At 36.4% G+C, this 72,089-nt stretch overlaps 2 protein-coding genes and 2 non-coding genes across 4 annotated transcripts; 2 read left to right on the top strand and 2 right to left on the bottom strand.

The window, feature by feature from the left end:
- Positions 1–3,239: 3,239 nt before the first annotated feature.
- LOC140021326 (uncharacterized) lies at positions 3,240–8,582 on the bottom strand. The gene is made up of 5 exons (XM_072072090.1): positions 8,343–8,582; positions 7,035–7,589; positions 5,106–6,920; positions 4,284–4,318; positions 3,240–3,885 (listed from the first exon to the last, which is right to left on the bottom strand). Exons 1-5 carry the CDS (start codon positions 8,580–8,582, stop codon positions 3,240–3,242), a joined length of 3,291 nt encoding a protein of 1,096 aa, XP_071928191.1.
- On the top strand, positions 7,939–8,045 carry LOC140026285 (small nucleolar RNA R71). Its single transcript, XR_011830231.1, has one exon. It is a non-coding gene; the product is annotated as a small nucleolar RNA R71 (small nucleolar RNA).
- A 34,811-nt stretch (positions 8,583–43,393) lies between the features above and the next one.
- LOC113696853 (uncharacterized) lies at positions 43,394–48,736 on the bottom strand. Its single transcript, XM_072072089.1, has 5 exons — positions 48,497–48,736; positions 47,189–47,743; positions 45,260–47,074; positions 44,438–44,472; positions 43,394–44,039 (listed from the first exon to the last, which is right to left on the bottom strand). Exons 1-5 carry the CDS (start codon positions 48,734–48,736, stop codon positions 43,394–43,396), a joined length of 3,291 nt encoding a protein of 1,096 aa, XP_071928190.1.
- Positions 48,093–48,199, top strand: LOC140026284 (small nucleolar RNA R71). The gene has a single exon (XR_011830230.1). It is a non-coding gene; the product is annotated as a small nucleolar RNA R71 (small nucleolar RNA).
- Positions 48,737–72,089: the final 23,353 nt, after the last annotated feature.

Genomic DNA, 72,089 nt, shown 5'->3' with positions numbered 1-72,089 from the left:
TTCCTTTGGAAGCCAATTGCATCAGCACTCTCTCTCTCTTCACCTCACTTGGCCGAACAACAAGAAGGAGAAGAGCTCTCCATTGTTTTCATTTTTCATCTTCAATCCATGCACTAAAATCCACCCAAATCACACCAAACTTGGAGATCTCTTAGCAAACCACTTGGAGACTACATCTAGCTAAGGAGGAAGGGAACTCTCACGGTTTCTTGGAGCTTCAAGAGGGCCGAAAATTCTGACCTTGCAAACCAAAGGAGTAGGTAATGATCAACCCTTGGATTCTTATCTTTTGGAGATTATATGACAAGATTAAGCTCATACATGCACTTAGTTACTTGTTTATGGTGTAAAAATGTGATTGTGGGCTCTTGGAATTCCCACACTTGGGTTGTTGTTGCTGATGTGATGATTAATGGTGATTATATTGTTGGTTTAGTGATTTTAATGATGCATTAGTGATGGGTAATTAGTGGAAACTTCATTGGGTGTAAGAAGCTAAACTTTCCGATTTTGCCCCTGCCATGTTCGGCCATTTCCAGGCCAATTTTTAATGGTTTAATTGCTTGAATTGGATGTTTATAGGATGTATTAGATGTGTGAAAAATTTCATTGGAAAATATTGAGGGTTGATGGAGCAAATGAATTTTTTTTCGAAACCAGCAAATCTGGAAACTGATTCGCGTATGTCTCTGACCAGCAGTAGTATTTTGGCTATAACTCTGTCCTCGGATGTCGAAATCATGTGCCGTCGGTGGCGTTTGAAACTAGACATTCCTAGCTTTAATTTGGTATAAAATGCACGTTCTGATTCTTTGTGACCAAGTCGAACCAAATGTTTTAAGTTCGCTGTCCTGCCACTCTGTTCATCTGGAATGAAGTGTTCAGGCTGCAACTTGATGCCCGAATTTGAACCAGATGGGTGCCGAATTTGGAAACGATTTCTTCTATGATATTTTAACTCTATGAATGTATTTTCCAACGGCGTAAGCCATGCTCGATTTCGAGCTATATTGACTGATTTGTGACTGAAACAAGTGGACTGCTCTGCTTTGGAAAACCATGATGTTTGGACTGGTTTGGAACCAAATCTTGGAGTGAACTTGTTAGTTGATGTTTTTGATATTAAACACTTACCAAAGATATTATGGGTGTATCTTAGACCCTTATTTCACAAATGAACCATGGTTGGATAACTTTCTTGGTTGGACGATTGGAAATTTGGGAAATGAAAGTCAAAGGCAGAATGCCTTAGGAATTTTCTTGAACTGCGGTGGGCTCATTAACTACCTTGCCGAAGGTATTTTTCCCCGAAATTCGATAGAGAGATACTTTCCATATAGTATTGAAATACTGCCAATTTTGGTGCCGATTCAAGTTCGTTTCGATACCCAATTGAATTACTAAAGTTAGAGGTTCAAATCTGGAAAATTCTCATCCAGTCTTGAATTTCCCCAACTTCGGGCTACCGTATCTCGGTACTCGAAACTCCGATTCTTGATCCGCTTGCTTTGTCATACACTTCACTTGCAACACTAATTGAGCTGAAAATTTCAGAGGCCGGTTTGCAACGTGCGAATCGTGCCGAATTTTCAAAGTTGGCCAAAAACCAACTTCATTCTGCCTTGTGAACCAACCCTGCATCTTCAAGCTCATTTTTGACCACTTTCCACTTCGATTCATGGAAAAGTGTCTTCTAGAAACTTATAGCACTCTCTAAGAGGTTTCCAACGGTATAAAGTTTTCCAATTCTCGACTTATATCGAGCGAGTTACGATTTTTCAAAGGTTCATGATAAAACTGAAAATTTTCCAATTTCAAAGAAATAGAGTTTTTCGAGAACTCTTTATTCTTTCGATATTCTTAAAACGTTTTGCTTACGATTTTCATGATAAAAAAACTCAAATAATATTGTACATAATAAAAGGCAAGTTGAACCTCGATTTACGTGTAATTGAGGTTCCTTTTTGCAAAATAATTCTTAGATTGTACTAGTGTACAATCTTTCTTGATAAGTGGGTTAATTGTGTGATTATCCACTATTAAATTGCCAGGCGCGCAAGGAGACCTTCAAGAGGATCTCACCGCGGACACTTGAACTCCCAGAAAATAATTCTTATTGAATTGCTCGGTGAGTGTCAAGTGTATGAATTTGATACTTGCTTATTGTGATACTTGTTGGGAGTTTTAAAAATAAGGGCGGGTGCGTACTTTATCGCACTCGTTCTAATTTCAAATGAATGAATGAATGAATGAATGAAATGTATTGAATGAATGAATGAAATGCAATGTCATGTCATGAATGCTTGTGTCGTTGGAGTGAATCTCCTCGACTACCAAATGAATGGGGGACGCCCAAACTCATAGGCCGTCCTTAGACTCGAGCCAGCAATGGGCTTGGTCGGGGATTTGGACGAGCCATGAGATACACATAAGCTCGACCTAATAAGAGGTCTTGCTTGGCATACTCGTTGAGTATCGCCCAATTATGGTCATTGTGGGCCCTTGGGGTGTACGGTGGACGGAGGGAAGAAAGTGGTGATCTACGGAAATGGAAATACCGACCCGGTTGACAGGAGGGTCAATGCGGGAAAGTATACGAATGACATCGACAGATCGAGTGGAATTTAGCTCCTGAGAGCTACTATATCCTTGAATTGTTTCTGATTACTTTTCCTGTTTGAATAATTGATTATTGAAAAGACATGGTTTTATTTATTAAATTGGGATTGTTATTTGACTAAGTGATTGCATGTGTGTTCTTGGCCTCACGAGCGTTAGCTCACCCTATAGTTTTGTTTTCCTTAACAGGACCGACTCTTGGAGAAATATGGAGAAACCATCCGTTGTAATTTTGTTAAGACTCCTGTTATATATTTTGACTAGGCCCTGGTTTGGGTTGTGCTTTTGGAAATTGAAAACTTGAAAGGTTTGGGCCCTGATGTGTACTTTGAATTTAAGTCGTTTTATGATTACCGATGTACTGGTTATACATTAAGTGACTTATTAAGCTTGAACGCTTCCGCATTTTTGTATTCATGTTGCTCTCATCGAAGTGCTTAATTCGGTTTTAAATTGAATGGAATTGCTTGAGTCCTGGCGAGAGCTGGGCAGGCGTCCGCGGATACCCTTTGGTCCGCCTTAGGGAGATGTGGGGCGTCACAAATACATTATTATTATTAGGTTGCCTCCCAACAAGCGCTTTTGTTTATAGTCGTTGGCTCGACTTTCCTATAACTTCTTTAATTCTCCATTGCATTTCCTAAGGAGTAATTTACTCCTTTAGGAACCTTTTCTCCGGCCAAATAGGGCTTCAATCTTTGCCCATTTACTTTAAATGGAGAACCATTTTCTCCTTTTATTTCCACTGCTCCATAAGGAAATACTTGAGTTACTTCAAATGGTCCCGACCACCTTGACTTCAATTTTCCTGGAAATAACCTCAGGCGTGAATTGAACAAGAGTACCTTTTGCCCTACCAGAAATTTTTTAGGAATAATATGCTTGTCATGCCAATATTTGATCTTTTCTTTATAAATTTTGGCATTTTCATATGCATGTAGTCGGTGTTCCTCCAATTCACTTAGCTCAAGTAATCGCTTTTCTCCTGCAAAATTACAATCCATGTTAATAGATTTAATTGCCCAATAAGCTTTGTGCTCAATCTCCACAGGTAGGTGACAAGCTTTCCCATAGACTAAACGATACGGTGACATCCCTAGGGGTGTCTTAAATGCCGTTCGGTAAGCCCATAGTGTATCATCTAGCTTTGTAGCCCAATTCTTGCGTGATTTATTCACAGTTTTCTCCAAAATGAGCTTTATCTCTCTATTAGCTAGCTCTGCTTGTCCATTGGCTTGAGGATGATATGGAAGTGATGTCTTGTGCCTACAACCATATTTAAACAATAAGGAATCCAATTGTCTGTTACAAAAATGTTTCCCTTCATCACTTACTATGGCCTTGGGTATACCAAATCTACTGAAAATATTCTTTTTAAGGAATCTAAGTACAATTTTAGAGTCATTAGTAGGTGAAGCGATTGCTTCAACCCATTTAGAAACATAATCCACTGCTACTAAGATGTACTTATTATTAAAAGAACTAGGAAATGGTCCCATAAAATCAATACCCCATACATCAAATAACTCAACTTCCAAGAACGTAGTCAGGGGCATTTCATTCTTTCGAGATATATTTCCAGTTCTTTGGCATGCATCACAATTTTTAACATATTCCCTAGCATCTTGGTACATAGTTGGCCAATAAAATCCTGATTGCCATACCTTTGCCACAGTCTTTGAAGTACTGAAATGACCACCTGTTTCAAGGTTATGACAATGATATAAAACATTATGTACCTCATCTTCAGGAATACATCTACGTATCATACCATCGGCACAATGTCTGTATAGCAATGGTTCCTCCCAAAAGTAACTTTTTACGTCATGTAAGAATTTCTTCTTTTGATGATAATTAAATCCCTTTTGAATCTCTCCACTGACCAAGTAGTTAGCAAAATCTGCATACCATGGAGAATTTCTAAGTGCTAGGACAAACTCATCCGGAAAATTCTCTTGAATTGGAACCTGATCTTTGATTGGGATATATTCCAAACGTGATAAATGATCTGCAACTAGATTCTCCGATCCCTTTTTGTCTTTTATCTCCACATCAAATTCCTGCAATAAAAGAATCCACCGAATTAGTCTAGGTTTTGCATCCTTCTTATGCAGCAAATATTTAAGAGCTGAATGGTCCGTATATATAATGACTTTAGATCCTACTAAATAGGATCTAAATTTGTCCAAAGCAAATATCACTGCCAATAGCTCTTTTTCTGTCGTTGCATAATTGAGTTGAGCCTCATTTAGCAACTTGCTAGCATAGTAAATGACGTGCAATCGTCCTTCTTTCTTTTGTCCCAAAACTGCTCCAACTGCATAATCACTTGCATCACACATCAATTCAAATGGTATTGACCAATCTGGTGAAGTTATAATTGGGGCAGAAATCAATTCCTTCTTCAACCTTTCAAATGCAACCAAACAATTGTCATCAAATTGAAAAGGAGAATCTTTACATAATAAATCACATAATGGCTTTACTATTTTAGAAAAATCTTTAATAAAACGTCTATAAAAGCCAGCATGTCCTAAAAAACTCCTTATCCCCTTGACATTGCTTGGGGGTGGCAATTTTTCGATGACTTCTATTTTGGCTTGATCCACCTCAATTCCCTTGGAGGAAATCTTGTGTCCTAAGACAATTCCTTCTTTTACCATAAAATGACATTTCTCCCAATTCAGTACAAGATTTGTTTCCTCGCATCTCTGCAAAATTAATTCCAAATTATGAAGACACTGATCAAAAGATGAACCATACACAGAAAAATCATCCATAAATATCTCCATAATTTTCTCAATATAATCAGAAAAAATAGCCATCATGCATCGTTGAAAAGTTGCAGGAGCATTGCATAAACCAAATGGCATTCTTCTAAAGGCAAAAGTGCCATAAGGACATGTAAATGTGGTCTTTTCTTGATCCTCTGGAGCTATAGCTATTTGATTATATCCTGAAAAACCATCAAGAAAACAGTAAAATTCATATCCAGCTATTCGCTCCAATAATTGATCAAGAAATGGTAGGGGAAAATGATCTTTTCTTGTTACCGTATTTAACTTACGATAATCAATACACACTCTCCACCCTACCACAAGTCTAGATGGAATTAATTCATCATTTTTACCCACGATTGTAGTCATTCCACCCTTCTTTGGTACCACATGAATTGGACTAATCCAAACACTATCGGAGATAGGAAAAACTATACCTGCGTCAAGCCATTTAAGAATTTCATTTCTTACCACCTCTTTCATGTTTGGATTGAGTTTTCTTTGTGTTTCCACCACTGGTTTGCAATTGTCCTCCAATAAAATTCGATGCATGCATATAGAAGGACTTATACCTTTAATGTCTGAAATTGTCCATCCAATTGCCTTCTTACACCTTCTTAGAACTCTTAGCAACTTTGCACACTGTTCATCATCAAGGTCAGCACTAACAATTACAGGTAAAGTTTTATTTTCTCCAAGAAATTCATACCTTAGATGAGTCGGAAGTGGCTTGAGCTCTAACCTTGGAGGTTCAATTTCTGAAGGTTGTGAAAACCCTTTTCCTTGGCCAAGACTTTCATACAAATTACCCCTTTTATAAGGTGCTTGAAAATCCAAGTACTTGGCCAATTCTTCAATTTCTTCACAAACATCTTCTTGCTTACCTAAACTCATTAAACAATGCTCAAGAGGATCTAAGTCAAGGTTGACTTGACTCATCTCTTGGGTTAGTTTATCAATTGTGCCAATAGAATAAGCATGATCGGTAAAAGAAGGGTATTTTTCCATTTCATTCAAATTAAATTCTACTTCTTCTTCACCTACTTGAAACTTAAGCTTGCCATTTTTTACATCAATAATAGTACCTGCAGTAGCTAGAAATGGTCTACCTAGAATAATTGGCATAGATATATCTTCTTCCATATCTAATACCACAAAATCCACTGGAATGATAAATTTTTGAACTTTTATCAATACATTCTCCAACACTCCCACTGGATATCTAATAGACCGATCCGCTAGTTGCAAAGTAATATTTGTGCGTTTAAGCTCATGCAAACCCAATTGTCTAGCCACCGTTAAAGGTATTAATGATACACTAGCACCAAGATCACACAATGCTTTAGAAAAATCAACGTTACCTATGGTGCAAGGTATAGAAAAACTCCCTGGATCCTTCAACTTCGGTGGTAGCTTATTTTGAATAATTGCACTACATTCCTCCGTTAATGCTATTGTTTCGCAGTCTTCCAACTTTCTTTTTCTAGTCATGATTTCCTTGAGAAATTTCGCATAAGACGGAATCTGCAAAATAGCATCGGCAAAAGGAATGTTAATGTGCAATTGTTTGAAAAGTTTAACAAATTTTTCAAAATCTTTATCAAACTTATTTTGCTTTAATCTTTGTGGGAATGGAACCGCAGGGGGTATTGGAATGGTAGTGGAAGATGATGGTTGCTTTTCTCTTGGATTCTCCCGACTATTTTCCTCCACAATCGCCTCTTGGTTCCACTGCTTTTCTTCTTGTTTTTCATTCTCATCCTTCTCAACTTCCTTCACTGGAGGATCTTCTAATTGTCTACCACTACGAAGAGTAATGGCTTTCACATGCTCCTTAGGATTGACCTCTGTTTTGCTAGGTAATTCTCCTTGATTTCGATTATTCAAAGAACTAGCAATTTGACCAATTTGGACCTCTACATTCCTGTACATTGTAGTGAGTTGGTCCAACCTTCCTTCTACTCGCTCAAATCTGTCCGAGGTAACTTTTGCAAGCTTTTCCACTGCCATCTCCCAACCAGATTTAGTTTCAGCTTGTTGTTGCCTTGATTGAAATCCCGGTGGATTGGTTGGCCTTGGTTGATTTCCTTGATCCTTCCATCCAAAGTTTGGATGATTTCTCCACCCCGGATTGTAAGTATTCGAGTAGGGGTTATTTTGAGCATTACGATTGTAATTATTGACGAATTGTACCTGTTCAGAATCAACACACTCATTAGTATCATGTTCACCTCCACATACAGAACAGCATGCTACATGTGCATTAGATGAGCTTGGACCTTGTCTACTTAGCAATTTCATCACATTATTCATTTGAGCACTCAGCATATTAAGAGTGTCCATTTCTATCATACCTGCGTGACGTCTTGCATTACCTCTCTCATTGGCCCATTGGTAGTTATTTGCTGCCATTTCTTCTATCAAATTATGAGCTTCTTGGGGTGTTTTACCCATTAAAGCTCCACCTGCAGCTGCATCGATCATAGTTTTAGTAGAAAAAACTAAACCATTATAGAAGGTTTGTATGATTAACCACTCCGGCAGTCCATGATGTGGACATTTCCGAAGCAGATCTCTAAACCTTTCCCATGCCTCATATAATGATTCACCTTCTAATTGGCTAAAACTAGTGATATCCATTCTAAGCTTAGCAGTCTTACCTGGTGGAAAGTACTTATTTAAGAATGCTCTTGATAATTCATCCCATCCAGTGAAAGTATTGGGAGCATGAGAGTGTAGCCAAAGTTTGGCCTTATCTCTCAATGAAAATGGGAACAATCTTAGCCTTATAGCATCATCACTAACTCCATTCATTTTAATTGTATCACAAATTTCCAAGAATGTAGCTAAGTGTGTATTAGGATCTTCTACTGCATTACCTCCAAATTGAGATTGTTGAACCATTTGGATAAGTGAAGGTTTAATCTCAAAGTTGTTAGCATTTACCGCAGGCCTTGCTATGCTCGTTTGTGAACCTTGTGTTCCCGGTATAGTAAAATCTCGCAGAACTCGCCTATTTAGGTCATTTTCCGCCATTTCTTCTTCAAATGGTAATTCTATCAAGATATCTTCTATTGGCTGCCAAACCTCTTGTTCCTCTTGATGCAGTGTATTCCTCCTTTGTCTCCGCAATGTTCTTTCAATTTCAGGATCAAAATGTGCAACTTCTCTATTTGATCGGTGCATGCACTACAAATAAAAATAAGAGAAATTTTTGTAGTTTTAATTCAACAACTTGGATAAAAACAAATGAAAATGTCTAAATTAATAGAGATGACTAGGCCCTAATATTGCCGCTCCCCGGCAACGGCGCCAAAAACTTGACGGGTTCTTATTGTATCAATGCAAGTTTAATTCCGATTTTACACCCGTTGGACTGCAAGTATACAGGTCGAAATTTTAGTACAAGATGTGTATCGGGTCGATCCCACGAGGAGCAATTTAAACAATTACTAAGCCCCTGTTCTCTCTATTATTTAGACTTACCATTAATTTTGAGCAGAGAAAATCTAATGCTGTAATCTACAAATCTGATGTACAAATCTAGTTTAACAAATGCTGAATGCAAATAGAGAAATTTCACTTAATGAAGATTCTAGGGATGTAGATTCCACTTATGGCATAAACTACACAAATAAATGGATTTACTTATTGCTATTATTCTTGCTTAACCAGAGATTTATTTCCAAGATTACCAAGTCTCATTTCCATGATGAAATGGCTTAGAGCAATATAGATTTCCCTATTTCCATGGTGAAATACTACTACAACTCTGTTTTAGTTCATGAAATACTAAGTAATCCACTTAAGTGTATTTCTATTTTCATGAACATACAACTCAAGCTCTACTCATGTGTTTCCATTGTTATTACCAATTCTCATTGAACAATAACAACTGTAAACAAGTTATTGGTGATCAAACAATAACAAGAAATCACAGCTACACAAGTAGACAAGTTAACTCAAGATATAACAAGTGTAAATCACATTCAATTAGTATTATTTAGCCATAAGTTTCATCTACTCCCTAGATGAAGGAGTTTAGCTACTCATGAATGATTTAACAATCAAATTCACAAGTTTATTAATACAAAACATCATAAAGTACAAGTATAAGAAAGATAAAAGAAAGCTTAGCCAATTGAAGGTGAAGCTCTCCAATTCCTGCTATGTTCTTGCACAATATGATTACAAGTGAAAACTCTCCAAAAAATGCTTCTCCAAGTACTCCTAACTAGAGAGAAAACTTGTTGCAAGAAGGAAAACTAGCTACGTATGGTTCCTTGCTTCTCCCTTGTGTTTCTGCATAAAAGGTGGTAGAAATTCCATTCCTCTCACTTCATAATTTCCTCCACTTAGATTTTGTAAAAAGAAGTCAAAGATATGATGTTCCTTTTGTCCACACTCATTTGGTCTTCTCTTTTATTGCAGAAGCATGTGCCACCGATTTCTGTCCCTCAAAATAGCTGTAAAAGTTGTGAGAAAGGTAAAGAAAAACGGCTGTGCCACTTGCTGAGGAGAGAGACAGATCCGAGCCTCTGATCCGAGGAGTGATAATGGATCCGAGCTCGGATTATAGGATCCGAGGCCTTCCCATGATGGATCCGAGGTCGGATCGTCCTGACCTCGGATATACTCCGCCAGAAGTACAGACGAGGGGTCGGATCCCTCTTGTACACACGGATCCGAGCTCGGATCCGTGTTGAACATTTTTCCAGTTTTTCACTTCTTCCCTTTTTCTACATTTTTGCTCCCACTTTCTTGTGTACTTTGTCCTCTGGATGACCCTGACATTTCTTTCAACTTGTGCATGAATTTCATACATCAATTACCTTCACAATTTCACAAAATTACGCATTAATCACTCATTTATCAATTTCTTAACTCTTAAACAATATTTAAGCAATTATCACCAAAAGAGTTTAAATATGGCTTTAATCTTCTCAAAACATACCAAAAATTCATGCCAAATTCATACAAAATGTACGTTAAAAATTCTGCAATAAGCTCGGATCCATATGGATCCGAGGCCTCGGATCCACTTCTGCAATCAGAAAAAAATTCGAACTTCTTGATCCGAGTTCACTCACACTGATCCGACCTCGGATCCTTTCAAAAACGACCTCGGATCCTTTTAAAAACGAAGGCTTGGATCACTTTTCAACTCCACTTTTCTTCATGTTGGCTTGTTTTTAGTAAGTTTTAGTTCTTCGATTAATGTTTTTGTGTGTTTTGTAGGTGGCAATGGCAAGAGTTCATGCAAATGATCTCAATTGCAAAGGTGTTTATATTAAGGCAAAAAGGGAGTTTTCATGTTCAATTGCTGCATTTCATGCATTTAAAGTGTTTCATGTTTAAGTTATATTCATGCATGATCATGTTAAATTTGAATTTTATTCAAAGAACATGAAGTAGGTTGAATATGGAAGGTTGGCCAAGCAAATTTGGAGGAAAAACTGCAGAAAACAGCTTTTTCTGCAGCAAATCCGGCCATAAATCCGGCCAAATGTTGGCCGGATTGAAGGCCGGATAGGCAGGGGAGAAAAGAAAATTTTTTCGAGCATTATGGACAGAATCCAGCCGAAAATCCGGATTGTAAAAAAAAAAAAAAAAAAAAAAACCACTGTAGCAAATCCGGCCGGAAATCCGGCCAGAAAGTGGCCGGATATGCAACAGTAAAAAAAAAAAAAAAAAAAAAATTCTGCCCAGAATCCCTCCAACAATCCCTCCACGAATCCCTCCAATTTCTGGCCGGATTGTGAACAGTAACCAGCGTAAGATGAATCCGTTTCACGGATTCCTCACAATTTTTCTCCCTTCTTCTTCAACCCAACTCACACACTAACACCTAAAACACACACTACTCACTAAACTCACTCTTTTCACCATCCAATCTTCAAACCAACTATACCAAAACACTCCCTTTTCACTTGAGAGATGATTTCATAGCTAAAAATTCTTCAAAAACAAGTCTAAATTCGGATTTGAGCTTGAGAAGAACAAGGGTTTCAAATTTTTGAACTCTTCATTTGAGGCCGAATTGGAGTGAAATTTTTGGGGGTTTCTTCACCATTGGCATCCATAATCATCAACCAACAAGTTTGAGGTAACAAATTTTCACCAAATGTTGTCAATTGAATTTTGCCAAATTTTTTTTTCTATTTTTGGGCAATTTCAAATTTTTTTTCATTTTGTGAAGTTTGGTGCTTTACATTATGCTTATTAAGCTTATTGATGATTATTGGTGATATTTAACTCATGAGTTTGTGATTATTTGGTGAATTTTTGCTAATTTTATGCTTAATTTGGCTTGGTGACCAAGTTGCATATTAAGTGGCCAATGTAGCATTTTAATTAGCTTAGTGGGAGTTTTTTTTTTATATTTATGTGAGTAATTTAGATTATCTAATGAATGAAAAGGTGCTTGATTGAATGATTTTGTGAATTCTTAGATAATTCTAAAAGAAGAGGTGAATTGAAGATGACCTTAATTGATGAAATTCATAAATGCACTTACAATTTTTGTGGTTCAATAGTTTTTAGTATTTCATGAATTTTCACGAAGGTCATTTATATTTTGGTTTGGTGTGTTTGCCTCCATTTTGAAATTACTTTTGTACTTGAGGGGATTTGATCATTGATGACAAAATGTATAAATGGAACTTATTTTGTTCATGATTGTGGATTTTTTGTGTGAAATTAGCTTCCCTTTGCTTTGGATACTAATGCATATATTTGATTAGCAAAGATTAGCTCATTTCATGTTTTTATCCCTTGAACATTGTATGGTTCCACATGCTTGATCATTTTTCCTTTTTCCTTGAATTGCATGATTTTGTTGATTGCAACCTTTTATTTTTAAGAAATTTATTTGTTTTGATTTTGTCTTTTTCAGGGTGCAATAAGTGAACTCTCCATTCTTTCTCAAATACGGTTGGAAATTCATCACTTGGACATGGATTCGGATTGCGCAAGTTCAATTGAGCAGTATTTTCTTTTACTCCTTATTTATTTTCCTTTTCTCACATTGAGGACAATGTGAAGTTTAAGTGTGGGGGAGGAAAGTATTGAACTTGCATTTACTTGCTAGGTGATGATATTTTGTGGATTTAAATGCTTAGAAATGTTGGAATTGTGTTTGAATTATTTGCCATGTGGATAATTTGATTGAAATTGGGTTTGTTGGCAGGGAGTTTTCTTCCATTTATATGGGGAAACTCCGTCAAAATTTTTCTAACATCTTGTCCAATATTTCACTATGGCCCAAAAGTTCTTCAATTTTTTCATTTTTATTTCAAAAAGGGCCAAAGTATTCCAACTTTAAATGTTTAAATTCTTCCAATTGTTGAAACTTTATGTGTATTTTGGAAAGTTTAGTCCTCATTTAACTTGGAAATGGTTATTATGCAATTAGGATTTTTACATTTTAGAAAGTATATTTGGTAAAGTAAGGAAAATTATGCCTATAATTTTACATGTTTAATGAGATTTCTTCTCTTTACTTAATTTTTCAAGTAAGTGATTGATATAGTCGATAAAAGGTTATACTCATCCTTTGATTAGTCTTATATATTTTCTAAGAGGGAATATCTATTTATTGTCCTTTATTTCTAAAAAAATAATAATAAGAAAAAAAAAAGAAAAAAAAAGAGAAAAAAAAGAAAGTAAAAAAATTTTTCTACTCCAATGATTCTTGTACCAAGTAACCGGGGGTTGGCATCTACAAATGTCGACATTCGCGTAAAAAGGTACTTGAATTAAGAGTATGCATAGCAACTTGAATAAGTGAAATGTTGAGTAACCGGGGATCTTCACCTAAAAGTGTCGATTTTCGCGTAAAAAGGCATTCTCACTATTTAAGTAAAATTTGTATGAATAAATCCCTCTTAGTTATAGAATTTTGAGAAAAAGATGATTATAGGAGGAGGAAGACTATAAATTGACTATGTGATTTGCTTATTTGTAAAATTAAGTTAGGGTAAGAGATTAAGTTTAACTTGTTGAATTTAGGGTATAATTATCTTTCCTTTACTTGATATTATGAGTATTTAGTGTAAATTGAATAATTGTATAATGATTATTTTCCAAGTCTTGAGGAATTAAATTGGACAAAGTGCATATATTGTTTCACCTCTTGAATCATTGCATTTGATTATGTGTGAATTGCTTGAGGACAAGCAATGATTTAAGTGTGGGGGAGTTTGATAAGTGACTAATTTACGTAATAATTGTCTAATATTTTATATTATTTTTAGTCACTTTTGTTATATTATTGGAAGAAAATGATTCATTTTGGCTATAATTGGTATAAAATGCTTTTGTTCAATTAAATGAGCTTTTTATCACTTTTTACTTGGATTTTGTGTATTTTGACAGTTTTGACACATTTTCGTATTTCGGCTATAACTTGAGCTACAATGATCGGATTGGGATGATTCTTGAACCCATTTGAAGATAAGAGATAGATCTACAACTTTGGTGAAGACATCTGAATCCAGTTTGAAGGTTTTCCAGGTCAAAAGGCCGAAGTACAGAGTCAATTGCTATTGGTCGAAACTGGAACAAGGCATGGAGCAGGCAAGGGTATTTCAGTCATATCTCAGCCTACACAGATCCAAATGAGGTGATTCTTGATGCATTAGAAAGATAACTCAAAAGGCTACAACTTCCGTGTTTTAGACATGAGCTGGTTCAGCCTCTAACATCAAGAAAAGATTGGTTGAAGTTGGGCCAAAAACAGAGCAAGTGATCCACACTCGGATCCACTATTCATCCGAACCTTCGGTTGTTTCTGGGTTAGTGGATCCGGGCTCGGATCCATACGGATCCGAGGTACTGTATCAGCTCGGATCACTGTAGCAGCCCAGATTTACTGTAGCAATCCGGCCTGAATTTGGCCGGATTCCTGGCCGGATTGTTGTCAGAAAAGGCTGCTCTGTACGCGTAAAACTCAATTTCACCCCCACCAACTCACATGCGTTGCTAGACATGTGAGAAACATTCACAGCTGTAAAAGGGAGATGTAATCCTCATTTCTTGACCACCTTTCATCATTAAATAGCCAAATGCATTGCAAAGAGAAAAAAAAGAAGGAGAGATTGGAGTTCATAGCAGGAAAAATAGAGAGAGAGATACGGGAGAAGCTTGAAGTTGCAGAAATGTAGCTCTTTAATCTCCCTAGTGTTAGTTCAGCTTAGTATAGAGTAGTGTAGCTTTTCCATTCTTGTTTATTATCTAGATTAGGATGCAAATGGAGGATGAAGAAGGCAAGGAAGAAAGCTCATGTGACAAGAGTTGTATTCCTTCCAAATCTTTATCTTTTGTATTTGATTCCAAATTTAGTTAATATACAAGTTCTGGATTTTGTGTTTTGGTTGAACTTTCTATGATTGTGAGTGTTTATTCTTTGGTTATTTGATTGCTATGATTTGAGCAAGTTATTTAGCACTTTGACTCTTTAAATCATGATTAATCTGGTACCATTAATTGTGATTATCTAAGGCGTTGTTTCTGCAATGAAAATTGAGATTTAACACTAGTTCAAGAAGTGCTAAACATAGGAAGTACACTCACGAAAGTAGAGGTGCATCTATGTGGTTTTTAGTGATTCATTTCATGTAATTTCATTGAAGAAATGAACTTGTAGCTAATTTCATAACCATGAGAATAGGTATGGATTAGTTATAAGTATAATTGATTCACTACGAAAGTAGGATTCAAGTGCATAAGGAAATTACACCATAACTAGCCTAGATGTAGTAATTAATGATCCAAATATAGCACTTTGCATGAGTAGTTAGGGATACCACAACCTAAGGAGCTTTCATTTGTTATTTTCTTGTATAATTTCAGTAGGTTTTAATTTGTTATAATTCATTGATAGTCTAAATAATAGAGAAGCTTTAGTAGTACCGGTAATTGCAATCTTCCTTGTGGGATCGACCCTTAATACCCTATACTCGCTCACGATTCGTATACTTGCGATAAATCGCGTGTGGGGTATTTAGGAGTTTATAAATGTAAAACTTGATTAGGATGAGCTTAATTGTATATGTATACTCCGCGCACGTCAAGTTTTTGGCGCCGTTGCCGGGGAAGATTTGGCAATATCGGTGTAAAGAGCAACTTTATTAGTTTAGACATTTTATTAGTTATAGTGTGAATGTTATTTTCTGTTATTTTAGTGTTTTAAATGTGTATGTGTTTTATTATCTATTTTTCTTACTAATTTTGCTTTTGAGGTTGTTTAAAAGCAATTTTAGGTGATGAGAAGAGTAGGTCAATTTGGAGGACAATGCTTGAGAAGTGGAAGATTGGCAATGGATGGTTATCAAGTGCAAAGCTCCTTCAATAGAGGTAACCAAGAATTTACTGAATGTATGTATTTTGAAGATGGTTTAAGGTGCTTAAAGGCAAAATTTGATGTAATTAAGTTACAAGTTCAAATGGACACCATGATGCATGAAATTGAGCAGAGAAGGAATGTTAATGCTTTTAATTCTTATCATGTGATTTGTGACTTGTGTGGAGGTTATCATGCTACTAATACATGTATGCAAGCACAAAATATGGATTATTATGATGAATTAGAGCATTACAATCCTTGTTTTGATCAATATAGTGCTAATTGGAGCAATTCTCCTGCTTATGGTTGGAATAATCAATGTAATTATAGTGATAATTCATATTTTTATGATTACCAACCTGAAAGTGTCCAATATGAATCAAAACCATCTTGGGAGTTGGCAATAGAGAAGTTAGCTAATGCACCTCTACCTTGGGAGTTAGAAAGTGAACCATTAGCTAATGATTCTAATACATCTTGGGAGCTAGCTGTAGAAAATTTTTCTAATCAATTTGATTCAGCAATAGAAAAGCTAGCAAATGCAACTTCCGACCGTTTTGATAGGATTGAGGAAAGAATAGATGAATTAGCTTCTCACTTTGGTAGAATACATGAGCAATTGAATGCATTGTGTGAAGTTATTTCCTCTAATAATGTGCAAAATGATCCTAGCATAAATGATGGGAATGTTGTATGTGAAAATGGATTGCATTTTGATGAAAATGATGAATCTCAAGAGTGTTTTAATGAGCAAATATCCATTTCACATGATAATATCTTTGGAACTAACTTTGAACCTCAAGAGGTGAGTTTTAATGGCTCAATTTTCACCCCTCTTGAGGAGTGCATTGAAAGTATAGGTTTTAAAGGTATTCCTGCCCAAGATACTCTCATGACATTTCCTTTGGTAAGTTCTCAAGTGGTGCATATTCAAGGTAATATCTATGAACCACTTGGGATAGGTAAGTCACTTCCATTTCTCACATCATCAGATCATGTGGCTTTTGCTATAAAGTCACCATTTAATGATCCACCACGACCAAAAATGGTGGATTATTCGCTAACAAAGCCTCCTTGAAAAAATGAGGTGAAATAGTCAAGCTATTGACTTTAAAGAAGCGCTTATTGGGAGGCAACCCAATGCTTGTTTCAGTTAGTGTTACTTTGGAGTGATTTTATGTTTAAAGCATAAGTTTGAGTAATTTTGTTGTTTTTCATTTGTAGGTTTTGGAAAAGTGACCAAATGAGGTGAAAAAGGCGAAGTTTGATCAAAGATCTCAATACCTCAAATTCAGTAATTGTGGTTTTGATGCATTAAAGAGGTTTAGAATGCATGTTTAGATCATTTTACATGTGCGTGAATGGTTTATTTTGACATAGAAATGATCTAGGGTGTATTTTGAATAATTGGGGTCAAACTGAAAATTGCAAAAATTCTGCAATAAGAAAAATTCTGCAATAAGCTCGGATCCATATGGATCCGAGGCCTCGGATCCACTTCTGCAATCAGAAAAAAATTCGAACTTCTTGATCCGAGTTCACTCACACTGATCCGACCTCGGATCCTTTCAAAAACGACCTCGGATCCTTTTAAAAACGAAGGCTTGGATCACTTTTCAACTCCACTTTTCTTCATGTTGGCTTGTTTTTAGTAAGTTTTAGTTCTTCGATTAATGTTTTTGTGTGTTTTGTAGGTGGCAATGGCAAGAGTTCATGCAAATGATCTCAATTGCAAAGGTGTTTATATTAAGGCAAAAAGGGAGTTTTCATGTTCAATTGCTGCATTTCATGCATTTAAAGTGTTTCATGTTTAAGTTATATTCATGCATGATCATGTTAAATTTGAATTTTATTCAAAGAACATGAAGTAGGTTGAATATGGAAGGTTGGCCAAGCAAATTTGGAGGAAAAACTGCAGAAAACAGCTTTTTCTGCAGCAAATCCGGCCATAAATCCGGCCAAATGTTGGCCGGATTGAAGGCCGGATAGGCAGGGGAGAAAAGAAAATTTTTTCGAGCATTATGGACAGAATCCAGCCGAAAATCCGGATTGTAAAAAAAAAAAAAAAAAAAAAAACCACTGTAGCAAATCCGGCCGGAAATCCGGCCAGAAAGTGGCCGGATATGCAACAGTTAAAAAAAAAAAAAAAAAAATTCTGCCCAGAATCCCTCCAACAATCCCTCCACGAATCCCTCCAATTTCTGGCCGGATTGTGAACAGTAACCAGCGTAAGATGAATCCGTTTCACGGATTCCTCACAATTTTTCTCCCTTCTTCTTCAACCCAACTCACACACTAACACCTAAAACACACACTACTCACTAAACTCACTCTTTTCACCATCCAATCTTCAAACCAACTATACCAAAACACTCCCTTTTCACTTGAGAGATGATTTCATAGCTAAAAATTCTTCAAAAACAAGTCTAAATTCGGATTTGAGCTTGAGAAGAACAAGGGTTTCAAATTTTTGAACTCTTCATTTGAGGCCGAATTGGAGTGAAATTTTTGGGGGTTTCTTCACCATTGGCATCCATAATCATCAACCAACAAGTTTGAGGTAACAAATTTTCACCAAATGTTGTCAATTGAATTTTGCCAAATTTTTTTTTCTATTTTTGGGCAATTTCAAATTTTTTTTCATTTTGTGAAGTTTGGTGCTTTACATTATGCTTATTAAGCTTATTGATGATTATTGGTGATATTTAACTCATGAGTTTGTGATTATTTGGTGAATTTTTGCTAATTTTATGCTTAATTTGGCTTGGTGACCAAGTTGCATATTAAGTGGCCAATGTAGCATTTTAATTAGCTTAGTGGGAGTTTTTTTTTTATATTTATGTGAGTAATTTAGATTATCTAATGAATGAAAAGGTGCTTGATTGAATGATTTTGTGAATTCTTAGATAATTCTAAAAGAAGAGGTGAATTGAAGATGACCTTAATTGATGAAATTCATAAATGCACTTACAATTTTTGTGGTTCAATAGTTTTTAGTATTTCATGAATTTTCACGAAGGTCATTTATATTTTGGTTTGGTGTGTTTGCCTCCATTTTGAAATTACTTTTGTACTTGAGGGGATTTGATCATTGATGACAAAATGTATAAATGGAACTTATTTTGTTCATGATTGTGGATTTTTTGTGTGAAATTAGCTTCCCTTTGCTTTGGATACTAATGCATATATTTGATTAGCAAAGATTAGCTCATTTCATGTTTTTATCCCTTGAACATTGTATGGTTCCACATGCTTGATCATTTTTCCTTTTTCCTTGAATTGCATGATTTTGTTGATTGCAACCTTTTATTTTTAAGAAATTTATTTGTTTTGATTTTGTCTTTTTCAGGGTGCAATAAGTGAACTCTCCATTCTTTCTCAAATACGGTTGGAAATTCATCACTTGGACATGGATTCGGATTGCGCAAGTTCAATTGAGCAGTATTTTCTTTTACTCCTTATTTATTTTCCTTTTCTCACATTGAGGACAATGTGAAGTTTAAGTGTGGGGGAGGAAAGTATTGAACTTGCATTTACTTGCTAGGTGATGATATTTTGTGGATTTAAATGCTTAGAAATGTTGGAATTGTGTTTGAATTATTTGCCATGTGGATAATTTGATTGAAATTGGGTTTGTTGGCAGGGAGTTTTCTTCCATTTATATGGGGAAACTCCGTCAAAATTTTTCTAACATCTTGTCCAATATTTCACTATGGCCCAAAAGTTCTTCAATTTTTTCATTTTTATTTCAAAAAGGGCCAAAGTATTCCAACTTTAAATGTTTAAATTCTTCCAATTGTTGAAACTTTATGTGTATTTTGGAAAGTTTAGTCCTCATTTAACTTGGAAATGGTTATTATGCAATTAGGATTTTTACATTTTAGAAAGTATATTTGGTAAAGTAAGGAAAATTATGCCTATAATTTTACATGTTTAATGAGATTTCTTCTCTTTACTTAATTTTTCAAGTAAGTGATTGATATAGTCGATAAAAGGTTATACTCATCCTTTGATTAGTCTTATATATTTTCTAAGAGGGAATATCTATTTATTGTCCTTTATTTCTAAAAAAATAATAATAAGAAAAAAAAAAGAAAAAAAAAGAGAAAAAAAAGAAAGTAAAAAAATTTTTCTACTCCAATGATTCTTGTACCAAGTAACCGGGGGTTGGCATCTACAAATGTCGACATTCGCGTAAAAAGGTACTTGAATTAAGAGTATGCATAGCAACTTGAATAAGTGAAATGTTGAGTAACCGGGGATCTTCACCTAAAAGTGTCGATTTTCGCGTAAAAAGGCATTCTCACTATTTAAGTAAAATTTGTATGAATAAATCCCTCTTAGTTATAGAATTTTGAGAAAAAGATGATTATAGGAGGAGGAAGACTATAAATTGACTATGTGATTTGCTTATTTGTAAAATTAAGTTAGGGTAAGAGATTAAGTTTAACTTGTTGAATTTAGGGTATAATTATCTTTCCTTTACTTGATATTATGAGTATTTAGTGTAAATTGAATAATTGTATAATGATTATTTTCCAAGTCTTGAGGAATTAAATTGGACAAAGTGCATATATTGTTTCACCTCTTGAATCATTGCATTTGATTATGTGTGAATTGCTTGAGGACAAGCAATGATTTAAGTGTGGGGGAGTTTGATAAGTGACTAATTTACGTAATAATTGTCTAATATTTTATATTATTTTTAGTCACTTTTGTTATATTATTGGAAGAAAATGATTCATTTTGGCTATAATTGGTATAAAATGCTTTTGTTCAATTAAATGAGCTTTTTATCACTTTTTACTTGGATTTTGTGTATTTTGACAGTTTTGACACATTTTCGTATTTCGGCTATAACTTGAGCTACAATGATCGGATTGGGATGATTCTTGAACCCATTTGAAGATAAGAGATAGATCTACAACTTTGGTGAAGACATCTGAATCCAGTTTGAAGGTTTTCCAGGTCAAAAGGCCGAAGTACAGAGTCAATTGCTATTGGTCGAAACTGGAACAAGGCATGGAGCAGGCAAGGGTATTTCAGTCATATCTCAGCCTACACAGATCCAAATGAGGTGATTCTTGATGCATTAGAAAGATAACTCAAAAGGCTACAACTTCCGTGTTTTAGACATGAGCTGGTTCAGCCTCTAACATCAAGAAAAGATTGGTTGAAGTTGGGCCAAAAACAGAGCAAGTGATCCACACTCGGATCCACTATTCATCCGAACCTTCGGTTGTTTCTGGGTTAGTGGATCCGGGCTCGGATCCATACGGATCCGAGGTACTGTATCAGCTCGGATCACTGTAGCAGCCCAGATTTACTGTAGCAATCCGGCCTGAATTTGGCCGGATTCCTGGCCGGATTGTTGTCAGAAAAGGCTGCTCTGTACGCGTAAAACTCAATTTCACCCCCACCAACTCACATGCGTTGCTAGACATGTGAGAAACATTCACAGCTGTAAAAGGGAGATGTAATCCTCATTTCTTGACCACCTTTCATCATTAAATAGCCAAATGCATTGCAAAGAGAAAAAAAAGAAGGAGAGATTGGAGTTCATAGCAGGAAAAATAGAGAGAGAGATACGGGAGAAGCTTGAAGTTGCAGAAATGTAGCTCTTTAATCTCCCTAGTGTTAGTTCAGCTTAGTATAGAGTAGTGTAGCTTTTCCATTCTTGTTTATTATCTAGATTAGGATGCAAATGGAGGATGAAGAAGGCAAGGAAGAAAGCTCATGTGACAAGAGTTGTATTCCTTCCAAATCTTTATCTTTTGTATTTGATTCCAAATTTAGTTAATATACAAGTTCTGGATTTTGTGTTTTGGTTGAACTTTCTATGATTGTGAGTGTTTATTCTTTGGTTATTTGATTGCTATGATTTGAGCAAGTTATTTAGCACTTTGACTCTTTAAATCATGATTAATCTGGTACCATTAATTGTGATTATCTAAGGCGTTGTTTCTGCAATGAAAATTGAGATTTAACACTAGTTCAAGAAGTGCTAAACATAGGAAGTACACTCACGAAAGTAGAGGTGCATCTATGTGGTTTTTAGTGATTCATTTCATGTAATTTCATTGAAGAAATGAACTTGTAGCTAATTTCATAACCATGAGAATAGGTATGGATTAGTTATAAGTATAATTGATTCACTACGAAAGTAGGATTCAAGTGCATAAGGAAATTACACCATAACTAGCCTAGATGTAGTAATTAATGATCCAAATATAGCACTTTGCATGAGTAGTTAGGGATACCACAACCTAAGGAGCTTTCATTTGTTATTTTCTTGTATAATTTCAGTAGGTTTTAATTTGTTATAATTCATTGATAGTCTAAATAATAGAGAAGCTTTAGTAGTACCGGTAATTGCAATCTTCCTTGTGGGATCGACCCTTAATACCATATACTCGCTCACGATTCGTATACTTGCGATAAATCGCGTGTGGGGTATTTAGGAGTTTATAAATGTAAAACTTGATTAGGATGAGCTTAATTGTATATGTATACTCCGCGCACGTCAAGTTTTTGGCGCCGTTGCCGGGGAAGATTTGGCAATATCGGTGTAAAGAGCAACTTTATTAGTTTAGACATTTTATTAGTTATAGTGTGAATGTTATTTTCTGTTATTTTAGTGTTTTAAATGTGTATGTGTTTTATTATCTATTTTTCTTACTAATTTTGCTTTTGAGGTTGTTTAAAAGCAATTTTAGGTGATGAGAAGAGTAGGTCAATTTGGAGGACAATGCTTGAGAAGTGGAAGATTGGCAATGGATGGTTATCAAGTGCAAAGCTCCTTCAATAGAGGTAACCAAGAATTTACTGAATGTATGTATTTTGAAGATGGTTTAAGGTGCTTAAAGGCAAAATTTGATGTAATTAAGTTACAAGTTCAAATGGACACCATGATGCATGAAATTGAGCAGAGAAGGAATGTTAATGCTTTTAATTCTTATCATGTGATTTGTGACTTGTGTGGAGGTTATCATGCTACTAATACATGTATGCAAGCACAAAATATGGATTATTATGATGAATTAGAGCATTACAATCCTTGTTTTGATCAATATAGTGCTAATTGGAGCAATTCTCCTGCTTATGGTTGGAATAATCAATGTAATTATAGTGATAATTCATATTTTTATGATTACCAACCTGAAAGTGTCCAATATGAATCAAAACCATCTTGGGAGTTGGCAATAGAGAAGTTAGCTAATGCACCTCTACCTTGGGAGTTAGAAAGTGAACCATTAGCTAATGATTCTAATACATCTTGGGAGCTAGCTGTAGAAAATTTTTCTAATCAATTTGATTCAGCAATAGAAAAGCTAGCAAATGCAACTTCCGACCGTTTTGATAGGATTGAGGAAAGAATAGATGAATTAGCTTCTCACTTTGGTAGAATACATGAGCAATTGAATGCATTGTGTGAAGTTATTTCCTCTAATAATGTGCAAAATGATCCTAGCATAAATGATGGGAATGTTGTATGTGAAAATGGATTGCATTTTGATGAAAATGATGAATCTCAAGAGTGTTTTAATGAGCAAATATCCATTTCACATGATAATATCTTTGGAACTAACTTTGAACCTCAAGAGGTGAGTTTTAATGGCTCAATTTTCACCCCTCTTGAGGAGTGCATTGAAAGTATAGGTTTTAAAGGTATTCCTGCCCAAGATACTCTCATGACATTTCCTTTGGTAAGTTCTCAAGTGGTGCATATTCAAGGTAATATCTATGAACCACTTGGGATAGGTAAGTCACTTCCATTTCTCACATCATCAGATCATGTGGCTTTTGCTATAAAGTCACCATTTAATGATCCACCACGACCAAAAATGGTGGATTATTCGCTAACAAAGCCTCCTTGAAAAAATGAGGTGAAATAGTCAAGCTATTGACTTTAAAGAAGCGCTTATTGGGAGGCAACCCAATGCTTGTTTCAGTTAGTGTTACTTTGGAGTGATTTTATGTTTAAAGCATAAGTTTGAGTAATTTTGTTGTTTTTCATTTGTAGGTTTTGGAAAAGTGACCAAATGAGGTGAAAAAGGCGAAGTTTGATCAAAGATCTCAATACCTCAAATTCAGTAATTGTGGTTTTGATGCATTAAAGAGGTTTAGAATGCATGTTTAGATCATTTTACATGTGCGTGAATGGTTTATTTTGACATAGAAATGATCTAGGGTGTATTTTGAATAATTGGGGTCAAACTGAAAATTGCAAAAATTCTGCAATAAGCTCGGTGACGGGTTCTTATTGTATCAATGCAAGTTTAATTCCGATTTTACACCCGTTGGACTGCAAGTATACAGGTCGAAATTTTAGTACAAGATGTGTATCGGGTCGATCCCACGAGGAGCAATTTAAACAATTACTAAGCCCCTGTTCTCTCTATTATTTAGACTTACCATTAATTTTGAGCAGAGAAAATCTAATGCTGTAATCTACAAATCTGATGTACAAATCTAGTTTAACAAATGCTGAATGCAAATAGAGAAATTTCACTTAATGAAGATTCTAGGGATGTAGATTCCACTTATGGCATAAACTACACAAATAAATGGATTTACTTATTGCTATTATTCTTGCTTAACCAGAGATTTATTTCCAAGATTACCAAGTCTCATTTCCATGATGAAATGGCTTAGAGCAATATAGATTTCCCTATTTCCATGGTGAAATACTACTACAACTCTGTTTTAGTTCATGAAATACTAAGTAATCCACTTAAGTGTATTTCTATTTTCATGAACATACAACTCAAGCTCTACTCATGTGTTTCCATTGTTATTACCAATTCTCATTGAACAATAACAACTGTAAACAAGTTATTGGTGATCAAACAATAACAAGAAATCACAGCTACACAAGTAGACAAGTTAACTCAAGATATAACAAGTGTAAATCACATTCAATTAGTATTATTTAGCCATAAGTTTCATCTACTCCCTAGATGAAGGAGTTTAGCTACTCATGAATGATTTAACAATCAAATTCACAAGTTTATTAATACAAAACATCATAAAGTACAAGTATAAGAAAGATAAAAGAAAGCTTAGCCAATTGAAGGTGAAGCTCTCCAATTCCTGCTATGTTCTTGCACAATATGATTACAAGTGAAAACTCTCCAAAAAATGCTTCTCCAAGTACTCCTAACTAGAGAGAAAACTTGTTGCAAGAAGGAAAACTAGCTACGTATGGTTCCTTGCTTCTCCCTTGTGTTTCTGCATAAAAGGTGGTAGAAATTCCATTCCTCTCACTTCATAATTTCCTCCACTTAGATTTTGTAAAAAGAAGTCAAAGATATGATGTTCCTTTTGTCCACACTCATTTGGTCTTCTCTTTTATTGCAGAAGCATGTGCCACCGATTTCTGTCCCTCAAAATAGCTGTAAAAGTTGTGAGAAAGGTAAAGAAAAACGGCTGTGCCACTTGCTGAGGAGAGAGACAGATCCGAGCCTCTGATCCGAGGAGTGATAATGGATCCGAGCTCGGATTATAGGATCCGAGGCCTTCCCATGATGGATCCGAGGTCGGATCGTCCTGACCTCGGATATACTCCGCCAGAAGTACAGACGAGGGGTCGGATCCCTCTTGTACACACGGATCCGAGCTCGGATCCGTGTTGAACATTTTTCCAGTTTTTCACTTCTTCCCTTTTTCTACATTTTTGCTCCCACTTTCTTGTGTACTTTGTCCTCTGGATGACCCTGACATTTCTTTCAACTTGTGCATGAATTTCATACATCAATTACCTTCACAATTTCACAAAATTACGCATTAATCACTCATTTATCAATTTCTTAACTCTTAAACAATATTTAAGCAATTATCACCAAAAGAGTTTAAATATGGCTTTAATCTTCTCAAAACATACCAAAAATTCATGCCAAATTCATACAAAATGTACGTTAAATATTCACTTATCAAATTCCCCCATACTTGAATCATTGCTTGTCCTCAAGCAATTTTACACAAAACTTACTTCAAATATTCAATAGAGAAAACAGTATGCGTACTCTTGTCAAATTTAATTCCTCAAAAACCTAGAAACCAATTATTATGCCATTTCTCAGATTACACTAAATACTCATAATATTCAATTAAATAAAAATAATTATGCCTAAATTTTGACAAATTCAAATCAATTCTCTCATTCTATCCTAATTCCACAAATAAGTAAATCACATAGTCAATTTTATGGCCTTCCTCATCCCAAAACTTAACAATTTAGAGGGATTTATTCACAATTCATTTTATTTAAATAGTGAAAACGTCTTTTTACGCGAAAATCAACACTTTTAGGTGAAAATTCCCGGTTACTCAACATTTCACTCATTTAAATTGCCAATCATACTCTTAATTCCAATACTTTTTTACGCGAATGTCGACATTTGTAAATGCCAACCCCCGGTTACTCAGTATGTGAATCATTGGAGTAGAAAATTACTAATAATATTTTTCTCTTTTTTTTTTTTTTTTTTTTTTTTTAACAATCAAATTCAATTTCTTTTTTCCTCTAAGTATAATTAAAGGAAGAATTTGGCCTTTCTTTGACTATATCAATCACTTACTTATAAAATTAAGTAAAAATGATAAATATCATTAATCTTGCAAAACTCTAAGCATAACCTTTCTTATTTAAGCAAATATATACTTTCTAAAATGTAAAAATATTACTTGCATAATAATTCATTTCAAGCCAAATAAGAATTAAACTTTTCCAAAATACACATAGCTTGTTATCCAAATGGAAGATATTTTAGAAAAATTTTGACAGAATTTCCCCATAAAAATGGATGAAACTCCCTGCCAACAACCTCATTTTCACAAAAAATTATCCTCATGACAATATCTCCAAATATAATTCCAACATTTTTAAGCTCTAAACAACTAAAGTCATGCATTTCAAGACACAATCACCCATACGATAAAGTGATCCCTCCCCCACACTTAAAATCTACAATGTCCTCATTGTAGAGGAAGGTAAAAGAACTGAAACTTCCCTCAAATAGGTGGTGATGCAATTTGAAACCCTTAATCATCACGATCATCCAAATTCTGCCCAAATTGAGACAACAAGGGTACCAAACACCATAAGTAGCACAAGATGATTCAAATAAAAGAAAACTGAAATCACAAAGTTTGTTTTAACAAAAGAAAAGAAAAATAAAGAAATAAAAGATCTAATCCGCTAAAAAGTATCATGGTTGCTCGGAACGAGGGTCTACTGCCTCCTCGGCTCCATGATAACCCTGTGAAGTACCAATATGGCCCTCCTCCTGATGAGGTGTCGGAGTAGGAGACCGTCGGATATGAAAATGATCCTCGATCGCACGAAGGCGGCGATCATGTCGGTCGAGGCGCTCAGTCATCATCCGCTCCGTCTGGTCAATGCGCTCGACGACTCGCGTCTCCATACAACAAATAGCATTGAGAAGCTCTTGCCACTTGGAGCGCGGTTGAGGAGGTGGTCGCGGAATCGGAGGAGGAAGAGTCTGCTGTGCCTCCGTCTCTTGGGTTGCCGCTTGTGGTTCAGTGTGAGGCGGAGGCTGAGTGGAAGTCGATGCTTCTCCTGTGTCCCGGACCAAAACAGCTCCAAAATCAGTAGAAATACCCAAAGCGTTGAGTATAGAAGCATTTACCTCCTCGACAGACCTAGTTACCACCGCTCTCTCGGTTCCACGAGGAACCTTGAGCTTCTCAAACACGAGGGATAGCAGTCGAGGGAATCCGAAGCAAGTCTCGCCGGCCCTCATGCGAGCTGTGGTCCGCATATAGCTGATGATAATGCTGGGTAGAGGAATGCCAGTCAACTGCCTACCCAATCCATGTATCATCTTATCCAGAAAATAGAGATCGCTATTTCGGATCTCCCGTTTACCACTCTTTTTCGGCACCACATTAAATGCAAAAAGATAGAAGATCAGGTGGTATCGATGCTCAAAGGAGTCGGCATATACCGTGAGTTTTTTCGAAGTTCCTCGCTCACGGTACTGACCCTTTAGACGCTCCACGGCTTCTCCCACTTGCCAAGGGTCTCGAGCCTTGAATTCCTTAGTCAGTTTGACATCTTCGCCTTCGTCTATGAGTTGAACGAAACGTCGCAGTGCCTCTCGATTGAGAACCACTTTCCTGCCTCGAACCCACGAGACGATGAGGTTGCCACTGTGGCTCTGCTTGTTCTCCACATTGGCGTAGAACTCCCGGACCAAGTTGGGGTAGTAGTACTTGGGCAATTGAAGGATGTTCTCCCATCCAAGTCGCTTGAATGCTGTCGAAATATGGTAGTGCGCATCCACCTCTGGAGCCAAGTGTTTCTCAATGATGATCTCCTTGGCTAGGCCGGCTTCATACCACTCTTGGTTTTCGAGCGATGTGAATCGTGTGGTATCGTAATCTGGCGGTGGCTCATCACGGCTAGTGGATGCAGTCTTCCGGCGAGATCGAGGTGGTGACTCAGGCGAAGGAGATTCTTCCTCAGGCGACTCCTCATGCACAGAAGGTGTATGTTCTTCACTTGACGATGGTGTAGGAGTACGAATACGAGCCCTCCTTGTACGAGCCATAGCACCTATAAACAAGATGAGTATGTATTAGAAAAGATAGAAACTCGCTCATTCATATTAAAATAGGAATTTAAGAAAATTTCGGCAGAGTTTCCCTTTGAAAAAGGGCTAAACTCCCTGCCAAAATGTCCCCAAATTTAAACAAATAAGCTTCCTAACACTTCTCAAATCCAATTCCTACACTTAGAAAGGATATTAGCAGTAAAGAAATTATTTCATGCATATTAAGTGCAAACAATTTTAAATTATATCTATTTGCAAAAATAAACATTCAAACACTTGAGAATATCATCAATCCAATTCATAACACTCGTTAACACTCAAGTTAACTACACATGACTCCCAAGTTATCCTAATATTAATTATTTCAAGTAAAAGTGGTTCAATGTGCTTAACTTGATCGGGAACACACACTTTTACCCAATGGGCTATTGCTCTAATGATAGCATATCATTTTCAATTATAACATTGATTTATACTTCTCGGAACAGTTCATATATTCACTGAAAGCAAAATTCACAAATTTAAACCACTAAAATGCTCAAGCCCAAAAATTGAGAAGGAAATCTCAAAACTATCACCAAATTCATAATTTTTACACAAATAAGCATGAAAATAATTATTACAGCTGATTTGAGCACAATGTAGCACAATTATATCACGAATTTGCAACAATTAAGCAAAATGTATTGAAAAACTAAAAATATACAAAAATGAGAGATATAAAATGTCACAGAAATTCGAAATTTGTTACCTCAAATAGATGGAGTGATGATGGAGGATGATAATGATGCAAAAATGGAATAGAAACAAGCCCAAATTCGACCTCAAATTGCTAGATTTCAGTTTGGCCCTATTTCGCGTCTTGAAGATCAAAACCCCTCAATTTGATGTTTTTGATTCTAAATTGTTGAGGGTTAATGCTCTCAAGAGGTTAGGGAAGGTTTTATTGTGAAAAATTGGGAATTTTATGGATGAAATGGAAGATTGGAGGAAAGGGGATAGGGTTTCGAAGAGAGAGAGAAGAGAAATCTGGAAAAAATGAGGAACCGAGGCCTCGTTTCCTTTCTTATCGCGAAGAGATCCGAGGTCGGATCCTTTCTGGAAGGCCTCGGATCCTACATGGCTCGGATCAGCCTCAACAGAAACACAGACGAGCCCTCGGATCTATCTGGGTTGGAAAAGATCCGAGCTCGGATCTATGGATCCGCGGTCGGATCTGTCTGGGATTTTAGGATCCGAGCTCGGATCCTGACTTCTCTGCACTAATTGCAGAAACTGCAATTTTTCAAACTTTTTCTCCCTTTTCCGGCCAATTCCAAAACACACATTGGACAAACTTTTATCAATTCTAACCTCCCACGCACATGCAATATACCTTAAACACAATATCCATCCTCTCAAAACACAACAAACACATTTACATTGAAAATCGAGGGGTGAGGTTCTTTGATCATTTTTGCATTTTTACATCAAAATGGCATTTCTGAGCATTAAATACACATCAAATGAATCCATGAACCTTTATAACCATGATATCACCAAAACTCACTTGAAATGCACAATGTATGTATAGGCATAGAAATTTTAAACACTTAAAACACAATTTGGTAAGAAAACTCCCTGCCAACATGATCTTCAAGTGCACCTCCAAGATGGATGATAAAACTCCCGTATCTCCTATAAACAAGTGAAATACATCTAATTAGTCAATTAACTTACACCAAAATGTAAGAAACACATAAAAACACACAAATACTGTGAGGACTCGCAAAAACTATTATTTTATGCCTAATTTATGGCTTAATAAATTATTTAATTGGATTTTATTTCCAAGGAATATTTTCTAGTCTTATGAGACCTAAACGCATGATAATATAACCTCGTTATATTTTTAAAATGATTCGTTTCGAAAATTAATTTCCTAGAGCGCGTTTAGTAAAAATAGTGAATAGTACTTGGAGATTTTATCCGCGTAGTAGCCCGATAAGTTTGGAATATTAGAGACTTGTACTATGGTACTAAAATAGGTAATCTTAAGTATAAATATTCAAGTGATAGTTAGTGGTGCAATCGTTATAAGAATTTTTCGAAAGTTTCGCGTTATAGCGGTAAAATTGACGGTACGCGTTTTCACACGCGCGACTTCATTTGAGGGACTTTAGACCCTTATTCCGGGACAATTAAGAGTGAATAATATTTACAAGAATATATATGCCTTGGAGGTTTAGTGCACTAGTGAACCAAACGCGCGAGAAAAATCGAGTCCAAACACACCCTAAATTGCACTATTTCCAGTTGACTTTGAGGTGCATTTTTGCACCACACAAAGAATCTTCCTTTGGAAGCCAATTGCATCAGCACTCTCTCTCTCTTCACCTCACTTGGCCGAACAACAAGAAGGAGAAGAGCTCTCCATTGTTTTCATTTTTCATCTTCAATCCATGCACTAAAATCCACCCAAATCACACCAAACTTGGAGATCTCTTAGCAAACCACTTGGAGACTACATCTAGCTAAGGAGGAAGGGAACTCTCACGGTTTCTTGGAGCTTCAAGAGGGCCGAAAATTCTGACCTTGCAAACCAAAGGAGTAGGTAATGATCAACCCTTGGATTCTTATCTTTTGGAGATTATATGACAAGATTAAGCTCATACATGCACTTAGTTACTTGTTTATGGTGTAAAAATGTGATTGTGGGCTCTTGGAATTCCCACACTTGGGTTGTTGTTGCTGATGTGATGATTAATGGTGATTATATTGTTGGTTTAGTGATTTTAATGATGCATTAGTGATGGGTAATTAGTGGAAACTTCATTGGGTGTAAGAAGCTAAACTTTCCGATTTTGCCCCTGCCATGTTCGGCCATTTCCAGGCCAATTTTTAATGGTTTAATTGCTTGAATTGGATGTTTATAGGATGTATTAGATGTGTGAAAAATTTCATTGGAAAATATTGAGGGTTGATGGAGCAAATGAATTTTTTTTCGAAACCAGCAAATCTGGAAACTGATTCGCGTATGTCTCTGACCAGCAGTAGTATTTTGGCTATAACTCTGTCCTCGGATGTCGAAATCATGTGCCGTCGGTGGCGTTTGAAACTAGACATTCCTAGCTTTAATTTGGTATAAAATTCACGTTCTGATTCTTTGTGACCAAGTCGAACCAAATGTTTTAAGTTCGCTGTCCTGCCACTCTGTTCATCTGGAATGAAGTGTTCAGGCTGCAACTTGATGCCCGAATTTGAACCAGATGGGTGCCGAATTTGGAAACGATTTCTTCTATGATATTTTAACTCTATGAATGTATTTTCCAACGGCGTAAGCCATGCTCGATTTCGAGCTATATTGACTGATTTGTGACTGAAACAAGTGGACTGCTCTGCTTTGGAAAACCATGATGTTTGGACTGGTTTGGAACCAAATCTTGGAGTGAACTTGTTAGTTGATGTTTTTGATATTAAACACTTACCAAAGATATTATGGGTGTATCTTAGACCCTTATTTCACAAATGAACCATGGTTGGATAACTTTCTTGGTTGGACGATTGGAAATTTGGGAAATGAAAGTCAAAGGCAGAATGCCTTAGGAATTTTCTTGAACTGCGGTGGGCTCATTAACTACCTTGCCGAAGGTATTTTTCCCCGAAATTCGATAGAGAGATACTTTCCATATAGTATTGAAATACTGCCAATTTTGGTGCCGATTCAAGTTCGTTTCGATACCCAATTGAATTACTAAAGTTAGAGGTTCAAATCTGGAAAATTCTCATCCAGTCTTGAATTTCCCCAACTTCGGGCTACCGTATCTCGGTACTCGAAACTCCGATTCTTGATCCGCTTGCTTTGTCATACACTTCACTTGCAACACTAATTGAGCTGAAAATTTCAGAGGCCGGTTTGCAACGTGCGAATCGTGCCGAATTTTCAAAGTTGGCCAAAAACCAACTTCATTCTGCCTTGTGAACCAACCCTGCATCTTCAAGCTCATTTTTGACCACTTTCCACTTCGATTCATGGAAAAGTGTCTTCTAGAAACTTATAGCACTCTCTAAGAGGTTTCCAACGGTATAAAGTTTTCCAATTCTCGACTTATATCGAGCGAGTTACGATTTTTCAAAGGTTCATGATAAAACTGAAAATTTTCCAATTTCAAAGAAATAGAGTTTTTCGAGAACTCTTTATTCTTTCGATATTCTTAAAACGTTTTGCTTACGATTTTCATGATAAAAAAACTCAAATAATATTGTACATAATAAAAGGCAAGTTGAACCTCGATTTACGTGTAATTGAGGTTCCTTTTTGCAAAATAATTCTTAGATTGTACTAGTGTACAATCTTTCTTGATAAGTGGGTTAATTGTGTGATTATCCACTATTAAATTGCCAGGCGCGCAAGGAGACCTTCAAGAGGATCTCACCGCGGACACTTGAACTCCCAGAAAATAATTCTTATTGAATTGCTCGGTGAGTGTCAAGTGTATGAATTTGATACTTGCTTATTGTGATACTTGTTGGGAGTTTTAAAAATAAGGGCGGGTGCGTACTTTATCGCACTCGTTCTAATTTCAAATGAATGAATGAATGAATGAATGAAATGTATTGAATGAATGAATGAAATGCAATGTCATGTCATGAATGCTTGTGTCGTTGGAGTGAATCTCCTCGACTACCAAATGAATGGGGGACGCCCAAACTCATAGGCCGTCCTTAGACTCGAGCCAGCAATGGGCTTGGTCGGGGATTTGGACGAGCCATGAGATACACATAAGCTCGACCTAATAAGAGGTCTTGCTTGGCATACTCGTTGAGTATCGCCCAATTATGGTCATTGTGGGCCCTTGGGGTGTACGGTGGACGGAGGGAAGAAAGTGGTGATCTACGGAAATGGAAATACCGACCCGGTTGACAGGAGGGTCAATGCGGGAAAGTATACGAATGACATCGACAGATCGAGTGGAATTTAGCTCCTGAGAGCTACTATATCCTTGAATTGTTTCTGATTACTTTTCCTGTTTGAATAATTGATTATTGAAAAGACATGGTTTTATTTATTAAATTGGGATTGTTATTTGACTAAGTGATTGCATGTGTGTTCTTGGCCTCACGAGCGTTAGCTCACCCTATAGTTTTGTTTTCCTTAACAGGACCGACTCTTGGAGAAATATGGAGAAACCATCCGTTGTAATTTTTTTAAGACTCCTGTTATATATTTTGACTAGGCCCTGGTTTGGGTTGTGCTTTTGGAAATTGAAAACTTGAAAGGTTTGGGCCCTGATGTGTACTTTGAATTTAAGTCGTTTTATGATTACCGATGTACTGGTTATACATTAAGTGACTTATTAAGCTTGAACGCTTCCGCATTTTTGTATTCATGTTGCTCTCATCGAAGTGCTTAATTCGGTTTTAAATTGAATGGAATTGTTTGAGTCCTGGCGAGAGCTGGGCAGGCGTCCGCGGATACCCTTTGGTCCGCCTTAGGGAGATGTGGGGCGTCACAGTTGGTATCAGAGCACTAGGTTAGAGGTCTATATGGGAGACATATTAGATACTCTACCTTTAAGACTCGATATGGGATAACTTAATCCTACCCTAAGTGATGCTTGAGGCGAGCTAGCAACTAAGTTAGTCCTACCTCAAGTGACGAATGGGATGAACCAGCTATTAAGATAGACATGCATTGCAGGATATTGGAACTGAGTAGTGATTTAAGTTTCTAACCTGAAAAATATTATTATTGTTATTATTTTGCAGGGATGGCTGACGGAAACGGAGCCCCGGCAGCTAATGGGAATGGCCATGCGAATGGTCATTATGAGCCTCTTAGGACTATCTTCTACCGAGCTCGAGTAGGAGGGGCTCGAGTACGCTACTCACCGTATGATAGATACCCTCGATGTCCGTGTAGGTTGACTTACGCCTACCCGAGTCATGTAGTGCATGCTATGGACGACGAGCGTCGTCAGTTGGTGGATACCAACCGCGCTTTACAGGCTGAGGTAGACGAGCTTAGGCAGATGGTCGGCGCTCAGGGTGAGCGGATTGCCGAGCTCGAGGAGGTGCTAGAGGGTGAGGTAGCCACATCTGCAGTGGTTAACCAGGAGCTTCAGGATACTAGGGCTCGACTTACTAGGCTAGGACGGGATGTCCGTACTCAGGCTTTCGAGATTCTGGCTGATGCGACTAGTTTGGTTGAGGACGCTACTGCAGTGATTCCTGAGGATGAGGAGGAGGATCCCGAGGAGGATCCCGAGGAGGAGGTTCCTCCTGATAGCCCTGCTATGGACTAGGATCTTGGTCGTTGACCTCTTTTGACTTTTGACTGGTACAGTTAGGACTAGTTAGGGTGACGCGAGTGCTGAGGCCATTGTATTTTGCATGCTTGTGTGGCCTACTTTTGGGCACTTGTTCTTACTTTAGTCTTCTGTGACTAGAAGTATACTTCTGAGCACCTGTGTGCTATATTTTGTGAATTGTCCCTAACTTGCTAATTGTACGAACTTGACATGCTTATGAATGTAAATTATTGTTAATTCCAATGCTTTCTTGGTTGGTTCTAATTTTGGTATAATTCTTCGTTCTTGCTTAAATTAATTTATTTCTTACACTAGGCACGCTTAGACTAATGGAAGGATTAAGGAGTGGTCGAGGCCGTGGGCGAGCGTCTAGACAGGCCCAAACTCAGGGGGATGACCAGGGTTCGGCAACTGGACCGACCCAGGGACAGGAAAACGTTGAGGGTAACCAAGTGGCTACTGCCATCAATAGGATGACTGATATCCTAGAACGTCTAGCGGAGAGACAGGGTCCTGGACCATTTAACCAACCTGGGGGCCAGGATAGGGGAGAGGATAGAGCCCTGGAAAGATTCCTAAAGTTTAACCCGCCTAAGTTTATGGGTGAACCTGACCCCGAAGTAGCGGAGAATTGGTTAGAAAGGATGACCAACATATTCGCCGCTCTAGACTATACTGAGGATAGGCGAGTGAACTTTGCTGCTTTTCAATTTGAGGGAGTAGCCCGTGCTTGGTGGGATTTGATAAAAGGAAAATGGGAAAGAGCTCGAACCCCTTGGACTTGGGAGAATTTCACAAGGGAGTTTAATGAAAAGTTTCTTCCGCCCTTGATCCAAGAGAAAAGGGAGGACGAATTTATTAAGTTGAAACAAGGAACCCTTACGGTAGCAGAGTATGAAGGGAAGTTCACCAAACTTTCCAAATACGCTCCTGAGTTAGTAGCCGATGAACGGAGAAGGATTAGAAGGTTCATACAGGGACTTAATGTAGAACTTCAGGAGGGCCTGGCTGCAGCCCAAATCTCTACTTTTACTGAGGCTTTAGAGAAAGCGCAAAGGGTTGAGAATGCAAGATCTCAAGTGAGGGATTTCCACAATAGAAAAAGGAATTTCCCTAGTCGCACTACTGGGCAGACCAGTAAGTTTGTACACCCTTCAAAAAAGGGAAGAGGTGAAGGAGGAACGAGAACTGCTGGAGCTTCTAGGGGAGCTCTATCTAGGGGAGGTCGTAGCGGGACGACTCAAGCTAGGGGAGCACCATCTGTTGGATCGACTGTGACCCCTCAAGTTACTTGTGGGTATTGTGGTAAATCCAACCACTCTGAGAATGACTGCTGGAGAAAGCTGGGAAAATGCTTGCTGTGTGGGAGCACTGAGCATCAAATCGCGAATTGTCCGAAATCGTTGAAGACAGGGGGAAGCCTGCAGAGGCCTGAAAAATCAACCTCTAAGCAGACCAATGCCGGAGGGAGTCGACCGAAAGTACCGGCTAGGGTCTACGCATTGGACTATCCACAAGCTCCAGATGCGACCGAAGTGGTCGAAGGTACAATTCCAATCTTTCACCGTCTAGCTAGGGTTTTAATTGATCCGGGTGCAACGCACTCTTTTGTAAACCCTGATTTCATGAGTGGAATGGACTTGAAGCCAATTAAGTTACCATATGACTTGGAGGTTAAAACACCCACTGGGGACAAAAGTCTAATTGCTAATATGGTGTATAAGAATAGTGAAATTTGCGTGAGGGAAAGAAAATTGCTGGCCGATTTGATAGGCTTAGCGATTAAAGGATATGATGTGATCCTAGGGATGGATTGGTTAGCCCGTTATAATGCCCAACTAAATTGTAGGACGAAAATTGTAGAATTGTGTATTCCAGGTGAGGCAACCCTGAAATTGGATGTGAGGGGTAAGTTAGCCTCATCTGCACTTATTTCGGGAATTCGGGCTAGAAAATTGTTAAGTAAAGGAGCTCAAGGGTATTTGGCTTTTCTTATTAATACCCCTAACGATAAGGTGAATCTGGAGGACACACCGGTAGTAAAAGAATTTTCTGATGTTTTTCCTGAGGAATTGGAGTCTCTACCCCCGGAACGGGAAATAGCTTTTAAAATTGATTTAGCTCCGGGAACAGCACCTATATCAAGGACACCATACAGGATGGCCCCAGCTGAATTGAAGGAGTTGAAATTACAATTACAGGATTTGTTGGAACGAGGTTTTATATGGGAGAGTGATTCCCCGTGGGGAGCCCCAGTTTTGTTTGTAAAGAAGAAGGATGGGAGTTTGAGGTTATGTATAGATTATCGAGGCTTAAATGATGTTACGATTAAGAATAAATACCCACTGCCCCACATTGATGAACTGTTTGACCAACTGCAAGGGGCGGTAGTGTTTTCAAAGTTGGATCTAAGGCAAGGTTACTATCAATTGAGGATTTTGGAGAAGGATATACCTAAGACTGCTTTTAACTCAAGGTATGGGCACTTCGAGTTTGCAGTAATGCCTTTTGGGTTAACCAATGCACCTGCCGCTTTCATGGATTTAATGCATAGGGTTTTTAAGCCTTACTTGGATCAATTTGTGGTGATTTTCATTGATGACATTTTAGTGTATTCTAAGAATGTGAAAGATCATGAGAAACATTTGAGAATGGTTTTACAAATCTTGAGGGAACATCAGCTATATGCTAAGTTTAACAAGTGTGAATTCTGGCTAAAGGAAGTGACTTTCCTAGGGCATATAATTTCTAAGGATGGGATTAAAGTGGATCCAGCTAAAGTGGAAGCTGTTTCGAAATGGAAACGACCGGAAAACCCAACGGAAGTTCGGAGTTTTATAGGATTGGCAGGGTATTACCGGAGATTCATCCAGGATTTTTCGAAAATCGCTGGACCTATGACTGAGTTGACCAAGAAAAATGGAAAGTTTATTTGGAATTCTAAGTGTGAAGGAAGTTTTCAGGAGTTGAAAAGACGGTTGACTAGAGCGCCTGTTCTAACTCTACCAAATGGACATGATAGTTTTGTGGTTTACACAGATGCATCTAAGGAAGGTTTGGGATGTGTTTTGATGCAAAATGATAAAGTGATAGCTTATGCCTCTAGAAAATTGAAGCCGCATGAAGGAAACTATCCGACCCATGATTTGGAGTTAGCGGCTGTGGTCTTTGCTTTGAAGAAATGGAGACACTATTTATACGGAGTGACATTTGAGGTTTTCACAGATCACAAAAGCCTTAAGTACTTATTTTCTCAGAAGGAACTGAATTTGAGGCAACGTAGATGGATGGAATTTCTGGAAGATTATGACTGCATTATTAAGTACCATCCTGGAAAGGCCAACGTAGTGGCCGACGCTTTGAGCCGTCAGGTACAAATGGCTGGATTGATGGTTAAGGAATTTCGATTGTTGGAGGAAGTTAGCTATTGGAATCCTCGATTAGAACCAAGTAAAGTGATTTTGGGGAATATTGTGATAACCTCCACTTTATTGGGACGTATTAAGGAATCTCAGGAAAAGGACCCTGAAATGCAAAAGTTGGTGGAGAAAGTCAAGATGGGAGACCAGACCGATTTCACTTTGGGATCAGATGGAATATTAAGATTTCGAAATCGGGTGGTTATGCCAAAAGATGAAGGGCTTAGAAAAGAAATTTTGGAAGAGGCACACCGATCAAGGTTTACAGTACATCCAGGAGGAAATAAAATGTACCAAGACTTGAAAAGTCTATATTGGTGGAAAAATATGAAGAAGGAAATTGCCCAATTTGTTCAGACATGCTTGGTTTGTCAACAGGTTAAAGCCGAACATCAGAAACCATCTGGGCTTTTGCAACCTCTAGAAATACCTGAGTGGAAATGGGAAAATATTACCATGGATTTTGTATCAGGCTTACCAAGGACACAGAGAGGCCATGATGCCATTTGGGTGATAGTAGATAGATTGACTAAATCAGCTCATTTTCTGCCGATTAATATGAAATATCCATTGGAGAAGTTGGCCAGATTGTACTTAGATGAGATTATTAGACTACATGGTATACCTGTGAGTATTGTGTCGGATAGGGATCCAAGATTTGTTTCGAGGTTTTGGCAAAAGATGCAAGAAGTGTTGGGAACTAAGTTGAACTTTAGTACCACCTATCATCCCCAGACTGATGGACAATCTGAAAGAACAATTCAAACTCTTGAGGACATGTTGAGGACTTGTGTACTGGACTTTGGAGAGAATTGGAGTAAGTTCTTGACTTTAGTGGAATTCGCCTATAACAATAGTTTCCACTCTTCTATTCAAATGGCTCCGTATGAGGCACTTTATGGTCGGAAGTGTAGATCCCCCATTTGTTGGGATGAAGTAGGTGAACGGAAAATCTTAGACACGACTACTGTATCTTGGATTGAGGAGGCCAATGAAAAGGTGAAATTGGTACGGCAAAGAATTCAAACCGCTCAGAGTAGACAAAAGAGTTATGCCGACAATCGGAGGAAGGATTTGGAGTTCACTGTTGGAGATATGGTATTTCTCAAGATTACGCCTTTAAAAGCAAGCCTGATGTCCGGAAAAGGGAAGAAACTACAACCAAGGTTTGTAGGGCCATATAAGATTATTCAGCGAGTTGGGAATGTAGCCTATAAGCTGGAATTACCACCGAGTTTATCTCGTATTCATAACGTGTTTCATGTGTCCATGCTTAAGAAGTATCATCCAGACCCCTCTCATGTTTTACAACCGGAGAATATTGAGATTGATGAAACCCTGACCTATGAGGAGAGACCGGTAAAACTTCTGGATCGAAAGGTGAAGGAATTGAGGAACAAGCAAATACCACTAGTGAAAGTTCTATGGAAGAACCATGGAGTAGAGGAAGCAACATGGGAAGTTGAAGAGACAATCAGGGAGAAGTATCCAGACTTGTTCACCGACCAAGGTAAATTTCAAGGACGAAATTTTCTTAAGGGGGAGAGGATGTGAGGACTCGCAAAAACTATTATTTTATGCCTAATTTATGGCTTAATAAATTATTTAATTGGATTTTATTTCCAAGGAATATTTTCTAGTCTTATGAGACCTAAACGCATGATAATATAACCTCGTTATATTTTTAAAATGATTCGTTTCGAAAATTAATTTCCTAGAGCGCGTTTAGTAAAAATAGTGAATAGTACTTGGAGATTTTATCCGCGTAGTAGCCCGATAAGTTTGGAATATTAGAGACTTGTACTATGGTACTAAAATAGGTAATCTTAAGTATAAATATTCAAGTGATAGTTAGTGGTGCAATCGTTATAAGAATTTTTCGAAAGTTTCGCGTTATAGCGGTAAAATTGACGGTACGCGTTTTCACACGCGCGACTTCATTTGAGGGACTTTAGACCCTTATTCCGGGACAATTAAGAGTGAATAATATTTACAAGAATATATATGCCTTGGAGGTTTAGTGCACTAGTGAACCAAACGCGCGAGAAAAATCGAGTCCAAACACACCCTAAATTGCACTATTTCCAGTTGACTTTGAGGTGCATTTTTGCACCACACAAAGAATCTTCCTTTGGAAGCCAATTGCATCAGCACTCTCTCTCTCTTCACCTCACTTGGCCGAACAACAAGAAGGAGAAGAGCTCTCCATTGTTTTCATTTTTCATCTTCAATCCATGCACTAAAATCCACCCAAATCACACCAAACTTGGAGATCTCTTAGCAAACCACTTGGAGACTACATCTAGCTAAGGAGGAAGGGAACTCTCACGGTTTCTTGGAGCTTCAAGAGGGCCGAAAATTCTGACCTTGCAAACCAAAGGAGTAGGTAATGATCAACCCTTGGATTCTTATCTTTTGGAGATTATATGACAAGATTAAGCTCATACATGCACTTAGTTACTTGTTTATGGTGTAAAAATGTGATTGTGGGCTCTTGGAATTCCCACACTTGGGTTGTTGTTGCTGATGTGATGATTAATGGTGATTATATTGTTGGTTTAGTGATTTTAATGATGCATTAGTGATGGGTAATTAGTGGAAACTTCATTGGGTGTAAGAAGCTAAACTTTCCGATTTTGCCCCTGCCATGTTCGGCCATTTCCAGGCCAATTTTTAATGGTTTAATTGCTTGAATTGGATGTTTATAGGATGTATTAGATGTGTGAAAAATTTCATTGGAAAATATTGAGGGTTGATGGAGCAAATGAATTTTTTTTCGAAACCAGCAAATCTGGAAACTGATTCGCGTATGTCTCTGACCAGCAGTAGTATTTTGGCTATAACTCTGTCCTCGGATGTCGAAATCATGTGCCGTCGGTGGCGTTTGAAACTAGACATTCCTAGCTTTAATTTGGTATAAAATGCACGTTCTGATTCTTTGTGACCAAGTCGAACCAAATGTTTTAAGTTCGCTGTCCTGCCACTCTGTTCATCTGGAATGAAGTGTTCAGGCTGCAACTTGATGCCCGAATTTGAACCAGATGGGTGCCGAATTTGGAAACGATTTCTTCTATGATATTTTAACTCTATGAATGTATTTTCCAACGGCGTAAGCCATGCTCGATTTCGAGCTATATTGACTGATTTGTGACTGAAACAAGTGGACTGCTCTGCTTTGGAAAACCATGATGTTTGGACTGGTTTGGAACCAAATCTTGGAGTGAACTTGTTAGTTGATGTTTTTGATATTAAACACTTACCAAAGATATTATGGGTGTATCTTAGACCCTTATTTCACAAATGAACCATGGTTGGATAACTTTCTTGGTTGGACGATTGGAAATTTGGGAAATGAAAGTCAAAGGCAGAATGCCTTAGGAATTTTCTTGAACTGCGGTGGGCTCATTAACTACCTTGCCGAAGGTATTTTTCCCCGAAATTCGATAGAGAGATACTTTCCATATAGTATTGAAATACTGCCAATTTTGGTGCCGATTCAAGTTCGTTTCGATACCCAATTGAATTACTAAAGTTAGAGGTTCAAATCTGGAAAATTCTCATCCAGTCTTGAATTTCCCCAACTTCGGGCTACCGTATCTCGGTACTCGAAACTCCGATTCTTGATCCGCTTGCTTTGTCATACACTTCACTTGCAACACTAATTGAGCTGAAAATTTCAGAGGCCGGTTTGCAACGTGCGAATCGTGCCGAATTTTCAAAGTTGGCCAAAAACCAACTTCATTCTGCCTTGTGAACCAACCCTGCATCTTCAAGCTCATTTTTGACCACTTTCCACTTCGATTCATGGAAAAGTGTCTTCTAGAAACTTATAGCACTCTCTAAGAGGTTTCCAACGGTATAAAGTTTTCCAATTCTCGACTTATATCGAGCGAGTTACGATTTTTCAAAGGTTCATGATAAAACTGAAAATTTTCCAATTTCAAAGAAATAGAGTTTTTCGAGAACTCTTTATTCTTTCGATATTCTTAAAACGTTTTGCTTACGATTTTCATGATAAAAAAACTCAAATAATATTGTACATAATAAAAGGCAAGTTGAACCTCGATTTACGTGTAATTGAGGTTCCTTTTTGCAAAATAATTCTTAGATTGTACTAGTGTACAATCTTTCTTGATAAGTGGGTTAATTGTGTGATTATCCACTATTAAATTGCCAGGCGCGCAAGGAGACCTTCAAGAGGATCTCACCGCGGACACTTGAACTCCCAGAAAATAATTCTTATTGAATTGCTCGGTGAGTGTCAAGTGTATGAATTTGATACTTGCTTATTGTGATACTTGTTGGGAGTTTTAAAAATAAGGGCGGGTGCGTACTTTATCGCACTCGTTCTAATTTCAAATGAATGAATGAATGAATGAATGAAATGTATTGAATGAATGAATGAAATGCAATGTCATGTCATGAATGCTTGTGTCGTTGGAGTGAATCTCCTCGACTACCAAATGAATGGGGGACGCCCAAACTCATAGGCCGTCCTTAGACTCGAGCCAGCAATGGGCTTGGTCGGGGATTTGGACGAGCCATGAGATACACATAAGCTCGACCTAATAAGAGGTCTTGCTTGGCATACTCGTTGAGTATCGCCCAATTATGGTCATTGTGGGCCCTTGGGGTGTACGGTGGACGGAGGGAAGAAAGTGGTGATCTACGGAAATGGAAATACCGACCCGGTTGACAGGAGGGTCAATGCGGGAAAGTATACGAATGACATCGACAGATCGAGTGGAATTTAGCTCCTGAGAGCTACTATATCCTTGAATTGTTTCTGATTACTTTTCCTGTTTGAATAATTGATTATTGAAAAGACATGGTTTTATTTATTAAATTGGGATTGTTATTTGACTAAGTGATTGCATGTGTGTTCTTGGCCTCACGAGCGTTAGCTCACCCTATAGTTTTGTTTTCCTTAACAGGACCGACTCTTGGAGAAATATGGAGAAACCATCCGTTGTAATTTTGTTAAGACTCCTGTTATATATTTTGACTAGGCCCTGGTTTGGGTTGTGCTTTTGGAAATTGAAAACTTGAAAGGTTTGGGCCCTGATGTGTACTTTGAATTTAAGTCGTTTTATGATTACCGATGTACTGGTTATACATTAAGTGACTTATTAAGCTTGAACGCTTCCGCATTTTTGTATTCATGTTGCTCTCATCGAAGTGCTTAATTCGGTTTTAAATTGAATGGAATTGCTTGAGTCCTGGCGAGAGCTGGGCAGGCGTCCGCGGATACCCTTTGGTCCGCCTTAGGGAGATGTGGGGCGTCACAAATACATTATTATTATTAGGTTGCCTCCCAACAAGCGCTTTTGTTTATAGTCGTTGGCTCGACTTTCCTATAACTTCTTTAATTCTCCATTGCATTTCCTAAGGAGTAATTTACTCCTTTAGGAACCTTTTCTCCGGCCAAATAGGGCTTCAATCTTTGCCCATTTACTTTAAATGGAGAACCATTTTCTCCTTTTATTTCCACTGCTCCATAAGGAAATACTTGAGTTACTTCAAATGGTCCCGACCACCTTGACTTCAATTTTCCTGGAAATAACCTCAGGCGTGAATTGAACAAGAGTACCTTTTGCCCTACCAGAAATTTTTTAGGAATAATATGCTTGTCATGCCAATATTTGATCTTTTCTTTATAAATTTTGGCATTTTCATATGCATGTAGTCGGTGTTCCTCCAATTCACTTAGCTCAAGTAATCGCTTTTCTCCTGCAAAATTACAATCCATGTTAATAGATTTAATTGCCCAATAAGCTTTGTGCTCAATCTCCACAGGTAGGTGACAAGCTTTCCCATAGACTAAACGATACGGTGACATCCCTAGGGGTGTCTTAAATGCCGTTCGGTAAGCCCATAGTGTATCATCTAGCTTTGTAGCCCAATTCTTGCGTGATTTATTCACAGTTTTCTCCAAAATGAGCTTTATCTCTCTATTAGCTAGCTCTGCTTGTCCATTGGCTTGAGGATGATATGGAAGTGATGTCTTGTGCCTACAACCATATTTAAACAATAAGGAATCCAATTGTCTGTTACAAAAATGTTTCCCTTCATCACTTACTATGGCCTTGGGTATACCAAATCTACTGAAAATATTCTTTTTAAGGAATCTAAGTACAATTTTAGAGTCATTAGTAGGTGAAGCGATTGCTTCAACCCATTTAGAAACATAATCCACTGCTACTAAGATGTACTTATTATTAAAAGAACTAGGAAATGGTCCCATAAAATCAATACCCCATACATCAAATAACTCAACTTCCAAGAACGTAGTCAGGGGCATTTCATTCTTTCGAGATATATTTCCAGTTCTTTGGCATGCATCACAATTTTTAACATATTCCCTAGCATCTTGGTACATAGTTGGCCAATAAAATCCTGATTGCCATACCTTTGCCACAGTCTTTGAAGTACTGAAATGACCACCTGTTTCAAGGTTATGACAATGATATAAAACATTATGTACCTCATCTTCAGGAATACATCTACGTATCATACCATCGGCACAATGTCTGTATAGCAATGGTTCCTCCCAAAAGTAACTTTTTACGTCATGTAAGAATTTCTTCTTTTGATGATAATTAAATCCCTTTTGAATCTCTCCACTGACCAAGTAGTTAGCAAAATCTGCATACCATGGAGAATTTCTAAGTGCTAGGACAAACTCATCCGGAAAATTCTCTTGAATTGGAACCTGATCTTTGATTGGGATATATTCCAAACGTGATAAATGATCTGCAACTAGATTCTCCGATCCCTTTTTGTCTTTTATCTCCACATCAAATTCCTGCAATAAAAGAATCCACCGAATTAGTCTAGGTTTTGCATCCTTCTTATGCAGCAAATATTTAAGAGCTGAATGGTCCGTATATATAATGACTTTAGATCCTACTAAATAGGATCTAAATTTGTCCAAAGCAAATATCACTGCCAATAGCTCTTTTTCTGTCGTTGCATAATTGAGTTGAGCCTCATTTAGCAACTTGCTAGCATAGTAAATGACGTGCAATCGTCCTTCTTTCTTTTGTCCCAAAACTGCTCCAACTGCATAATCACTTGCATCACACATCAATTCAAATGGTATTGACCAATCTGGTGAAGTTATAATTGGGGCAGAAATCAATTCCTTCTTCAACCTTTCAAATGCAACCAAACAATTGTCATCAAATTGAAAAGGAGAATCTTTACATAATAAATCACATAATGGCTTTACTATTTTAGAAAAATCTTTAATAAAACGTCTATAAAAGCCAGCATGTCCTAAAAAACTCCTTATCCCCTTGACATTGCTTGGGGGTGGCAATTTTTCGATGACTTCTATTTTGGCTTGATCCACCTCAATTCCCTTGGAGGAAATCTTGTGTCCTAAGACAATTCCTTCTTTTACCATAAAATGACATTTCTCCCAATTCAGTACAAGATTTGTTTCCTCGCATCTCTGCAAAATTAATTCCAAATTATGAAGACACTGATCAAAAGATGAACCATACACAGAAAAATCATCCATAAATATCTCCATAATTTTCTCAATATAATCAGAAAAAATAGCCATCATGCATCGTTGAAAAGTTGCAGGAGCATTGCATAAACCAAATGGCATTCTTCTAAAGGCAAAAGTGCCATAAGGACATGTAAATGTGGTCTTTTCTTGATCCTCTGGAGCTATAGCTATTTGATTATATCCTGAAAAACCATCAAGAAAACAGTAAAATTCATATCCAGCTATTCGCTCCAATAATTGATCAAGAAATGGTAGGGGAAAATGATCTTTTCTTGTTACCGTATTTAACTTACGATAATCAATACACACTCTCCACCCTACCACAAGTCTAGATGGAATTAATTCATCATTTTTACCCACGATTGTAGTCATTCCACCCTTCTTTGGTACCACATGAATTGGACTAATCCAAACACTATCGGAGATAGGAAAAACTATACCTGCGTCAAGCCATTTAAGAATTTCATTTCTTACCACCTCTTTCATGTTTGGATTGAGTTTTCTTTGTGTTTCCACCACTGGTTTGCAATTGTCCTCCAATAAAATTCGATGCATGCATATAGAAGGACTTATACCTTTAATGTCTGAAATTGTCCATCCAATTGCCTTCTTACACCTTCTTAGAACTCTTAGCAACTTTGCACACTGTTCATCATCAAGGTCAGCACTAACAATTACAGGTAAAGTTTTATTTTCTCCAAGAAATTCATACCTTAGATGAGTCGGAAGTGGCTTGAGCTCTAACCTTGGAGGTTCAATTTCTGAAGGTTGTGAAAACCCTTTTCCTTGGCCAAGACTTTCATACAAATTACCCCTTTTATAAGGTGCTTGAAAATCCAAGTACTTGGCCAATTCTTCAATTTCTTCACAAACATCTTCTTGCTTACCTAAACTCATTAAACAATGCTCAAGAGGATCTAAGTCAAGGTTGACTTGACTCATCTCTTGGGTTAGTTTATCAATTGTGCCAATAGAATAAGCATGATCGGTAAAAGAAGGGTATTTTTCCATTTCATTCAAATTAAATTCTACTTCTTCTTCACCTACTTGAAACTTAAGCTTGCCATTTTTTACATCAATAATAGTACCTGCAGTAGCTAGAAATGGTCTACCTAGAATAATTGGCATAGATATATCTTCTTCCATATCTAATACCACAAAATCCACTGGAATGATAAATTTTTGAACTTTTATCAATACATTCTCCAACACTCCCACTGGATATCTAATAGACCGATCCGCTAGTTGCAAAGTAATATTTGTGCGTTTAAGCTCATGCAAACCCAATTGTCTAGCCACCGTTAAAGGTATTAATGATACACTAGCACCAAGATCACACAATGCTTTAGAAAAATCAACGTTACCTATGGTGCAAGGTATAGAAAAACTCCCTGGATCCTTCAACTTCGGTGGTAGCTTATTTTGAATAATTGCACTACATTCCTCCGTTAATGCTATTGTTTCGCAGTCTTCCAACTTTCTTTTTCTAGTCATGATTTCCTTGAGAAATTTCGCATAAGACGGAATCTGCAAAATAGCATCGGCAAAAGGAATGTTAATGTGCAATTGTTTGAAAAGTTTAACAAATTTTTCAAAATCTTTATCAAACTTATTTTGCTTTAATCTTTGTGGGAATGGAACCGCAGGGGGTATTGGAATGGTAGTGGAAGATGATGGTTGCTTTTCTCTTGGATTCTCCCGACTATTTTCCTCCACAATCGCCTCTTGGTTCCACTGCTTTTCTTCTTGTTTTTCATTCTCATCCTTCTCAACTTCCTTCACTGGAGGATCTTCTAATTGTCTACCACTACGAAGAGTAATGGCTTTCACATGCTCCTTAGGATTGACCTCTGTTTTGCTAGGTAATTCTCCTTGATTTCGATTATTCAAAGAACTAGCAATTTGACCAATTTGGACCTCTACATTCCTGTACATTGTAGTGAGTTGGTCCAACCTTCCTTCTACTCGCTCAAATCTGTCCGAGGTAACTTTTGCAAGCTTTTCCACTGCCATCTCCCAACCAGATTTAGTTTCAGCTTGTTGTTGCCTTGATTGAAATCCCGGTGGATTGGTTGGCCTTGGTTGATTTCCTTGATCCTTCCATCCAAAGTTTGGATGATTTCTCCACCCCGGATTGTAAGTATTCGAGTAGGGGTTATTTTGAGCATTACGATTGTAATTATTGACGAATTGTACCTGTTCAGAATCAACACACTCATTAGTATCATGTTCACCTCCACATACAGAACAGCATGCTACATGTGCATTAGATGAGCTTGGACCTTGTCTACTTAGCAATTTCATCACATTATTCATTTGAGCACTCAGCATATTAAGAGTGTCCATTTCTATCATACCTGCGTGACGTCTTGCATTACCTCTCTCATTGGCCCATTGGTAGTTATTTGCTGCCATTTCTTCTATCAAATTATGAGCTTCTTGGGGTGTTTTACCCATTAAAGCTCCACCTGCAGCTGCATCGATCATAGTTTTAGTAGAAAAAACTAAACCATTATAGAAGGTTTGTATGATTAACCACTCCGGCAGTCCATGATGTGGACATTTCCGAAGCAGATCTCTAAACCTTTCCCATGCCTCATATAATGATTCACCTTCTAATTGGCTAAAACTAGTGATATCCATTCTAAGCTTAGCAGTCTTACCTGGTGGAAAGTACTTATTTAAGAATGCTCTTGATAATTCATCCCATCCAGTGAAAGTATTGGGAGCATGAGAGTGTAGCCAAAGTTTGGCCTTATCTCTCAATGAAAATGGGAACAATCTTAGCCTTATAGCATCATCACTAACTCCATTCATTTTAATTGTATCACAAATTTCCAAGAATGTAGCTAAGTGTGTATTAGGATCTTCTACTGCATTACCTCCAAATTGAGATTGTTGAACCATTTGGATAAGTGAAGGTTTAATCTCAAAGTTGTTAGCATTTACCGCAGGCCTTGCTATGCTCGTTTGTGAACCTTGTGTTCCCGGTATAGTAAAATCTCGCAGAACTCGCCTATTTAGGTCATTTTCCGCCATTTCTTCTTCAAATGGTAATTCTATCAAGATATCTTCTATTGGCTGCCAAACCTCTTGTTCCTCTTGATGCAGTGTATTCCTCCTTTGTCTCCGCAATGTTCTTTCAATTTCAGGATCAAAATGTGCAACTTCTCTATTTGATCGGTGCATGCACTACAAATAAAAATAAGAGAAATTTTTGTAGTTTTAATTCAACAACTTGGATAAAAACAAATGAAAATGTCTAAATTAATAGAGATGACTAGGCCCTAATATTGCCGCTCCCCGGCAACGGCGCCAAAAACTTGACGGGTTCTTATTGTATCAATGCAAGTTTAATTCCGATTTTACACCCGTTGGACTGCAAGTATACAGGTCGAAATTTTAGTACAAGATGTGTATCGGGTCGATCCCACGAGGAGCAATTTAAACAATTACTAAGCCCCTGTTCTCTCTATTATTTAGACTTACCATTAATTTTGAGCAGAGAAAATCTAATGCTGTAATCTACAAATCTGATGTACAAATCTAGTTTAACAAATGCTGAATGCAAATAGAGAAATTTCACTTAATGAAGATTCTAGGGATGTAGATTCCACTTATGGCATAAACTACACAAATAAATGGATTTACTTATTGCTATTATTCTTGCTTAACCAGAGATTTATTTCCAAGATTACCAAGTCTCATTTCCATGATGAAATGGCTTAGAGCAATATAGATTTCCCTATTTCCATGGTGAAATACTACTACAACTCTGTTTTAGTTCATGAAATACTAAGTAATCCACTTAAGTGTATTTCTATTTTCATGAACATACAACTCAAGCTCTACTCATGTGTTTCCATTGTTATTACCAATTCTCATTGAACAATAACAACTGTAAACAAGTTATTGGTGATCAAACAATAACAAGAAATCACAGCTACACAAGTAGACAAGTTAACTCAAGATATAACAAGTGTAAATCACATTCAATTAGTATTATTTAGCCATAAGTTTCATCTACTCCCTAGATGAAGGAGTTTAGCTACTCATGAATGATTTAACAATCAAATTCACAAGTTTATTAATACAAAACATCATAAAGTACAAGTATAAGAAAGATAAAAGAAAGCTTAGCCAATTGAAGGTGAAGCTCTCCAATTCCTGCTATGTTCTTGCACAATATGATTACAAGTGAAAACTCTCCAAAAAATGCTTCTCCAAGTACTCCTAACTAGAGAGAAAACTTGTTGCAAGAAGGAAAACTAGCTACGTATGGTTCCTTGCTTCTCCCTTGTGTTTCTGCATAAAAGGTGGTAGAAATTCCATTCCTCTCACTTCATAATTTCCTCCACTTAGATTTTGTAAAAAGAAGTCAAAGATATGATGTTCCTTTTGTCCACACTCATTTGGTCTTCTCTTTTATTGCAGAAGCATGTGCCACCGATTTCTGTCCCTCAAAATAGCTGTAAAAGTTGTGAGAAAGGTAAAGAAAAACGGCTGTGCCACTTGCTGAGGAGAGAGACAGATCCGAGCCTCTGATCCGAGGAGTGATAATGGATCCGAGCTCGGATTATAGGATCCGAGGCCTTCCCATGATGGATCCGAGGTCGGATCGTCCTGACCTCGGATATACTCCGCCAGAAGTACAGACGAGGGGTCGGATCCCTCTTGTACACACGGATCCGAGCTCGGATCCGTGTTGAACATTTTTCCAGTTTTTCACTTCTTCCCTTTTTCTACATTTTTGCTCCCACTTTCTTGTGTACTTTGTCCTCTGGATGACCCTGACATTTCTTTCAACTTGTGCATGAATTTCATACATCAATTACCTTCACAATTTCACAAAATTACGCATTAATCACTCATTTATCAATTTCTTAACTCTTAAACAATATTTAAGCAATTATCACCAAAAGAGTTTAAATATGGCTTTAATCTTCTCAAAACATACCAAAAATTCATGCCAAATTCATACAAAATGTACGTTAAAAATTCTGCAATAAGCTCGGATCCATATGGATCCGAGGCCTCGGATCCACTTCTGCAATCAGAAAAAAATTCGAACTTCTTGATCCGAGTTCACTCACACTGATCCGACCTCGGATCCTTTCAAAAACGACCTCGGATCCTTTTAAAAACGAAGGCTTGGATCACTTTTCAACTCCACTTTTCTTCATGTTGGCTTGTTTTTAGTAAGTTTTAGTTCTTCGATTAATGTTTTTGTGTGTTTTGTAGGTGGCAATGGCAAGAGTTCATGCAAATGATCTCAATTGCAAAGGTGTTTATATTAAGGCAAAAAGGGAGTTTTCATGTTCAATTGCTGCATTTCATGCATTTAAAGTGTTTCATGTTTAAGTTATATTCATGCATGATCATGTTAAATTTGAATTTTATTCAAAGAACATGAAGTAGGTTGAATATGGAAGGTTGGCCAAGCAAATTTGGAGGAAAAACTGCAGAAAACAGCTTTTTCTGCAGCAAATCCGGCCATAAATCCGGCCAAATGTTGGCCGGATTGAAGGCCGGATAGGCAGGGGAGAAAAGAAAATTTTTTCGAGCATTATGGACAGAATCCAGCCGAAAATCCGGATTGTAAAAAAAAAAAAAAAAAAAAAAACCACTGTAGCAAATCCGGCCGGAAATCCGGCCAGAAAGTGGCCGGATATGCAACAGTAAAAAAAAAAAAAAAAAAAAAATTCTGCCCAGAATCCCTCCAACAATCCCTCCACGAATCCCTCCAATTTCTGGCCGGATTGTGAACAGTAACCAGCGTAAGATGAATCCGTTTCACGGATTCCTCACAATTTTTCTCCCTTCTTCTTCAACCCAACTCACACACTAACACCTAAAACACACACTACTCACTAAACTCACTCTTTTCACCATCCAATCTTCAAACCAACTATACCAAAACACTCCCTTTTCACTTGAGAGATGATTTCATAGCTAAAAATTCTTCAAAAACAAGTCTAAATTCGGATTTGAGCTTGAGAAGAACAAGGGTTTCAAATTTTTGAACTCTTCATTTGAGGCCGAATTGGAGTGAAATTTTTGGGGGTTTCTTCACCATTGGCATCCATAATCATCAACCAACAAGTTTGAGGTAACAAATTTTCACCAAATGTTGTCAATTGAATTTTGCCAAATTTTTTTTTCTATTTTTGGGCAATTTCAAATTTTTTTTCATTTTGTGAAGTTTGGTGCTTTACATTATGCTTATTAAGCTTATTGATGATTATTGGTGATATTTAACTCATGAGTTTGTGATTATTTGGTGAATTTTTGCTAATTTTATGCTTAATTTGGCTTGGTGACCAAGTTGCATATTAAGTGGCCAATGTAGCATTTTAATTAGCTTAGTGGGAGTTTTTTTTTTATATTTATGTGAGTAATTTAGATTATCTAATGAATGAAAAGGTGCTTGATTGAATGATTTTGTGAATTCTTAGATAATTCTAAAAGAAGAGGTGAATTGAAGATGACCTTAATTGATGAAATTCATAAATGCACTTACAATTTTTGTGGTTCAATAGTTTTTAGTATTTCATGAATTTTCACGAAGGTCATTTATATTTTGGTTTGGTGTGTTTGCCTCCATTTTGAAATTACTTTTGTACTTGAGGGGATTTGATCATTGATGACAAAATGTATAAATGGAACTTATTTTGTTCATGATTGTGGATTTTTTGTGTGAAATTAGCTTCCCTTTGCTTTGGATACTAATGCATATATTTGATTAGCAAAGATTAGCTCATTTCATGTTTTTATCCCTTGAACATTGTATGGTTCCACATGCTTGATCATTTTTCCTTTTTCCTTGAATTGCATGATTTTGTTGATTGCAACCTTTTATTTTTAAGAAATTTATTTGTTTTGATTTTGTCTTTTTCAGGGTGCAATAAGTGAACTCTCCATTCTTTCTCAAATACGGTTGGAAATTCATCACTTGGACATGGATTCGGATTGCGCAAGTTCAATTGAGCAGTATTTTCTTTTACTCCTTATTTATTTTCCTTTTCTCACATTGAGGACAATGTGAAGTTTAAGTGTGGGGGAGGAAAGTATTGAACTTGCATTTACTTGCTAGGTGATGATATTTTGTGGATTTAAATGCTTAGAAATGTTGGAATTGTGTTTGAATTATTTGCCATGTGGATAATTTGATTGAAATTGGGTTTGTTGGCAGGGAGTTTTCTTCCATTTATATGGGGAAACTCCGTCAAAATTTTTCTAACATCTTGTCCAATATTTCACTATGGCCCAAAAGTTCTTCAATTTTTTCATTTTTATTTCAAAAAGGGCCAAAGTATTCCAACTTTAAATGTTTAAATTCTTCCAATTGTTGAAACTTTATGTGTATTTTGGAAAGTTTAGTCCTCATTTAACTTGGAAATGGTTATTATGCAATTAGGATTTTTACATTTTAGAAAGTATATTTGGTAAAGTAAGGAAAATTATGCCTATAATTTTACATGTTTAATGAGATTTCTTCTCTTTACTTAATTTTTCAAGTAAGTGATTGATATAGTCGATAAAAGGTTATACTCATCCTTTGATTAGTCTTATATATTTTCTAAGAGGGAATATCTATTTATTGTCCTTTATTTCTAAAAAAATAATAATAAGAAAAAAAAAAGAAAAAAAAAGAGAAAAAAAAGAAAGTAAAAAAATTTTTCTACTCCAATGATTCTTGTACCAAGTAACCGGGGGTTGGCATCTACAAATGTCGACATTCGCGTAAAAAGGTACTTGAATTAAGAGTATGCATAGCAACTTGAATAAGTGAAATGTTGAGTAACCGGGGATCTTCACCTAAAAGTGTCGATTTTCGCGTAAAAAGGCATTCTCACTATTTAAGTAAAATTTGTATGAATAAATCCCTCTTAGTTATAGAATTTTGAGAAAAAGATGATTATAGGAGGAGGAAGACTATAAATTGACTATGTGATTTGCTTATTTGTAAAATTAAGTTAGGGTAAGAGATTAAGTTTAACTTGTTGAATTTAGGGTATAATTATCTTTCCTTTACTTGATATTATGAGTATTTAGTGTAAATTGAATAATTGTATAATGATTATTTTCCAAGTCTTGAGGAATTAAATTGGACAAAGTGCATATATTGTTTCACCTCTTGAATCATTGCATTTGATTATGTGTGAATTGCTTGAGGACAAGCAATGATTTAAGTGTGGGGGAGTTTGATAAGTGACTAATTTACGTAATAATTGTCTAATATTTTATATTATTTTTAGTCACTTTTGTTATATTATTGGAAGAAAATGATTCATTTTGGCTATAATTGGTATAAAATGCTTTTGTTCAATTAAATGAGCTTTTTATCACTTTTTACTTGGATTTTGTGTATTTTGACAGTTTTGACACATTTTCGTATTTCGGCTATAACTTGAGCTACAATGATCGGATTGGGATGATTCTTGAACCCATTTGAAGATAAGAGATAGATCTACAACTTTGGTGAAGACATCTGAATCCAGTTTGAAGGTTTTCCAGGTCAAAAGGCCGAAGTACAGAGTCAATTGCTATTGGTCGAAACTGGAACAAGGCATGGAGCAGGCAAGGGTATTTCAGTCATATCTCAGCCTACACAGATCCAAATGAGGTGATTCTTGATGCATTAGAAAGATAACTCAAAAGGCTACAACTTCCGTGTTTTAGACATGAGCTGGTTCAGCCTCTAACATCAAGAAAAGATTGGTTGAAGTTGGGCCAAAAACAGAGCAAGTGATCCACACTCGGATCCACTATTCATCCGAACCTTCGGTTGTTTCTGGGTTAGTGGATCCGGGCTCGGATCCATACGGATCCGAGGTACTGTATCAGCTCGGATCACTGTAGCAGCCCAGATTTACTGTAGCAATCCGGCCTGAATTTGGCCGGATTCCTGGCCGGATTGTTGTCAGAAAAGGCTGCTCTGTACGCGTAAAACTCAATTTCACCCCCACCAACTCACATGCGTTGCTAGACATGTGAGAAACATTCACAGCTGTAAAAGGGAGATGTAATCCTCATTTCTTGACCACCTTTCATCATTAAATAGCCAAATGCATTGCAAAGAGAAAAAAAAGAAGGAGAGATTGGAGTTCATAGCAGGAAAAATAGAGAGAGAGATACGGGAGAAGCTTGAAGTTGCAGAAATGTAGCTCTTTAATCTCCCTAGTGTTAGTTCAGCTTAGTATAGAGTAGTGTAGCTTTTCCATTCTTGTTTATTATCTAGATTAGGATGCAAATGGAGGATGAAGAAGGCAAGGAAGAAAGCTCATGTGACAAGAGTTGTATTCCTTCCAAATCTTTATCTTTTGTATTTGATTCCAAATTTAGTTAATATACAAGTTCTGGATTTTGTGTTTTGGTTGAACTTTCTATGATTGTGAGTGTTTATTCTTTGGTTATTTGATTGCTATGATTTGAGCAAGTTATTTAGCACTTTGACTCTTTAAATCATGATTAATCTGGTACCATTAATTGTGATTATCTAAGGCGTTGTTTCTGCAATGAAAATTGAGATTTAACACTAGTTCAAGAAGTGCTAAACATAGGAAGTACACTCACGAAAGTAGAGGTGCATCTATGTGGTTTTTAGTGATTCATTTCATGTAATTTCATTGAAGAAATGAACTTGTAGCTAATTTCATAACCATGAGAATAGGTATGGATTAGTTATAAGTATAATTGATTCACTACGAAAGTAGGATTCAAGTGCATAAGGAAATTACACCATAACTAGCCTAGATGTAGTAATTAATGATCCAAATATAGCACTTGCATGAGTAGTTAGGGATACCACAACCTAAGGAGCTTTCATTTGTTATTTTCTTGTATAATTTCAGTAGGTTTTAATTTGTTATAATTCATTGATAGTCTAAATAATAGAGAAGCTTTAGTAGTACCGGTAATTGCAATCTTCCTTGTGGGATCGACCCTTAATACCCTATACTCGCTCACGATTCGTATACTTGCGATAAATCGCGTGTGGGGTATTTAGGAGTTTATAAATGTAAAACTTGATTAGGATGAGCTTAATTGTATATGTATACTCCGCGCACGTCAAGTTTTTGGCGCCGTTGCCGGGGAAGATTTGGCAATATCGGTGTAAAGAGCAACTTTATTAGTTTAGACATTTTATTAGTTATAGTGTGAATGTTATTTTCTGTTATTTTAGTGTTTTAAATGTGTATGTGTTTTATTACCTATTTTTCTTACTAATTTTGCTTTTGAGGTTGTTTAAAAGCAATTTTAGGTGATGAGAAGAGTAGGTCAATTTGGAGGACAATGCTTGAGAAGTGGAAGATTGGCAATGGATGGTTATCAAGTGCAAAGCTCCTTCAATAGAGGTAACCAAGAATTTACTGAATGTATGTATTTTGAAGATGGTTTAAGGTGCTTAAAGGCAAAATTTGATGTAATTAAGTTACAAGTTCAAATGGACACCATGATGCATGAAATTGAGCAGAGAAGGAATGTTAATGCTTTTAATTCTTATCATGTGATTTGTGACTTGTGTGGAGGTTATCATGCTACTAATACATGTATGCAAGCACAAAATGTGGATTATTATGATGAATTAGAGCATTACAATCCTTGTTTTGATCAATATAGTGCTAATTGGAGCAATTCTCCTGCTTATGGTTGGAATAATCAATGTAATTATAGTGATAATTCATATTTTTATGATTACCAACCTGAAAGTGTCCAATATGAATCAAAACCATCTTGGGAGTTGGCAATAGAGAAGTTAGCTAATGCACCTCTACCTTGGGAGTTAGAAAGTGAACCATTAGCTAATGATTCTAATACATCTTGGGAGCTAGCTGTAGAAAATTTTTCTAATCAATTTGATTCAGCAATAGAAAAGCTAGCAAATGCAACTTCCGACCGTTTTGATAGGATTGAGGAAAGAATAGATGAATTAGCTTCTCACTTTGGTAGAATACATGAGCAATTGAATGCATTGTGTGAAGTTATTTCCTCTAATAATGTGCAAAATGATCCTAGCATAAATGATGGGAATGTTGTATGTGAAAATGGATTGCATTTTGATGAAAATGATGAATCTCAAGAGTGTTTTAATGAGCAAATATCCATTTCACATGATAATATCTTTGGAACTAACTTTGAACCTCAAGAGGTGAGTTTTAATGGCTCAATTTTCACCCCTCTTGAGGAGTGCATTGAAAGTATAGGTTTTAAAGGTATTCCTGCCCAAGATACTCTCATGACATTTCCTTTGGTAAGTTCTCAAGTGGTGCATATTCAAGGTAATATCTATGAACCACTTGGGATAGGTAAGTCACTTCCATTTCTCACATCATCAGATCATGTGGCTTTTGCTATAAAGTCACCATTTAATGATCCACCACGACCAAAAATGGTGGATTATTCGCTAACAAAGCCTCCTTGAAAAAATGAGGTGAAATAGTCAAGCTATTGACTTTAAAGAAGCGCTTATTGGGAGGCAACCCAATGCTTGTTTCAGTTAGTGTTACTTTGGAGTGATTTTATGTTTAAAGCATAAGTTTGAGTAATTTTGTTGTTTTTCATTTGTAGGTTTTGGAAAAGTGACCAAATGAGGTGAAAAAGGCGAAGTTTGATCAAAGATCTCAATACCTCAAATTCAGTAATTGTGGTTTTGATGCATTAAAGAGGTTTAGAATGCATGTTTAGATCATTTTACATGTGCGTGAATGGTTTATTTTGACATAGAAATGATCTAGGGTGTATTTTGAATAATTGGGGTCAAACTGAAAATTGCAAAAATTCTGCAATAAGCTCGGATCCATATGGATCCGAGGCCTCGGATCCACTTCTGCAATCAGAAAAAAATTCGAACTTCTTGATCCGAGTTCACTCACACTGATCCGACCTCGGATCCTTTCAAAAACGACCTCGGATCCTTTTAAAAACGAAGGCTTGGATCACTTTTCAACTCCACTTTTCTTCATGTTGGCTTGTTTTTAGTAAGTTTTAGTTCTTCGATTAATGTTTTTGTGTGTTTTGTAGGTGGCAATGGCAAGAGTTCATGCAAATGATCTCAATTGCAAAGGTGTTTATATTAAGGCAAAAAGGGAGTTTTCATGTTCAATTGCTGCATTTCATGCATTTAAAGTGTTTCATGTTTAAGTTATATTCATGCATGATCATGTTAAATTTGAATTTTATTCAAAGAACATGAAGTAGGTTGAATATGGAAGGTTGGCCAAGCAAATTTGGAGGAAAAACTGCAGAAAACAGCTTTTTCTGCAGCAAATCCGGCCATAAATCCGGCCAAATGTTGGCCGGATTGAAGGCCGGATAGGCAGGGGAGAAAAGAAAATTTTTTCGAGCATTATGGACAGAATCCAGCCGAAAATCCGGATTGTAAAAAAAAAAAAAAAAAAAAAAACCACTGTAGCAAATCCGGCCGGAAATCCGGCCAGAAAGTGGCCGGATATGCAACAGTAAAAAAAAAAAAAAAAAAAAATTCTGCCCAGAATCCCTCCAACAATCCCTCCACGAATCCCTCCAATTTCTGGCCGGATTGTGAACAGTAACCAGCGTAAGATGAATCCGTTTCACGGATTCCTCACAATTTTTCTCCCTTCTTCTTCAACCCAACTCACACACTAACACCTAAAACACACACTACTCACTAAACTCACTCTTTTCACCATCCAATCTTCAAACCAACTATACCAAAACACTCCCTTTTCACTTGAGAGATGATTTCATAGCTAAAAATTCTTCAAAAACAAGTCTAAATTCGGATTTGAGCTTGAGAAGAACAAGGGTTTCAAATTTTTGAACTCTTCATTTGAGGCCGAATTGGAGTGAAATTTTTGGGGGTTTCTTCACCATTGGCATCCATAATCATCAACCAACAAGTTTGAGGTAACAAATTTTCACCAAATGTTGTCAATTGAATTTTGCCAAATTTTTTTTTCTATTTTTGGGCAATTTCAAATTTTTTTTCATTTTGTGAAGTTTGGTGCTTTACATTATGCTTATTAAGCTTATTGATGATTATTGGTGATATTTAACTCATGAGTTTGTGATTATTTGGTGAATTTTTGCTAATTTTATGCTTAATTTGGCTTGGTGACCAAGTTGCATATTAAGTGGCCAATGTAGCATTTTAATTAGCTTAGTGGGAGTTTTTTTTTTATATTTATGTGAGTAATTTAGATTATCTAATGAATGAAAAGGTGCTTGATTGAATGATTTTGTGAATTCTTAGATAATTCTAAAAGAAGAGGTGAATTGAAGATGACCTTAATTGATGAAATTCATAAATGCACTTACAATTTTTGTGGTTCAATAGTTTTTAGTATTTCATGAATTTTCACGAAGGTCATTTATATTTTGGTTTGGTGTGTTTGCCTCCATTTTGAAATTACTTTTGTACTTGAGGGGATTTGATCATTGATGACAAAATGTATAAATGGAACTTATTTTGTTCATGATTGTGGATTTTTTGTGTGAAATTAGCTTCCCTTTGCTTTGGATACTAATGCATATATTTGATTAGCAAAGATTAGCTCATTTCATGTTTTTATCCCTTGAACATTGTATGGTTCCACATGCTTGATCATTTTTCCTTTTTCCTTGAATTGCATGATTTTGTTGATTGCAACCTTTTATTTTTAAGAAATTTATTTGTTTTGATTTTGTCTTTTTCAGGGTGCAATAAGTGAACTCTCCATTCTTTCTCAAATACGGTTGGAAATTCATCACTTGGACATGGATTCGGATTGCGCAAGTTCAATTGAGCAGTATTTTCTTTTACTCCTTATTTATTTTCCTTTTCTCACATTGAGGACAATGTGAAGTTTAAGTGTGGGGGAGGAAAGTATTGAACTTGCATTTACTTGCTAGGTGATGATATTTTGTGGATTTAAATGCTTAGAAATGTTGGAATTGTGTTTGAATTATTTGCCATGTGGATAATTTGATTGAAATTGGGTTTGTTGGCAGGGAGTTTTCTTCCATTTATATGGGGAAACTCCGTCAAAATTTTTCTAACATCTTGTCCAATATTTCACTATGGCCCAAAAGTTCTTCAATTTTTTCATTTTTATTTCAAAAAGGGCCAAAGTATTCCAACTTTAAATGTTTAAATTCTTCCAATTGTTGAAACTTTATGTGTATTTTGGAAAGTTTAGTCCTCATTTAACTTGGAAATGGTTATTATGCAATTAGGATTTTTACATTTTAGAAAGTATATTTGGTAAAGTAAGGAAAATTATGCCTATAATTTTACATGTTTAATGAGATTTCTTCTCTTTACTTAATTTTTCAAGTAAGTGATTGATATAGTCGATAAAAGGTTATACTCCTCCTTTGATTAGTCTTATATATTTTCTAAGAGGGAATATCTATTTATTGTCCTTTATTTCTAAAAAAATAATAATAAGAAAAAAAAAAGAAAAAAAAAGAGAAAAAAAAGAAAGTAAAAAAATTTTTCTACTCCAATGATTCTTGTACCAAGTAACCGGGGGTTGGCATCTACAAATGTCGACATTCGCGTAAAAAGGTACTTGAATTAAGAGTATGCATAGCAACTTGAATAAGTGAAATGTTGAGTAACCGGGGATCTTCACCTAAAAGTGTCGATTTTCGCGTAAAAAGGCATTCTCACTATTTAAGTAAAATTTGTATGAATAAATCCCTCTTAGTTATAGAATTTTGAGAAAAAGATGATTATAGGAGGAGGAAGACTATAAATTGACTATGTGATTTGCTTATTTGTAAAATTAAGTTAGGGTAAGAGATTAAGTTTAACTTGTTGAATTTAGGGTATAATTATCTTTCCTTTACTTGATATTATGAGTATTTAGTGTAAATTGAATAATTGTATAATGATTATTTTCCAAGTCTTGAGGAATTAAATTGGACAAAGTGCATATATTGTTTCACCTCTTGAATCATTGCATTTGATTATGTGTGAATTGCTTGAGGACAAGCAATGATTTAAGTGTGGGGGAGTTTGATAAGTGACTAATTTACGTAATAATTGTCTAATATTTTATATTATTTTTAGTCACTTTTGTTATATTATTGGAAGAAAATGATTCATTTTGGCTATAATTGGTATAAAATGCTTTTGTTCAATTAAATGAGCTTTTTATCACTTTTTACTTGGATTTTGTGTATTTTGACAGTTTTGACACATTTTCGTATTTCGGCTATAACTTGAGCTACAATGATCGGATTGGGATGATTCTTGAACCCATTTGAAGATAAGAGATAGATCTACAACTTTGGTGAAGACATCTGAATCCAGTTTGAAGGTTTTCCAGGTCAAAAGGCCGAAGTACAGAGTCAATTGCTATTGGTCGAAACTGGAACAAGGCATGGAGCAGGCAAGGGTATTTCAGTCATATCTCAGCCTACACAGATCCAAATGAGGTGATTCTTGATGCATTAGAAAGATAACTCAAAAGGCTACAACTTCCGTGTTTTAGACATGAGCTGGTTCAGCCTCTAACATCAAGAAAAGATTGGTTGAAGTTGGGCCAAAAACAGAGCAAGTGATCCACACTCGGATCCACTATTCATCCGAACCTTCGGTTGTTTCTGGGTTAGTGGATCCGGGCTCGGATCCATACGGATCCGAGGTACTGTATCAGCTCGGATCACTGTAGCAGCCCAGATTTACTGTAGCAATCCGGCCTGAATTTGGCCGGATTTGTGGCCGGATTCCTGGCCGGATTGTGGTCAGAAAAGGCTGCTCTGTACGCGTAAAACTCAATTTCACCCCCACCAACTCACATGCGTTGCTAGACATGTGAGAAACATTCACAGCTGTAAAAGGGAGATGTAATCCTCATTTCTTGACCACCTTTCATCATTAAATAGCCAAATGCATTGCAAAGAGAAAAAAAAGAAGGAGAGATTGGAGTTCATAGCAGGAAAAATAGAGAGAGAGATACGGGAGAAGCTTGAAGTTGCAGAAATGTAGCTCTTTAATCTCCCTAGTGTTAGTTCAGCTTAGTATAGAGTAGTGTAGCTTTTCCATTCTTGTTTATTATCTAGATTAGGATGCAAATGGAGGATGAAGAAGGCAAGGAAGAAAGCTCATGTGACAAGAGTTGTATTCCTTCCAAATCTTTATCTTTTGTATTTGATTCCAAATTTAGTTAATATACAAGTTCTGGATTTTGTGTTCAATATGTGTGTTTAAAGTTAAGCCTTGGGTTTGGTTGAACTTTCTATGATTGTGAGTGTTTATTCTTTGGTTATTTGATTGCTATGATTTGAGCAAGTTATTTAGCACTTTGACTCTTTAAATCATGATTAATCTGGTACCATTAATTGTGATTATCTAAGGCGTTGTTTCTGCAATGAAAATTGAGATTTAACACTAGTTCAAGAAGTGCTAAACATAGGAAGTACACTCACGAAAGTAGAGGTGCATCTATGTGGTTTTTAGTGATTCATTTCATGTAATTTCATTGAAGAAATGAACTTGTAGCTAATTTCATAACCATGAGAATAGGTATGGATTAGTTATAAGTATAATTGATTCACTACGAAAGTAGGATTCAAGTGCATAAGGAAATTACACCATAACTAGCCTAGATGTAGTAATTAATGATCCAAATATAGCACTTGCATGAGTAGTTAGGGATACCACAACCTAAGGAGCTTTCATTTGTTATTTTCTTGTATAATTTCAGTAGGTTTTAATTTGTTATAATTCATTGATAGTCTAAATAATAGAGAAGCTTTAGTAGTACCGGTAATTGCAATCTTCCTTGTGGGATCGACCCTTAATACCCTATACTCGCTCACGATTCGTATACTTGCGATAAATCGCGTGTGGGGTATTTAGGAGTTTATAAATGTAAAACTTGATTAGGATGAGCTTAATTGTATATGTATACTCCGCGCACGTCAAGTTTTTGGCGCCGTTGCCGGGGAAGATTTGGCAATATCGGTGTAAAGAGCAACTTTATTAGTTTAGACATTTTATTAGTTATAGTGTGAATGTTATTTTCTGTTATTTTAGTGTTTTAAATGTGTATGTGTTTTATTACCTATTTTTCTTACTAATTTTGCTTTTGAGGTTGTTTAAAAGCAATTTTAGGTGATGAGAAGAGTAGGTCAATTTGGAGGACAATGCTTGAGAAGTGGAAGATTGGCAATGGATGGTTATCAAGTGCAAAGCTCCTTCAATAGAGGTAACCAAGAATTTACTGAATGTATGTATTTTGAAGATGGTTTAAGGTGCTTAAAGGCAAAATTTGATGTAATTAAGTTACAAGTTCAAATGGACACCATGATGCATGAAATTGAGCAGAGAAGGAATGTTAATGCTTTTAATTCTTATCATGTGATTTGTGACTTGTGTGGAGGTTATCATGCTACTAATACATGTATGCAAGCACAAAATGTGGATTATTATGATGAATTAGAGCATTACAATCCTTGTTTTGATCAATATAGTGCTAATTGGAGCAATTCTCCTGCTTATGGTTGGAATAATCAATGTAATTATAGTGATAATTCATATTTTTATGATTACCAACCTGAAAGTGTCCAATATGAATCAAAACCATCTTGGGAGTTGGCAATAGAGAAGTTAGCTAATGCACCTCTACCTTGGGAGTTAGAAAGTGAACCATTAGCTAATGATTCTAATACATCTTGGGAGCTAGCTGTAGAAAATTTTTCTAATCAATTTGATTCAGCAATAGAAAAGCTAGCAAATGCAACTTCCGACCGTTTTGATAGGATTGAGGAAAGAATAGATGAATTAGCTTCTCACTTTGGTAGAATACATGAGCAATTGAATGCATTGTGTGAAGTTATTTCCTCTAATAATGTGCAAAATGATCCTAGCATAAATGATGGGAATGTTGTATGTGAAAATGGATTGCATTTTGATGAAAATGATGAATCTCAAGAGTGTTTTAATGAGCAAATATCCATTTCACATGATAATATCTTTGGAACTAACTTTGAACCTCAAGAGGTGAGTTTTAATGGCTCAATTTTCACCCCTCTTGAGGAGTGCATTGAAAGTATAGGTTTTAAAGGTATTCCTGCCCAAGATACTCTCATGACATTTCCTTTGGTAAGTTCTCAAGTGGTGCATATTCAAGGTAATATCTATGAACCACTTGGGATAGGTAAGTCACTTCCATTTCTCACATCATCAGATCATGTGGCTTTTGCTATAAAGTCACCATTTAATGATCCACCACGACCAAAAATGGTGGATTATTCGCTAACAAAGCCTCCTTGAAAAAATGAGGTGAAATAGTCAAGCTATTGACTTTAAAGAAGCGCTTATTGGGAGGCAACCCAATGCTTGTTTCAGTTAGTGTTACTTTGGAGTGATTTTATGTTTAAAGCATAAGTTTGAGTAATTTTGTTGTTTTTCATTTGTAGGTTTTGGAAAAGTGACCAAATGAGGTGAAAAAGGCGAAGTTTGATCAAAGATCTCAATACCTCAAATTCAGTAATTGTGGTTTTGATGCATTAAAGAGGTTTAGAATGCATGTTTAGATCATTTTACATGTGCGTGAATGGTTTATTTTGACATAGAAATGATCTAGGGTGTATTTTGAATAATTGGGGTCAAACTGAAAATTGCAAAAATTCTGCAATAAGCTCGGATCCATATGGATCCGAGGCCTCGGATCCACTTCTGCAATCAGAAAAAAATTCGAACTTCTTGATCCGAGTTCACTCACACTGATCCGACCTCGGATCCTTTCAAAAACGACCTCGGATCCTTTTAAAAACGAAGGCTTGGATCACTTTTCAACTCCACTTTTCTTCATGTTGGCTTGTTTTTAGTAAGTTTTAGTTCTTCGATTAATGTTTTTGTGTGTTTTGTAGGTGGCAATGGCAAGAGTTCATGCAAATGATCTCAATTGCAAAGGTGTTTATATTAAGGCAAAAAGGGAGTTTTCATGTTCAATTGCTGCATTTCATGCATTTAAAGTGTTTCATGTTTAAGTTATATTCATGCATGATCATGTTAAATTTGAATTTTATTCAAAGAACATGAAGTAGGTTGAATATGGAAGGTTGGCCAAGCAAATTTGGAGGAAAAACTGCAGAAAACAGCTTTTTCTGCAGCAAATCCGGCCATAAATCCGGCCAAATGTTGGCCGGATTGAAGGCCGGATAGGCAGGGGAGAAAAGAAAATTTTTTCGAGCATTATGGACAGAATCCGGCCGAAAATCCGGATTGTAAAAAAAAAAAAAAAAAAAAAAACCACTGTAGCAAATCCGGCCGGAAATCCGGCCAGAAAGTGGCCGGATATGCAACAGTAAAAAAAAAAAAAAAAAAAAATTCTGCCCAGAATCCCTCCAACAATCCCTCCACGAATCCCTCCAATTTCTGGCCGGATTGTGAACAGTAACCAGCGTAAGATGAATCCGTTTCACGGATTCCTCACAATTTTTCTCCCTTCTTCTTCAACCCAACTCACACACTAACACCTAAAACACACACTACTCACTAAACTCACTCTTTTCACCATCCAATCTTCAAACCAACTATACCAAAACACTCCCTTTTCACTTGAGAGATGATTTCATAGCTAAAAATTCTTCAAAAACAAGTCTAAATTCGGATTTGAGCTTGAGAAGAACAAGGGTTTCAAATTTTTGAACTCTTCATTTGAGGCCGAATTGGAGTGAAATTTTTGGGGGTTTCTTCACCATTGGCATCCATAATCATCAACCAACAAGTTTGAGGTAACAAATTTTCACCAAATGTTGTCAATTGAATTTTGCCAAATTTTTTTTTTCTATTTTTGGGCAATTTCAAATTTTTTTTCATTTTGTGAAGTTTGGTGCTTTACATTATGCTTATTAAGCTTATTGATGATTATTGGTGATATTTAACTCATGAGTTTGTGATTATTTGGTGAATTTTTGCTAATTTTATGCTTAATTTGGCTTGGTGACCAAGTTGCATATTAAGTGGCCAATGTAGCATTTTAATTAGCTTAGTGGGAGTTTTTTTTTTATATTTATGTGAGTAATTTAGATTATCTAATGAATGAAAAGGTGCTTGATTGAATGATTTTGTGAATTCTTAGATAATTCTAAAAGAAGAGGTGAATTGAAGATGACCTTAATTGATGAAATTCATAAATGCACTTACAATTTTTGTGGTTCAATAGTTTTTAGTATTTCATGAATTTTCACGAAGGTCATTTATATTTTGGTTTGGTGTGTTTGCCTCCATTTTGAAATTACTTTTGTACTTGAGGGGATTTGATCATTGATGACAAAATGTATAAATGGAACTTATTTTGTTCATGATTGTGGATTTTTTGTGTGAAATTAGCTTCCCTTTGCTTTGGATACTAATGCATATATTTGATTAGCAAAGATTAGCTCATTTCATGTTTTTATCCCTTGAACATTGTATGGTTCCACATGCTTGATCATTTTTCCTTTTTCCTTGAATTGCATGATTTTGTTGATTGCAACCTTTTATTTTTAAGAAATTTATTTGTTTTGATTTTGTCTTTTTCAGGGTGCAATAAGTGAACTCTCCATTCTTTCTCAAATACGGTTGGAAATTCATCACTTGGACATGGATTCGGATTGCGCAAGTTCAATTGAGCAGTATTTTCTTTTACTCCTTATTTATTTTCCTTTTCTCACATTGAGGACAATGTGAAGTTTAAGTGTGGGGGAGGAAAGTATTGAACTTGCATTTACTTGCTAGGTGATGATATTTTGTGGATTTAAATGCTTAGAAATGTTGGAATTGTGTTTGAATTATTTGCCATGTGGATAATTTGATTGAAATTGGGTTTGTTGGCAGGGAGTTTTCTTCCATTTATATGGGGAAACTCCGTCAAAATTTTTCTAACATCTTGTCCAATATTTCACTATGGCCCAAAAGTTCTTCAATTTTTTCATTTTTATTTCAAAAAGGGCCAAAGTATTCCAACTTTAAATGTTTAAATTCTTCCAATTGTTGAAACTTTATGTGTATTTTGGAAAGTTTAGTCCTCATTTAACTTGGAAATGGTTATTATGCAATTAGGATTTTTACATTTTAGAAAGTATATTTGGTAAAGTAAGGAAAATTATGCCTATAATTTTACATGTTTAATGAGATTTCTTCTCTTTACTTAATTTTTCAAGTAAGTGATTGATATAGTCGATAAAAGGTTATACTCCTCCTTTGATTAGTCTTATATATTTTCTAAGAGGGAATATCTATTTATTGTCCTTTATTTCTAAAAAAATAATAATAAGAAAAAAAAAAGAAAAAAAAAGAGAAAAAAAAGAAAGTAAAAAAATTTTTCTACTCCAATGATTCTTGTACCAAGTAACCGGGGGTTGGCATCTACAAATGTCGACATTCGCGTAAAAAGGTACTTGAATTAAGAGTATGCATAGCAACTTGAATAAGTGAAATGTTGAGTAACCGGGGATCTTCACCTAAAAGTGTCGATTTTCGCGTAAAAAGGCATTCTCACTATTTAAGTAAAATTTGTATGAATAAATCCCTCTTAGTTATAGAATTTTGAGAAAAAGATGATTATAGGAGGAGGAAGACTATAAATTGACTATGTGATTTGCTTATTTGTAAAATTAAGTTAGGGTAAGAGATTAAGTTTAACTTGTTGAATTTAGGGTATAATTATCTTTCCTTTACTTGATATTATGAGTATTTAGTGTAAATTGAATAATTGTATAATGATTATTTTCCAAGTCTTGAGGAATTAAATTGGACAAAGTGCATATATTGTTTCACCTCTTGAATCATTGCATTTGATTATGTGTGAATTGCTTGAGGACAAGCAATGATTTAAGTGTGGGGGAGTTTGATAAGTGACTAATTTACGTAATAATTGTCTAATATTTTATATTATTTTTAGTCACTTTTGTTATATTATTGGAAGAAAATGATTCATTTTGGCTATAATTGGTATAAAATGCTTTTGTTCAATTAAATGAGCTTTTTATCACTTTTTACTTGGATTTTGTGTATTTTGACAGTTTTGACACATTTTCGTATTTCGGCTATAACTTGAGCTACAATGATCGGATTGGGATGATTCTTGAACCCATTTGAAGATAAGAGATAGATCTACAACTTTGGTGAAGACATCTGAATCCAGTTTGAAGGTTTTCCAGGTCAAAAGGCCGAAGTACAGAGTCAATTGCTATTGGTCGAAACTGGAACAAGGCATGGAGCAGGCAAGGGTATTTCAGTCATATCTCAGCCTACACAGATCCAAATGAGGTGATTCTTGATGCATTAGAAAGATAACTCAAAAGGCTACAACTTCCGTGTTTTAGACATGAGCTGGTTCAGCCTCTAACATCAAGAAAAGATTGGTTGAAGTTGGGCCAAAAACAGAGCAAGTGATCCACACTCGGATCCACTATTCATCCGAACCTTCGGTTGTTTCTGGGTTAGTGGATCCGGGCTCGGATCCATACGGATCCGAGGTACTGTATCAGCTCGGATCACTGTAGCAGCCCAGATTTACTGTAGCAATCCGGCCTGAATTTGGCCGGATTTGTGGCCGGATTCCTGGCCGGATTGTGGTCAGAAAAGGCTGCTCTGTACGCGTAAAACTCAATTTCACCCCCACCAACTCACATGCGTTGCTAGACATGTGAGAAACATTCACAGCTGTAAAAGGGAGATGTAATCCTCATTTCTTGACCACCTTTCATCATTAAATAGCCAAATGCATTGCAAAGAGAAAAAAAAGAAGGAGAGATTGGAGTTCATAGCAGGAAAAATAGAGAGAGAGATACGGGAGAAGCTTGAAGTTGCAGAAATGTAGCTCTTTAATCTCCCTAGTGTTAGTTCAGCTTAGTATAGAGTAGTGTAGCTTTTCCATTCTTGTTTATTATCTAGATTAGGATGCAAATGGAGGATGAAGAAGGCAAGGAAGAAAGCTCATGTGACAAGAGTTGTATTCCTTCCAAATCTTTATCTTTTGTATTTGATTCCAAATTTAGTTAATATACAAGTTCTGGATTTTGTGTTCAATATGTGTGTTTAAAGTTAAGCCTTGGGTTTGGTTGAACTTTCTATGATTGTGAGTGTTTATTCTTTGGTTATTTGATTGCTATGATTTGAGCAAGTTATTTAGCACTTTGACTCTTTAAATCATGATTAATCTGGTACCATTAATTGTGATTATCTAAGGCGTTGTTTCTGCAATGAAAATTGAGATTTAACACTAGTTCAAGAAGTGCTAAACATAGGAAGTACACTCACGAAAGTAGAGGTGCATCTATGTGGTTTTTAGTGATTCATTTCATGTAATTTCATTGAAGAAATGAACTTGTAGCTAATTTCATAACCATGAGAATAGGTATGGATTAGTTATAAGTATAATTGATTCACTACGAAAGTAGGATTCAAGTGCATAAGGAAATTACACCATAACTAGCCTAGATGTAGTAATTAATGATCCAAATATAGCACTTGCATGAGTAGTTAGGGATACCACAACCTAAGGAGCTTTCATTTGTTATTTTCTTGTATAATTTCAGTAGGTTTTAATTTGTTATAATTCATTGATAGTCTAAATAATAGAGAAGCTTTAGTAGTACCGGTAATTGCAATCTTCCTTGTGGGATCGACCCTTAATACCCTATACTCGCTCACGATTCGTATACTTGCGATAAATCGCGTGTGGGGTATTTAGGAGTTTATAAATGTAAAACTTGATTAGGATGAGCTTAATTGTATATGTATACTCCGCGCACGTCAAGTTTTTGGCGCCGTTGCCGGGGAAGATTTGGCAATATCGGTGTAAAGAGCAACTTTATTAGTTTAGACATTTTATTAGTTATAGTGTGAATGTTATTTTCTGTTATTTTAGTGTTTTAAATGTGTATGTGTTTTATTACCTATTTTTCTTACTAATTTTGCTTTTGAGGTTGTTTAAAAGCAATTTTAGGTGATGAGAAGAGTAGGTCAATTTGGAGGACAATGCTTGAGAAGTGGAAGATTGGCAATGGATGGTTATCAAGTGCAAAGCTCCTTCAATAGAGGTAACCAAGAATTTACTGAATGTATGTATTTTGAAGATGGTTTAAGGTGCTTAAAGGCAAAATTTGATGTAATTAAGTTACAAGTTCAAATGGACACCATGATGCATGAAATTGAGCAGAGAAGGAATGTTAATGCTTTTAATTCTTATCATGTGATTTGTGACTTGTGTGGAGGTTATCATGCTACTAATACATGTATGCAAGCACAAAATGTGGATTATTATGATGAATTAGAGCATTACAATCCTTGTTTTGATCAATATAGTGCTAATTGGAGCAATTCTCCTGCTTATGGTTGGAATAATCAATGTAATTATAGTGATAATTCATATTTTTATGATTACCAACCTGAAAGTGTCCAATATGAATCAAAACCATCTTGGGAGTTGGCAATAGAGAAGTTAGCTAATGCACCTCTACCTTGGGAGTTAGAAAGTGAACCATTAGCTAATGATTCTAATACATCTTGGGAGCTAGCTGTAGAAAATTTTTCTAATCAATTTGATTCAGCAATAGAAAAGCTAGCAAATGCAACTTCCGACCGTTTTGATAGGATTGAGGAAAGAATAGATGAATTAGCTTCTCACTTTGGTAGAATACATGAGCAATTGAATGCATTGTGTGAAGTTATTTCCTCTAATAATGTGCAAAATGATCCTAGCATAAATGATGGGAATGTTGTATGTGAAAATGGATTGCATTTTGATGAAAATGATGAATCTCAAGAGTGTTTTAATGAGCAAATATCCATTTCACATGATAATATCTTTGGAACTAACTTTGAACCTCAAGAGGTGAGTTTTAATGGCTCAATTTTCACCCCTCTTGAGGAGTGCATTGAAAGTATAGGTTTTAAAGGTATTCCTGCCCAAGATACTCTCATGACATTTCCTTTGGTAAGTTCTCAAGTGGTGCATATTCAAGGTAATATCTATGAACCACTTGGGATAGGTAAGTCACTTCCATTTCTCACATCATCAGATCATGTGGCTTTTGCTATAAAGTCACCATTTAATGATCCACCACGACCAAAAATGGTGGATTATTCGCTAACAAAGCCTCCTTGAAAAAATGAGGTGAAATAGTCAAGCTATTGACTTTAAAGAAGCGCTTATTGGGAGGCAACCCAATGCTTGTTTCAGTTAGTGTTACTTTGGAGTGATTTTATGTTTAAAGCATAAGTTTGAGTAATTTTGTTGTTTTTCATTTGTAGGTTTTGGAAAAGTGACCAAATGAGGTGAAAAAGGCGAAGTTTGATCAAAGATCTCAATACCTCAAATTCAGTAATTGTGGTTTTGATGCATTAAAGAGGTTTAGAATGCATGTTTAGATCATTTTACATGTGCGTGAATGGTTTATTTTGACATAGAAATGATCTAGGGTGTATTTTGAATAATTGGGGTCAAACTGAAAATTGCAAAAATTCTGCAATAAGCTCGGATCCATATGGATCCGAGGCCTCGGATCCACTTCTGCAATCAGAAAAAAATTCGAACTTCTTGATCCGAGTTCACTCACACTGATCCGACCTCGGATCCTTTCAAAAACGACCTCGGATCCTTTTAAAAACGAAGGCTTGGATCACTTTTCAACTCCACTTTTCTTCATGTTGGCTTGTTTTTAGTAAGTTTTAGTTCTTCGATTAATGTTTTTGTGTGTTTTGTAGGTGGCAATGGCAAGAGTTCATGCAAATGATCTCAATTGCAAAGGTGTTTATATTAAGGCAAAAAGGGAGTTTTCATGTTCAATTGCTGCATTTCATGCATTTAAAGTGTTTCATGTTTAAGTTATATTCATGCATGATCATGTTAAATTTGAATTTTATTCAAAGAACATGAAGTAGGTTGAATATGGAAGGTTGGCCAAGCAAATTTGGAGGAAAAACTGCAGAAAACAGCTTTTTCTGCAGCAAATCCGGCCATAAATCCGGCCAAATGTTGGCCGGATTGAAGGCCGGATAGGCAGGGGAGAAAAGAAAATTTTTTCGAGCATTATGGACAGAATCCGGCCGAAAATCCGGATTGTAAAAAAAAAAAAAAAAAAAAAAACCACTGTAGCAAATCCGGCCGGAAATCCGGCCAGAAAGTGGCCGGATATGCAACAGTAAAAAAAAAAAAAAAAAAAAATTCTGCCCAGAATCCCTCCAACAATCCCTCCACGAATCCCTCCAATTTCTGGCCGGATTGTGAACAGTAACCAGCGTAAGATGAATCCGTTTCACGGATTCCTCACAATTTTTCTCCCTTCTTCTTCAACCCAACTCACACACTAACACCTAAAACACACACTACTCACTAAACTCACTCTTTTCACCATCCAATCTTCAAACCAACTATACCAAAACACTCCCTTTTCACTTGAGAGATGATTTCATAGCTAAAAATTCTTCAAAAACAAGTCTAAATTCGGATTTGAGCTTGAGAAGAACAAGGGTTTCAAATTTTTGAACTCTTCATTTGAGGCCGAATTGGAGTGAAATTTTTGGGGGTTTCTTCACCATTGGCATCCATAATCATCAACCAACAAGTTTGAG

Source organism: Coffea arabica, chromosome 11e, assembly GCF_036785885.1.
Source record: "Coffea arabica cultivar ET-39 chromosome 11e, Coffea Arabica ET-39 HiFi, whole genome shotgun sequence".
Classification (NCBI taxonomy): domain Eukaryota; kingdom Viridiplantae; phylum Streptophyta; class Magnoliopsida; order Gentianales; family Rubiaceae; genus Coffea; species Coffea arabica.
The sequence above is the reverse complement of the archived record's forward strand: the minus strand, read 5'-3'. Positions and strand labels throughout refer to the sequence as shown.

Coding starts and splice junctions, on each gene's coding strand:
- LOC113696853 (XM_072072089.1), bottom strand. CDS start 48,736: ATGCACCGATCAAATAGAGAAGTTGCACATTTTGATCCTGAAATTGAA. Junction 44,473..45,259: donor TTAAAGATTTTTCTAAAATA/GTAAAGCCATTA, acceptor ACCTTGAAACAG/GTGGTCATTTCAGTACTTCA. Junction 44,040..44,437: donor CTTCAAAGACTGTGGCAAAG/GTATGGCAATCA, acceptor ATATGGTTGTAG/GCACAAGACATCACTTCCAT.
- LOC140021326 (XM_072072090.1), bottom strand. CDS start 8,582: ATGCACCGATCAAATAGAGAAGTTGCACATTTTGATCCTGAAATTGAA. Junction 7,590..8,342: donor CGAGCATAGCAAGGCCTGCG/GTAAATGCTAAC, acceptor GATTCTGAACAG/GTACAATTCGTCAATAATTA. Junction 4,319..5,105: donor TTAAAGATTTTTCTAAAATA/GTAAAGCCATTA, acceptor ACCTTGAAACAG/GTGGTCATTTCAGTACTTCA.